We start from the raw sequence: 72,089 nt of genomic DNA on the forward strand, positions 1-72,089 counted from the left end.
CTGAGCCCTCTCCCCCAGGCAGCAGCAAGCCTGGAGGCCGTGGGCTCCTCCTCCAGCACGTCTCCAAACAAATTCACCCCATTTAACCCAAACTGTCGAGCATATTGACCCAGAAAAGGCTGTTCCCGGGGCGGGGGGCAGCAGGCAGAGCAGGCAGAGCAGGCAGAGCAGGCAGAGCAGGCTGGCGGCGGGTGGGCAGGCGGGCAGTGTCCTGCACGGCGCTGGCGAGCAGTCTGGGTGCTGAGCCCCAAGTCCAGAGAGCGGCGGCCGCAGCCTCGGCCATGGCCCTGCAGCCCCGGGGCGCTTTGCGGCGCAGAGCTGCTGGCTCGCGGGCACCGGGGAGCTCGCGGAGGCGTGGAGATGCGGCAGGGATGGGGGACGCAGCGAGAGGCGACGGATAATATCTGCTTTCTGGGAAGAAAAAGCACTGCGCTGCCACGAGAGCGGCAGCTAGAAAGCAAAGCGGGAGCTGCCGGCACCGGGAGAGGAGCAGCAGGGCAGTTTCCAGCATCCCATGCTGACCTGGAGGTCAGGGCTGGATTTGTCTCTGGCTCAATTGCGCTACACAGACTGGGGAAATTGCAGTCCTGACACAAGATTTTTTTCAAATATAAAAAAATTGTTTATCATTATTACTGTTATTGTTGTTGTTGTTATTATTATTACTACCACTATTATTATTTTTCAGCCTGGGTCCCCAGTGTCTTTGGGTGATTTTCACCCTTGGAGTCCGCCAGCAGAAAGACTCAGTTTTTTTTTTTTTCCCGAGCTGCATGTGGAAGCAGTTCTTGGTGGTTTGGGTCCTTTGTATTCTACGGATTATAAAAGGTCTCTCCTGTAAGGAACCTGGAAAAGAAAGAGTACTAATTATTATTAACTCTGCCAAAGCCAATAATATCCTTGGGTAATTATCGGTTTACCCAATTTTCCTGTGAGCCTACTGTGTAAATACACCATTGTGAAGAGGCTATTATTTCCTCCACGCTCCACCTCGCTATGGCACTGATGGTTTCGGGCTAGTCATGTGCCCATTGTGATTGGGGTTGTTAATTTTGGTGGGTGAACATCACCCGTGATCAAATACGAGATGGGAAGCGGCGCGAGTTGATGCACTCCCTCCCCCCGCCAGTGCAGCCCCTTCCTGCTCCTCAGCCTTGCCAAATGTCTCCAAGCCCTCTTGCCCCAGCTGGGGCCATTTGCCACCTCTGTGTAAAATCCAGCAGGATGCTCCCCAGGGATCACGGTCACCCCTCCCAGTGCTTCCCATTGCCCACCCTGCCGGGCCAGTGGCGCGGCACGGCACGGCAGGGACCGTCCCATTGACCAGCTGGCTCCGTGTCCGGCCCCGAGCGTGACTTTCCCTGCCGCGGCGAGGTGAAGCGCAGGCAGGGAGCTGGCGGGGAGGAAGCGTGTCTCACGGCAGGAGACCCGAGCCGCTTTCCCTTTCATCACCGCTCATTTATTTGGATTAGAGTCAGCTCTCTCCTGAATCCTTTGTTCGCTGTTTGTTATTCCACATGCACCCAGCGCTGCGCGTTCATCTTTATTAGCTCTAATTGCTTCCCCGTTCTAATGGGATCTCGCTATTCGCATACAATTGAAAGGAAATGTATTCATTAAAATAATTCTCCTGCTAACTGTTGTTTAGGGCTGGTGCTGTCAGTGCTGCTCGCCGCGATTTTCTCCCTGCCCACTGCCGAGCGCCGGACGGGAGCGGGACGCGGGCAAAGCTTCGTTAACGACTTCATGTTCATGTGAACCGTAGGCTTCAGGCTCAGGGCCGCTTGGGCGATGTTTGTTGGTAGAGGAGAGGTCGCGGAGCCACCCGGCCGCTCTTTCTGCGAAGCGTGAGGAGCACGTGAAGGAGCAGCACGTGCGTGCTCCCATCCAGGGGCATCCGAACGGCTCTGCCAGCCGCGCCGGGGCTGCGCGTAGCCCTGCTGGCAGTCCCACGCTCCCGAGCTCACCAGCCTTTGCCTTCAAGGGGGAGGAATTACATGAGAAAGCGGCAGCGAGAAGGTAAAGCCAGGGATGCTTGAGAGCTGGAGAAACCGCGCTAGACAAAAGTCTCCTGTCAAAATTAGTGACAAGAGATGGCTTCAAGCAGCAAACAAGCCGTCTTCCTAGCAGCTTGGCTTCCTCCCTGGCACTCAGACCAACTTTTCCTCCCTATTTATTTCCTCCCACCACCGCTAGTTAAGCATCTTTAGGGAACACTTTAATGACCCTTCTTCCTCCTCGCTGTTTATGCTCGGCTTGCCCCCCCACCCGGGGCGGCTGAGGGACCACCGCCACCGTAGCTAAGCAACCGCCCCATTAGCACACTTGTGGCTGAGGCCAAGGCATCTCCTCACCAGCTTTATGCAATTAGCCCTTTGGTTTTTGTCTGCTGTGCCCCTCTCCTCCCCCCCGACACCTCTGAACGGCTTGTTTCTGCAGCTCTGTCCGCTCAAATTAATAGATTTCCCTTTTGATGAAAAAACCATCCGCTGCTTTATCACATTCCCAACCCGCTGTGAAAGCCGCCTTCCCTCGCCTGGCATATTTACGCCATAATTTGTTAAGACCATCATGCAAGGCCGGGGATGGGAAACTGGCAGTTTGGGGGCTTGCGGAGCTCTGTCAGTGGAGAGCGGCAGCATGTTCTCCTTGTGAGCGATGGCAGATGTGCAGGAGTTGTCCCTGCAAATGGGTCTGGCAGGGTCCTTCGCTGTTGGGGCACCCCATGGGCCACATTTGGGTCACCGATGGGCTACGTGAGCGCGGGCAGAGCTGTGGGCCAGGAGGGAGCATCGGCTTGGACCAGCACCACCGCCCTGGGAGGGACCCCGGCAGAGATGAGCCCTGCCAGCATCTCCTGTGCTCTTGTGCCCGTCCCACGTCACCTCTGCAGGGGTGGCTTTGCAATCCACACAGAAGCTGGGCCCACGTGATGTCCCTTTTCACTAGTAGGGTATTCCTGGACCCCTCCAAGGTTCCCCTTGTGCACACGCAGCCTGGCAGCTTTCCTGGAGCCGATCCTGGACTGGAGCTGGTCCGGGAGCTTCGTTTAAAATGCAGATGACTCGGTGTTGCCTAACAGCAATGGCACTAATGGGATGCGAGTTTGTGCCCGCTAACAGCATCCTGCAGTACTTCTGAAGTAAGCGTCTGCTTTGTCTCCGCACTTGTCTGTCACAGAAGAACGTTACCCAGGCCCCGGCTCCCATTCTATTAATATATTTGCTTAATTACGCTGTACAGAGCGAGTGCCAGGCTGGCAGACAGACTGCAGAAGCTCTGCTATCGCTGGAAGTGCTCCACCAAAGAAGACAGCAGTGACATCACAGGCAGATGACATCAGCCCCGTGACACACTCCCGCTCTTCCATCCGGCTCCGCCAACCCTTCTGACCTTGCCCTGCCAACCTCGGGCTTGCACCGTGTGGATGGGGGCTACCGAGTTGCCCCCCTGACGAAAAACACAGGCCGTGCTCCCTGACCACTCGCCCTGCAGAGCCTACGGCCGGCGGCCAGCTGCCGAGCGCTGCCTCCTCCCCCAGCCAGGGCTCGCGTCTATCTGCGTCTTGAAGGTTCGTATCAAGCCCCAGAAGACGGTGCTAGACAGACAGTAACCATCTGCCTGCAGGTCAAGTGGCCGTGACAGACGTCCTCTGGCCACTGAGACAGCGAGATGGTTTTGAGACCTTCGCAGAGGCTCTGGCTGACTGCAGAAATCGCTAACTGCTCCGTCGCTTTTTATTCATCCTTGGGATGTACTTGAGAGCTGTCAATTCCCCGACTCATGGCGAAGCTGAACGTCTGGCCAAAACCTGTGCTCAGGTAGCGAGAGCGTGATGAACGCTTTCGGCGGCAGAGGGGAGGTGGCGGAGCCAGGACCCTCGTGCCGGGCTCGCGCGTTCCTCCCCGGTGCGGACAGCCCGCTCGCGCACGCGGGAGGGGGACCCCAGCCCCGATGGCCAGGAGCACCCGGGCAGCGCTGGGAGCGGCTACGGCTCACGGAAACCTGGGGTACTTCTCGGTAAATGCCCCTTTTACGACGTCGCCGTAAGCAGCGTGAGACGAATGGCGAAGCACCGAGGTGCAAAGAGGGTGGGGGGCTGCTCACGGTGCCGGGCCTCAGGCTGGGCATCCACACACCCCAGCTCTGCTTACGCCCTGCTGCAAGCCTCGCTGTTTATCTGGCCGAGCGTCGGGCCAGCCCATGGCCAGCCCAGGAGCTTTCGTCTCCAAAAGTCCTACTGAGCTGCAGCTCTAGCCCAGGTCTCCTCTCCTTCCCTTCCCGCCTCCTCCTCCCCATTGAGGTCTTCTCCTGACCTCTCCTCAGCCTTGATGCCTCGCCTCGGACCCCTCTCCTCCTCCTCCTCTTCCAACTTTTATCCAGCTCTCAGAACAAAACACTAGACCCTGCCTTCGCAGGCGGTGCTGGCGGGCCGAGGCAGGGCACCCTGATGGGTGGGAATTGGTAACAAGTCAAAAATAAAGAAAAGTAATCACCTCCCCCCAAAAAAACCCCAAAACCATAAAGGAACAATAACAGTATCACGAGGCAGCAAAGCCAGCAGATCGCAGGCAGGACCTCCCAGTGAAGCCATCTGGGTGGCCCCGTGGCCAAAGCAGCAGTGACTGGGCTACCGGGGGGCTGAGGCACAAACCGCTGGTGGGGAAGCCACACCGGGGGCACGGGCAGCCCCAGCGCGGGGTGAGTCCCACTCATGGACCCCAGGAGCTCTTGCAGCGACCTACTGGAAACAGTTCTTGAAGGATCCTGGAGCGTCCGCAGGTCCAAGGGTGCACCATGCTTACAGGGAGCAACGCCCGCAGGCTCTGGAAATGCACAGCAGCGGCAGCAGGATGCTTTTCCTCTCTTCCCGGCCATGGGGAAGGAGGGGAGCCGAGCAGAGAGAGGATAATTCTTGCTCCAAAGAGGGTAAAATGAGATTATTTTTTTTTTGCCTCGTTCTGCACATAAACCTAACACTTCCTTTGAGGCAGTCCTCGAGGACTTCCCAGACACTGACTTCATCAAACAGAAGAAAATTTAAAAACCCAAGCCGTTCTACCAGAGTCGCTTTCCTGAAGCTTATGAACACGAGTGAGGTTAGAGAGGGGCGGGAGAGACGGGGAGAGACGGGCCTGATCCTGCCAAGGGCGCTGGGCAGGGAAGCCAAGCGGCGCTGCTGGCGGGGCTGGGGCAAGCGGGGAAGAAGCACGTTCCCTGCGCCAGGCCTGCCCGGGGGAGAGGGGCCGTCCCAGCCCCCGGGGAGGGCGAGCCCAGCCCTGCGGGCGGGGGGCACAGCTCTGCCCGCACCGCGCAAACCCCCCGCTCCTGGCGCCTTTGCAAGATCTTCTAAGTAAGGCCCAAGCGCAGCAGCCGGGGAGCGGGCGGCCGCCCCTCGTCCTGCCTCGTGTCGGACACCTCGGCTGTGCCGAAGCCTTGGGGATGGTGCCGGGGGTTTTTTTGGATCCTGACGCATCTACTCTCTTAGCTTCACCCCGGTTACACACCTGCATAGGTTATCGCTTTCTGTTGCTTTACTGTTTTTCACCAGTTGCTTCTTTTCGTTCCCCCCCTTGCCTAACAGCCTTGCTCCCTCGCCGAGACGTACCCCTGCTCGCCGCTCCTTGGCAGCACGTGGCCCTGCTGTGCTCCCCGCCGCCGCCACCGGCGCTCGCTGCCGCCTCGCACAGACGCCTCCGACCGGCCTGACGTCTCCGCAGCATCTCACCCCGTTCCCCGGCTGAAACAATCCCCCCACACCTCGTCAGGTTTCTGCACCCGCAGCCCCGCTGCACTTCGTTCGGGCGAAGCCCCTCCTTGCCGTAGAGACTTTCCCTCACCGGCGGATTTCCCTAAGGCCTCGCCAACTGAAAGGCTTCTCTGTGCCCGCTCCTCCTCTACCGGCAGCGCAGCTTTCCCTGGCTGCCTCGGGGGAATGCGTGAACCCTGGATTTAAAGTCCCTCTGAGGGTACCTGTGTGGGATGCCCTGACACCCAGGGAAGCACCCAGGTGCATCTGCTTGTGGAAACAAGACTGGTCTTGTCCTGGGAAATGATGCTTTTGGTCCAAACCCCGGCTTTGCTTCAGGCTCAGTGCGTTGAAATTTAGCGCTCACATCTGCACCGGGGGCCGCAAACGGTTCTGTAGCTATTGCATGGGCTGTAGTCTGTGTTTGTTCTCCAAAAATACGCAGAGCTAGAGACGGCTCTGCAGCTGGAACAGCAGCCAGGATACCCAATTAGTAGTTTTTTCTCTCCATCGAGCTTGACAACAACATTTGTGAAAAATTAAGAGCGTGCAATGCTCTTCCCTGCTTACAAGAGGAATAAAAGCCTATCTGCCATAGGCTCCCAGATGTCATTTTATATTTTCTATAAAAATTTATAGGGAACCCAGCCGGCCCTAGAGACGCCGTCTGAGGAGCAAACAGCAGATTGCCACTCGGCAGAGGCGGGTGTGCAGCACGAGCCGGCGGTGCCGCAGCCCGCGTGACGGCACGCTGCCTTTCCCCAGCCAGGGCTCCACGGCCCAAGCGATGCCGGCGCCGGCCGAAGCCTCTGCCCAGCGCGGGGCTGAAGGGGGCTCAGCCTGTGTCGGGCAGCGTTTCGGGAGCGGGATGGGCTCCTGGGAGCGGTGGGGAGGGGGATGAGCCTCCCGAGCTGCTGCTGCTCGCTGGCTTTCCGCGCTCCTCGCTGTTGCTGGATCCAGCACTCCTCTGGCAATCCCCAGCATGGCAAACCACGTCGGAGCAGAGAGAGTAGCAGGATCGGCCCCTTCTCCAACTTCGTTTCGCATTTTCAGAAACATAAATTGCCATGGTTACCGAAGCCTGGGCTCCTCATTAGCAACATTTGCTCTCGATGTCAGATTAACGAAGTTGTTCCTTCAGAGCGCTGGTTGGTGCCGTGGCCGTCCCAGCGCCTTCTGCCAGCACGGGCCACCCCTTCACCCTCGGCCACGGGGGCTTGGCACCACCCTGGAAAGGCAGCAGCGGGAGCAGGGGCACAGGCTGCTTTCTGGAGCCAGTTCTGCTGCGTTTGCCCCAGACCCCGATTACACTCACCGGTATCAGGTTGGCGCCTTGCACCCCCTTATCGAGCTGCACGAACGAACCAGCTTTCATTCTCCCTGATGCACACGACCAGCCGTAGCGTCTTTGAAAGAATAAAGCGCATCCACTGTTGGCATCATTGCTCAGCGACGACTACGCAACATCAACGCCAACGTGCCTTTTTGACCGCCCCCCCCGCAAAGGGGAGCTATTTAAAGCATCATATTGAGCCATTTCATCTGTCCGTAGAGGAACTTGGGTCGCTCATGGTATCTTACAGCGCTTGCCGGTGCCAGCTCTGAAGACGTTCTCTGCAGGTGCTCGTCGGCAGGGAGGGAATGACTGCAGGGATCAGGCAGTCCCTGCCAGGGAGAGGAGAGCGCCGACGGACGGCGTGCCAGGGAACGCGCCACTCAGCGCGGCAGCCCCGGGATGCTGTCGGGGGGCAGAAACATCAGCTCACACCAGAAACGCTGGACCCGACCAAACGTCTTGAATGACATCAGCATGTACATCGTTACCCTGGTGATGTAATGTCATCAGGCTAATCCCCAATGGCACGTAATCCTCTGTCACTGGGACAACACTGGAAGAAAGCAAACCTGGACCAATATCTCCTCATTTACCCAGACCTACCTAATCCCAGAGAAGCAAGTTAATAACATACATCAGCTCAGTATCTGCTAGTTTTTTATTAAACTCCTCACATAACTTCTATATTATTTTTGTCCTTGCCAACTCAAGCTGCCCTGCTTCAGAGTCAGCAAGGACGCGCTCGCAGGAGATGTTTCTTGAGCAAACCTCAAGCTAAAGCTTATTTCCTCTCGCTACCTGATGAATTGTTATGAATAATGAAAACATTTGTTTAAAAAAATAAAGACAAACTAGGTCAGACCCCAAGTATCTTATGCGCGGAAGGGGCTGAGAACGATCACCCGAACGATTTATAACCGGCCGTTCAACCGGCTCTTTTGGCGAGCGGCTCCTCCGGGCATCCCCATCGGGCCCCTTCCCGCCGGCGCCTGGCACGGCCTCCGTGCGAGCGCTTACCCGTGTCTTTATCGTCCCGCTGTGGATGAACAGCCTTTTTCTTACCCAACTGCAGCTTAATAAGCTTCTCCAGTGAGCGGAGATCTGTAAACAGCGCTATCAGTTATTCTGTCTGACCTGCAGTACAAAATTGTTTTCCTGCTCGTGAAGGAAATCTTCAGAGCGGAGTTGGGGATACACAAACGCAGCCCCACGTAGACCATAAATAAATATATATAAGGCACTCGCTGTTTTACTTTGCATGCCTGAAAGCTAGAAATAATGTCTGATGCTCAGAAGAAAGAAAATATTTAGTTAAGAGAAAAACAGAGAGCTGCGAGAAGGCACGACAAACACTATATATATATATATATATATATATATATATATATATATATATATATTTTTTTTTTACGGCATAAATGGAAAGCCCGTGCTTTCAGCTTCGCTGAATTATTTTACAGCATATCTCTGGCAGAAATCGAAAAAATCCGCTCGCATCCAGCCGCTCAATTATTACACCTCGCTCTTCGGTGTGCCAAAATGACATCTTAAGAACTGGCAGAAAGATTTGCCTCGGTGCTCTCCCTTGCACGCAGGAAGGCGGCTCTGCCGCGCTCAAAGGTGTCGGGAGATTTTGCAGTTTAGGTCAAAGGATGTTAATAAAGCACTTGAGTCTCCATATGGTATTTTGGCACTAAAATGTCAGCTGCTTTTCAGACACTGTACTTTAATCACTTCAGACAGGCCCCTTTTAAATGGTTTGTTTAGTTTGCTTAGAGAATAATATTTGTTATTTGGTTTTCAGAATGACTAATAAATGAACTGTCTTTGCGCGGGGAGAATAATGCCACTTAAGCAAAACCTAGTACTGCAGTTCAGAGCTATTTAATAAGAAATACCTGTCAGTGTCAGAATATATTTACTGTGCATTAGCTTTGAAGAATTGCGGAATTAGTTTTCCCCTCGCTAAGTTTACTTTATGTAAAATGTAACACATGAACTGTGAATATGTGGACAGCAAACAGACTGGATCAATGAATTCAGCCTCCCCCAGAAAATGCTGACGGTGGCAAGAGAAACACCTCCTAACAGGCACGGCTGACACCGTCAAAAAACGAAAAGCGAAGCGTGTGACAGCTGCCAAGGAGCCGCAGCCTCCCGCCTCCCTCCCCTTGTTTAAAAAACAAAATCAGCTCCCAAAACCCGTGCTGTACTCTGCTTATCCTCTTGTTTAACCCGCCGGGGAAAGCATCAGCATCATTAAGCGCTTTTAACCTTTCGGCTTTAACTTGCGATCGGGCAAAAAGAAATCGGGGCTGCGGGGGAGCGGGTCGCGTCGCGGCTCGCCGAGCCTCGCACCTTCCTTCCCGCGGCGCCGCGCCCGCGCCGGGGAGCCGCGCTGCCGCCGTCCAGCTGCCCGTCGCCCCGCAGCCGGGGCCGGAGCTGCGGCCGGAGCGGTTCCGTTCTGCCGCGCCGTTTCCACGGCTCACGCGGCTCGGCGCTCCCCCGCGCAACCCGGGTACTGTCGGGGACGCTCCAGCCATCTGGGGCAGCTGGCTGGGAGGCTGACGGGGGGTTGCGTGAAGCAGCAAGTTATTTACTTAGAAGCTGTCTCTGTGGCATCTTCGCCATCTGGAAAGAATATTGAAACGAGACTTTCAGCGAGCTGGAGCTTCTCCGTTGATACATTAGCCAGGCATCGCCAGACGTGGGCGCAGCCGATAAAAGGGCGCGTTTCTAAGCGTGTCCCAGCTCGTGCACGTGTATACAGGCGTGAGCGTGTGCAATTTCCCATCTTGCCCACACGTCTGGGGACCTCAGCCACCCTCCTGCAAAGCTGCCCCGGTTCCTCGGCAAACAAAGCCCAACCTCCCGCCATCAAATTCACGCGCAGTGACGTGAGGGGCCGGGCAGGGCTGGGCTACGAAGCTGTGCCAAACCCTCCCGTGGGGACCAAGCCCGGCCCCGTGGGGAGGGCGAGGCCGCGAGCACCCTGCGGGGGTGGCTGGGGCGGCCGGCCAGCAGCAGCTCCACAGCCGTCGCGTGGGAGGCGGGGGGCAAGCGCGCGCCCCAGCACGGCACGCTGGCACGCTGCCCCGCTCCCCGAAGCCGCAGCGGCGAGCGGGAGCCCGGCGCAGCGGGGCAATAACGCGCGCAGCCTGGCACACACGCGGGAGCCACTCGGCCCTTACGCCAGCCTCTTACGAACCACAGAGTCGTGCCGGGCGGGAGCGGACCTGGCTTCCTTGGGCGCGAGCCGCATCGTTTGCTGGTCGCCAGGAGAGCTCCCGGGAACTGGGGGCAGCAGGACAGAAATCACAGCCGTCCTCCAGGTTGCTGGGATCAGAGCACGGAGCCCCAGATTCAGCGCGATGAGCACGGAGCCAGGAGACTCTACAGAAGAAGGTTGTGAAACAGCGGAGTCCCCGAAGCAGCTACCCCGCCTTTCAAATGCGAACGCCGCCTCAAGGAACGTGTTCTGTTCTGCGAGCCTCCGAGTACAAGACTTTTAATCGTCCGAGCAGAGAAGATACACCCAGGCACAGGAACGTGGAGAACAGCCTGCGGGGCCCGGCGGCGCGGGGAAGCGCGCGCCCACCAGCGGGGTCAGTCCAGGGCGCGCGCTCGGTAGAACACGGCCGCGTGCGCGCAGAGGGCTGGTGCTCGGCCGCGTGCCCCTGCCACGCCACGCACGGGCACGGCGGAGTTACCTGCTGCTAAAGCAGCGCTCCATCTTGCTAACGAGCCCTCACGCTTCCCAAAAGCGGCCCGGGTACCTGGTACCTGTTCTCCTTTCAACAGCACACCTGGAAAGCGATACACGACGGCACTCACCTCCTCCATCGCCCGCTCCCCCAGTGTCCCAGCAAGACTTTTTGTGCAACGGGAAGTTGGATGGATACCTGGCAATCCAATTATAAACTGAACTTCCTAGACATGAAACCAGCAAGGGATCTAGAAAAAGCGATAGCCTGCCTCGCCAGCCTGGTGATAACCTCCTCCGGGGGGGAGGGTGCTGCTAAATTCCCAAATAATTTTCTAGTTTCCTGAAATCTCCCTTCACATCATGGCTTCAGCATCAGCCAAGTCTCCTTCTGCCCCAGGACAAGCACCTTCCTCCCATCACCTGCAGGTTTTTAAATGGGGGCTATGGGTACGGTGGAGCTGGAGGTTGTATGTGGCTGTGCCTGTGTGAGCCCATTCTCCCTGCATGGGCATCAGGCGGGTGGATGCCACCAGTCCCTGGAGCCCAAGAAGATGAGAGCCGCCCCAAGCTTCAGGAAGACCTTGGGGGGGTTGGAGCTGCCTTGGCAGAGCACGAAGCAGGGAGCAGTACCCCAGGGCGACAAACACAGACTTACCTCTACAGGGCAGGAGAGTCTTCTGGTGAAGTCCCTGAGCTCTGCCGGTGGTCAGCAGGTGGGCGGTTTCCTCATTTAAGGCTCAGTGGGGTCTGAAGGTCTCCTTCATACTGGTATTGGTGATTCTTGTGTGCCAAGGGACACCACAAGAGCAGCAGACGAGCATCTGCCCCCCGAGCCTGTGGTGCAGCTACAGCAGTCCGTTCAGGACTTCTAACACTTTTCTCTAAATTATTAATTTTTTTTGCCTCTACACGTAGGAATGCATCAAGCTCAGGTTTGCCCAGATGGCTCTGGTAAACCTCTGGGACCTCAGAGTGGGATTTACTGGCCATAATACTATGTAAACATGTCTGTATTTTAAGGTCTGTGATTCTAGTTAGTTAACTGAGTGAAAAAGGCCATGCGTTACAGCAAAATGAAGATCTGAGAAATTTTCAGATGATCTTGGATACCTGCAGTGCCAACGGCGCTTGAAGCTGGAGCTGGCAGAGGCTCAGCCCTCTGGCCACCGAGCCCAAGGCTCTCCATGTAGACTCATCCTCAAACTTGTAGCCCACTGCAGCATCTAAGGGGAAAAAAAAGCCTCTTCAGCAGGAAATATCTCAAGAGGCTCCATGCAAGGTCCTGTGCTGTCTCCCTTGAGCGACGATTTGGGCAGTGTGAGATTTTGCCATTGCTGGAGTTTCCCCAACTGATCAAAGTCATGGGGGCTGCGTCCAGCGACGGGTTCCAGCTCCTCTATATCTACCAGTGCCCTGAATTTCTTCAGGAGTAGGAAAGGTCTGAGATGAGACCCTCTCCCCTTTCATCCCAGGATCACAGGCTGCGGAGCTCACTTTCTCAGGAACAAGGGCTCTTTTTTAAAGCACTCATTGGGTTTAACTCCTGAGGCATTTGGAAACTCTGTAAAGCCAGGAATTGACCCAGGTTCTAGAAAGAGAGCAGAGTGTCTAATGCTTTTAAGCAGCATTTCAGAGGCAGAGATGATCTTCAAAATGTTTGGGCTTCCAGTTTTGAGAGAAACATTTTTTCTTTGAAATTAGCTTAATTAAAGGATCACAAAATTAATTAAAACGCAGAATGAAATGCAACGCTTTGCATCAGGTCGAATGAAACATTTTAGCATGCTTTAAAATGAAATCAGAGATGGTTTTCATTTCGATTAAAGAAACCCCTCTCTCTCTCCCCAGGCTCTGGAAAACACTGATAAAATCCTCCTCTCCCGATTCTGCCTGTCCCAGCTTGCAGAGGGGTAAGGCTCTCCCTGCCCCGAAACCTCAGGGACCGGGGGCTCGGATCCACTTCATGCTCGACCCTCAGCTCTCACCAAAGACGTTTTGGTTGGACGATATTTTAAAGTGCTCCTCCTTGGCAGTGGCAGCTCGTTTAAAATTGGCAGCACCCCTAATTGGGAAGGGGGGAGCTCTGCCCGGCAGAAATGCCACCGCTGGCCCCAGGCACGGCGGGGCCAGCCGGTGCCACTCTCGATAGCCATCACTGTCAGAGGTGGCTTCCTGGCCACGGCTGAACTATCCGCCTGTTTAAATATAGCGAGTCCCAAAATGTCAGGAGTTTCAAAGGCAGCGCAAAGCGGCGGCGCAGGGCCGGCCGGGCCGGGTGTTGGCTTGGGAACGGCCCCCGGCCGCGGGCTGAGACCCCCTGACGTACCGGTGCGACACCTGAGCCGTAACCGCCTGCGACGCGGCCTCGTCCCGCTCCCCGGCAGCGCTGCTGACACAGCCGCGTGCGGCTCTTGGCACCAGAAAATACATTTTCCTCCGATACCAAAACTTTCCGTGCACCGTAACCATCAAGAGAGCGGCTCACGATTAAGCAGTTGGGGTTTTACAGCGTCCCGAGGACGTCAAGTGCCACTTAAGCCACAGCTGTTTTTACCGTTGTTATTTATTAGGTGGGGCTGGCCGGTGCCAGGGCCTGGCCCGCCCCGCAGGGCAGGTGCTCCTGGCACGAAACGCCGGTGCAAAGCTGGCGAGCCTCAGGCGAGCATCGCGAGAGCGGGCGGCCGCGGTCCTCCTGCTCCTTCCGCGGTCTCCCGTGGTCCTCCTGCTCCTTCCGCGGGCTCTCGAAGGCAGGAGCCACACGGGGGAGACGTTTTGGCGCTGAGGAGGGTGCTTGAGTCCAGACCCTCAGAGGTGTCCGGGCTGCTGAACCCGGGGGGAACCAAGGTCCTGCCTCCCCACAGCAAAACACCGGAGCGCTGCCGCTCCGAGGGGCGCATCCCTACGGAGCGGGGCGAGGCACGATCAGGTGCTGCTTTTGAGGGAAGTGCTCCGTTCTTCTCCCCCCACCCTGCGATCTGGCCAAGCGCAGGCAGCTCTGCTCGTCCCGCGGGGGTGACAGCAGGGCCACAACCCCCAGCTCCCGCTGCCCGTGCCGGGGCTCACAGCCGCAGCGGGTTCGGGTTTTACGGCCGCTTGCCGGCCGCCCCGCTTCGCCGCCAGACGTCACCTCCTCGGGCAGGCTGGCGGGCGGCGTCCCGGCGGGGCGGCTGCCAAAGGGGGCTCAGCGTGGCGGGACCGAGGGGCTGGTGCAGGCGTCGTCCTCCCTGCGGCCACTTGTGAACCCTTATTTGTACACGGAACGGCATTTCGCGGCATCGCCCGTGTGCTGCCGCAGCGCTCGGGGTCGTCAAACCCCGGGGAGCCACGACTCCCCTCCACCAGGCACCACGCCGCTGCGAATCCCACACCGACGTGGATGCTCCAGCGTCGTGGCGAAGCCCCGGCCCCTGCCGCGGCCACGCATCCTCCCCCCAGACGGGATGCTCTCCGGGACGCGCTGCAGAGGCCAGAGGGTGAGCTAAGCCAAAGCAAACCCTCGGGCAGCTTCCGAGGGGTTAAGGGGCTGCGCACACCCGCTCTCCCCGTGGCCTCTCCGACCTCCTCCTCGCAAAAGGCAAACAAAGAGGCTCTCCTAAGCGAACAAAACCCCACGTACCTCTGCCGGCCATAATGGCATTAGGAGAAGGGCGGGAAGAGATCCTAGCGCTCCGTTCACATTTAAGCATACAAAAACAAACAAAAAAAAGGAAAAAGTTAAAGCCATCTGAAAGTGCCTCCCTCCCTCCCAGAAGAGTGATAAAGGCTTTTTGGCAGAGCGAGGTGGTGTTTATTTTGGTTTGTGTTGTGTTGCTGCTCTGACCCCCTCAGCTGTTAGACGGCAGACTTGACAGTCTGATTGTTTTTACTGGACTGCGCCGGAGTTTTTTGCTTTGCAAAAATGATCTGGGAGCAGTTTGCGCTGATTGCTTAGGAGGGCTGCGACCAGGGACCATCGCCGTGTCCTGCGCCGTGCCCCACGTCTCAGGTGGGACTGCAGCCGGGGCTCGGCCTGCAGCTGGTTTAAATCATCACTTTCTTCCCATTTCACTGCACAAGGTAGCGCTTGAAGATTTTCCTTTCTATTCTGCTGAAATGTGACTCTAATTAGATGATAACAAGGCTCTGACATTTTCTAATCGTAATCCTATCCGTGCAAGGGGACGTTATTAAAACGATTAAAATTATTGATAAAGGGGAGGAAGGACGCTCGGTCAGAGAACTCGGTATTTGGCCCATGGCGCGGAGGGGGGAGGACAGTCCCGGGTCTGGGTCTGGCCCCGGATAAAGCCACCGCTGCCCCCGAGGACGTGCTGCTCTCTGAACACTTGCGTAAGTAACGCAACGCCTCCCACCAAGCTGGAGCCTCCCATCGCGACCACGACTTAAAGCAAAGGCAGTTTCTGTGACAAAAGGTGGACCCAGCCTTCATGTAGAACGAACGAAGCACGGCTGCAGCGGACCTGAAGCTACTACAGACGCAGCTGGACCCAGTGTTTTCCACACCCCCGTGTGCTCAGGTAGACGTCCCGGTGCAAACATTACCGCTTCACATGGTGTGGCTTGTAGACTCTCTTTTGGGAAGGTTTTTCCTCCATGGGACTAAGCATGGGGGATGAGCAATCAGGCCCTCATCCACTCATGTGAAACAAAAGGGCACCGTGCCCCTCTTCCCAAGGTGAGCAGGTATTTTTTAAAGCCAGGCACCTCTCTGCAGGCAAGAGTCAGAAACAGAGACGGAAAAGTCCTAAGGGCTGAAGCTTCCACAAAGTAATGGTGAACAGGGCAAGGTTTTGTCTTTACCACCTTTGAACCCTCCCAGGCCACGCAGCAGTCACATCTTCTCCGACCCAGGGGACGGGCATGCGACATCCTCCACCCCGTCCCAAACCAGCTGCCGGGCCCCGCGGACCCAGCGGCGTGCCCCGCCAGGGCCGTCCCAGCCCTCCCGGCTGGAGCCTGCCTTGCCGCCCACGGGCACCGGGGCCAGACCCACCACCCCTCGCCCCGGCGGTCCCCGGGACTGCAGCGCCGCTGCGGGATCCCGCTGTTTTGTCTGCGGGATCCTTCTCCTCACGGGGCTCCGTGCCCAGCTCCACATCAGCCCTGCCTGGCGTGGAGGCAGACAGCTCTGAGCCAGTTTTCTGCTCCGGAAACCTCGGGAATCTCCCTTGGTGTTTCCCAGAATAGCCCCAAGGCTCCTCTAATTTCCTCCAGCTGCTGCACGCCAGCGCGCAGCCAGCCGGCGGCCGCGCCCGCAGCATCCGCACCCCGGCGCTCGGAGGCGGCAGGGGTGGCGGTGGCACAGCGCTGGCGCAGGGGATGCCTCATCCCTGGGGAAGCCCCTACATCTGCAGGGAACAAGGCTGTAACACACAAAGAAAGCGAAACCCACCGAAGGGGACAGAGAAACGCAGGCAGCGAAGCCTGTTAGCCAAGACGCTGGGGGACAGCTTGCAGGCTCCAACACCCTCCTTGTCCCCGCGGGCAGGGGAGACGCCCAGCACTACCCCTCCCCGTTCGCACGTACCCCAGTAGCTGACGTGTTCCCCTGCATCAAACAGAGCAGGAGTTTTCCCAGCAGCCGGTGACCCCCGATCGACTGCTGGCAGCAGCCACAGCCCTGCTCGGCGTGGCTACCTCCACCCCGGGGCTGCAAGTCCCCGAGGAGCGCGCCGCCAGAGACGGACCTTTGGGGGACTGGCACAGTCAGCACGTGCCCAAGTCCGGGGCATTTCGGGTGCCTCTCCCCAGCACGAGCTTGCACACGGGGTCAAACTGCCGACACACAGAGGACCGACGACACCCCTGCAGCGCTTCTCAACGAGAAAAGTCCTCCAGAGCCAGCAAACCATTTGCAGAGAACAATTTATTCATCCAATTTACACCTTATTTCTCTTCACAAGCAGATCATAGTCTCCATGAAATTGCTCATTGCTAGAAATTATGCAGCAAATATTTCAGGATCCGTATCTCCAGCAAACTGCCTGCTGCCAGCGCTATTTCCCTATTCACAATCAGAAACCGGAGCCGGTTTGATAGGACGTACAGCTTCCGTAGCGCGGCTCGCTCCCCGCCACCGAGGCACGATGCCCTCCCTGCCTGGCACCAACAGGCAGTGCTTCTTAGCTTATAAATAAGAAGCTCACAACAGAATCAACCTTACAACGCAAATATTCATGATTATGAATTTGAAAATCACTTCTTATGAATAAGCCTGCACAGTTTGCATTAAAATATGCTGCTTCAGCATCATTCCTGCAAGTGTACATGTTTGCTAGAACAGCCACAGAGAGCAAGCCTGAAAAGGTCAGGAAGGGAAAGTGAACAAATTTATTGAGAAATTCAAACATATGTTTGGTGCTGGTTTAAAAAAAAATCCGCTGCAAATACATAGATGGTGTCTCCATCAGAGAGACGGCACTATGCAAAGCTCGCTATGTGGGGACAGAGGTCTCAGCTAATTGAAAAACTGATTAATTTTTACACCTACCAACTTTGATATTTTGAAGGTTTTAATTTCTCTTTAAAATGCTGAAGATTTCTTTGAAAAAGGTTTAGAATTCATATTGGAAACCCACAAAGGAGTTTTTAAGACTCTACCTTCTTATTTTAATAAAAAGTAGTTTAGATTTTTTTTTTCTTGGAAATATCTTCATTAAATAGAAGAGGAACTAAAGGGCATGGTAATATAATTCACAGACGATCCTAAATTAGGATATATTGTACACGGCAGTGCGGACCGAGAAATAATACAAAGGGCCCCAGAGAGATTGGAAACCTGGGTAGAAAATAAATGAGATTCAATTTGGAAAAATGCCGTCGATGCCTCTGGGGAAAATAATTTGAAACATGCGGAAACCTGGGAAGCAGGAATGGCTAACAGGGAGTTTAAAACAATAACAGAGAGAAAATTGGTCTGCAAAGCATTACGGACCCCCTCTAACGCCCGCTGGAGTCAGCAAAGAGGTTCCTGTTCGCTGCCGCAAGGCCTTAGGGATGGTCACCACCATACAGAGGAACAGCAGGAACGTGACCGAGAACAGGCTCGTGAGCGCAGACCTGGGCAGCGCTGGGCCAAAGCCACACGAGGTGACCGGGGAGAGGATGGGAGCGGGGTAACGCTGGGGAGAACGGCCGGGGTGGGGGCTGTGTCTGTCCCAGCTCCTGAAAGGCTGGACATGGAGGAGCAGGAAGGTGAGGATGCTCTATGGGACCATGATGAAGGTGAGGGGGAGTGGGGCAGGAGACACACAAGCTAGATTTTGAACATTGATTTAAACACAAAGAACTTTCTGACAGCACAAAGCTCTGCAGACGCGCGCATTCCCGCATGCAGCCCTCTCCTGGAGACGGGCTGGGACCCAGGTGGTCCCTGCTTAACTCAAGTGTTTCCTCTTGTCTCTGGTTTTCCTTCAGACCCATGTACATCAGAGCTGCAGAGAAGGAAGAAAAGGGGAGCACAGGGCAAGCGTGAGCACAGGAGAAGGTGAAGATGGGGCAGGAGCAGCCTGGTCCTCGCAGGACGTGCACTCAAGTTCTCACTGAGGCCAAGGGAGGAGCTGGACCAAAGCTGGACGGTCACACCTCTGTCCAGACTCACAGCAGCTCGGGTCGTGCCAGCAGATGGTACCATCAGGTGCTGTTCTTCGTGCAGAGAAGAAAAGCTGTCTCCAGTTCCACCCAGTCCTGGGGCTGGGGCAGGAACATCCCCCCTGCCCATGAGGGCAGGCAACAGTAACACCGTCACAGGCTCACCGTCCCCACTTTCCCGAGAGCCCTTTCCCCCAGAGACACCACGGCTGACAACTACCTTGGTCCCTGCTGCTTAGGGCAGGAGTTTGGACGCATCACCCTGAAATCACCAAAAGCACCGTTTCACACAGCCCCATTAGAAAGACGTCTTATAGAAGAAATTCCTCCGGACAGGCGACCTGATCCAAGCAAGGAATTGGCTTAATTTACAGCCAAATGCAAAGATCCTGCTGAGCTGGACCTGTAATATTTGGACATCCCCACAGGATGGATCATGACCTCGCTCAAGTCCCCTTATTCCCCCTCCTCTCCACAAACACGTGCTTCCCCCACCTCTTGGGACCACAGTTTTGAGAAAATGAAGTGGGGAGGATTGGGTCTTCTCACCCGCTCTCGGCCCCCGCTTAGAGGGGTCTGGCCCCTGCGGCATCCCCCGCGGCCAGAGGGCACGGCCGCAGCCTCGCGCCCGCCGCCCTCCCGCGGTGCGGCTGCAACAGCTGTCAAGCACTCGGGTGGTGGCCACAGTGGGGTCGGGATGATGGTTGGACTCGATCACCTCAAAGGTCTTTTCCAACCTTAATGATTCTGTGCTGTGCGACGTCCGAGCCGCGACAGCCCCAACCCTCTCAGTCGGAGTCGCACCTACTTGGGTCAGCCTACTTGCAGGATGACAACTACTTTTTTTTAAAATTATTTTTAAAAGGGTTGTGTACTACTTCTCCAGGGCACTCAGAGCTCTGTTCACCTGTCTTCTGTATTTCAAGAAACCATCTAAGCCTATATATTCCAGATGATAAACTCTACCTAGCAATTTTCTCCTTTTCATTAAAATTATTTACACCAGAAGAACTTAAAACAAAAATCGATTTCAGAAGAAACAAGGAGAAACAGACCAAGGACTCCTGCTTTCCACTCCTATTTTTTAGCTTCTGAAAGGCATGCGGTACGTTTATGAACTTGAGCATCACATATATATTTTAAAAGGTAACAGCACAAACACTTGTTAGAGTATCCATCATTTTGTCTTAACCTTACAAAAAATAGAACTCGTCAGGTAACAGCATTTCTGACACTTTGAAGTTGCTTTGTTTCACCTTTGGGGCAGAAATAAAATCTTCAAGCATTTTGTTGAGTGAGCTTTCGGAAGTGTGACTTTGGAGACACCTAAACAAACTCAATGTTTTTGTTATAGATAAGCTTGAAACTATACAAGACTTTCCACTGACACTAAAAAATTCTAATTTTAATTCTAATCAGATTTATTGTTTCCTCAGAGCATTTAAAATGAAATGCGACTGTTCTTTTCCCCCAGATGAAAACTCTGGCACTGGGATGGGGCCGAGGATGGTTTTGACGGTCCTTCCTAGAGCCGTTTGCACACTCCTGGAGACATTCATCTCAAATTAGAGGGAACTTGCTTACTCTTTTCCAGCACTATTCATTTTTAGACACATCTCTGAAACAGCTTATATCTAGCTCTCGGAAGAGGGGCTCTTAGGAATTAAAGATGTGGGCATACGACTGGCTCTTGAAGTCCTTGGGAAACACCAGAGAGAAGGTTTGAGAAGGCATTTTCCTGCACACTAGGACAGGACTGCCACGACACGCCGGCTCTCCAGTCGACACCGAGCTTTGGCCAGCAAATGTCCCTGCAGCTGAGGGCAAGAGAGAAACGAGAAGGTCTCGGGAACCGTGCCATGTACAGCACACCAGCAATCACCCTGCAGCCTTCAGTGTCTTCTCTCGGGTCATTCAGAACTAGATTTTTAAAAAAAGGCTACCTTCAGGTGATTTGAGTCAAACATTCACATGCCATTTTAAAAAAATAACCTGTTTCTAAATTTGAATGCAACAGCATGCACCAAGGCAAAAACTTAAGTGTAATCCGTTACCTAAATAAATAGAGATACGCTGCCTTCGCTCCTCGGTCATCCCCCTCCCTCTTGGTTTCAGGGACGCAGGATTTTGAACAGGTTACAAAATCAGAAAGCAGCATCCACAACTTTAGAACATAACCAACACTTTGGTTACTTAAGCGCGTCATGTCCCACGCTAAAACATCATGTCAGTCTTTAGACAGGAACAAAGGATGAATTTATATACTTCAGTATAACTATCTGCACATTTTGTCACACAGAAAGCTCATCTCCTAATGCCACCAGTTTCCAGTCCAGCTACCACGCATAGGGCAAGGTGATCTTCACCCAGCCCAGCTCAGAAGGAACTGGGAAACCAGGGAGTCTTCCTGTCCTTGCTCACCCAGCAAATCTGAGTCCACTACGGAAGGATAAGAGCTACAAATTCTAGAATTTCAGAGGAAAAAAAGCCACACAAACCATTTCAAAAAGCTGTAGGTACTAAACCAGTAAATGTAAGCCCTTGGTCTCTCATAAGTGACTATAGGAAATCCTCTCCTTGGTTACAGAGGCCCTGGACACCCAACGAAAAGCATCATTGTCCTGGTGTGACCAGAATCTGTCAAGTTCATTACCTTTTGCTCAATCACTTAGAAATGCAAAACATGGTTTGACAAGCTTCATTTCTGTATTTAACCAGTTTTCAAAGTACATTGTTTATTTTAATTGCATACCATTCTTCATCCAAGTGCAGCTCAACAAAATTCAAGTTAAAAAACATCTAAAGGTTACATTCACTTTTTTAAGAGTGAAAAAGCTAAGGTTTTGAATACAAAAATTGAACTATGTAATTGTTTAAATGAGCATTCCTTTACCATATCATCCTCCCCAGTAAGAAGTAGTGCCATATTTAATGCAAGCAGCTATATTTGGTTACAAATCATGTTTTAGCAATTATACTACACAGCAAGAATGAACAACTCTCTCATTTTTAATAAAATACACATGAGAAACAGGATCTTCAATTTACATTTATTTTTATCTTGCTCGTTCATGAAAAGTCATGTCCAAAAACTGCTTTGTCTTGTCTTTTCATCAGAGCAAAGCGAGGATATGCTTGAGCCCAGTGTGGCTCCAGCACCAGGTGAGACGCAAGTGTCCTGCCCAGCTCGGAACCCAGCTGCATCAGGAGGTCTTACCTCGGATGTTACACCTCCACGGTTTGCAAAGGGAAGAGAGCATCAACACCGCAAGCTGAGAAGCACCCTTGAAATTGAGGGCTGGAAGGTACTTACGTAACGGCTGGGAAGTGGCACTACCGCCTTCTCGGAGGGCAGCACCCTGCTCTCAGCCACCCTTCGCATCCGTCGCCGCCAGCGTTCGGCGGTTCTCAGCCTGGCAGGTTCCTGCGACTTCACAAACCTGGGGCCTCGCACCTACAGAGGTGAGAACTACTCCCTACAGCGACCTCACATCTTCCTTCTTGATGTGTCCCCACGGGCAAATCAAGTATTCCTGGTACTAAAATGGGCCTATGGAGCCAAAACTCCTCTCCTCGTTTTAAAGGCTCCATTTAACTCCCATTGGCAACAGGCAAGCATCTTAAAGCCACCATGCTTCAGCCCTTAATTGCCTCATCTGGTCACTTATGCTAAGCGGAGGAGAAAGGAGGGAGGGAGGGAATGAGTGAGGCAGGGAAGAAATGCTAAGAGGAGGAGGAGGAAGGTAGGCAGGAAGGGAGGGAAGGGCAGAAGGTGGTAAAATAACAGGGCTACCTGGGAACAAATGAACAAATTTCCATCAGAACACCCAAGTGATTGGCAGTAGCTCACTACTGTCCAGAACACCTTGCTCTCCTACTGCCTCTGCGGTTGGTCAGACGTTGGAAAGGATCCCCATGTCAACACACTTACCTCCCACACTAGGACTAGTCAGACTTCACCAACCCCACCCCAGCTAGCAAGTATGTTTTTAAAGATAGAAACATACTTTTTTTTTTTTTCTAGTAAAGATGGTAAACCAGGTCAATAACTCGAGGAGGGCAATGACTTTGATGTGTTTGGGACACGGGGGTGGCTATCAACAGCAAGGTCAGTATGTTCTGTATTTTCCCAACGGGTTCTTTGAAGTTTTCCAAGCCAAAGCCTTCCCTAGACCCAGAACCTTAACAACTGGGACAAGGATGCTGCAGGTCTGTCAACCCAAGAAATCCCATCAGCAAAGCAGTCGGAATAAAAAGGATACAAGGGCAAAGCTATCGCAGTGCAGTTCACTTTCTGTCCACCAAGTGGATTAGCATAATTAATGAAGTATTTAGAAGCGTTTAGACTAGGAAGCAATGCCACCTAGTGAACAGGATGGCATGTGACAGACAGGGGACACCTCCGAAGGTTGGTCCCAGGGTGGGGTGTTGATGCAGCGAGCTCCCACTGCTGCCGAGGGGATCGGCAGCCGAGCTGAGCAGTGCACCTATATGGCACTGGTGCGAGGACTAACCAGGTACTCCACCATCTGCCCCTAGTCTCACCAGCTACACAAACACCAGTTCAAAGACTTTTTAACCGATGAATAATTGAAAGAAAAACGCATTTTCAGCAGGCCTTGAATTTAAATTTTCCTTCAACAAGACCTTCTAAAGCTGGAAAATATACAGCTCAAAAATGACAGATGATCTGATCTCTTTAAAATTAGAGATCAGATTATATGGGAATTTATAAAGGTATTACAGAGAAAAAGCAGCACCGAATGTCACTAAATTTAGGATAAAGCCTGAGCAGACACCAGCAATTAAATAAAAATTCCAAAAAATTCATGGCCTAGAGGCTGTCACAGCATTTAGCAGTGGCTGACAGCCACAGCACAGCCCTAACTGCCTAAGAGAGGGCAACCAGTTCCCATTCCTTCTCTGAACCATTTTCCATTAAAAGATCCAAACTGTGAGGAAGTCAGACGCTCCACACAAGATATTTGATGCAGCAGGTTTTTTTGAGTTTTGTTTTTTTTTTCCCCTAAACGAATTCCTGGTTTTGTTTAGTTATTTGCAAAACCATGTCAAGTTATAAGCATATGACCACAAATCAGACAGAAGTTGCTACTGATGTGGTTTCTGCCCCCCACCACCATCATTTGCCATGGTAATACGGAGTTATAAAAATAACAATCATGATCTATAGTAGGGCAGCAGTTTGATCAGACTCAAGACTTCTGGTATGCACGACTTCTCTACCAAAAAATGTTTCGGCCAATTTGTAAAATTGATGGGACTCCGGAGTAATTGTGCCGGAGCCAAACGCTTACATGTTTGATACAGAGGGATTTCCAGTGGATTTGATGGCGGGTGGGGGGTGTTTGGTTTAACATACACATTCTTTTTGCAAGTGCGGTGCAGACTTTGCTGAGAAATGTGTGAGAAGACAACGACCAACGTGGCAGGTGACACACAACCAGAAGACATCATGGCTTGGTCAATCCATGAGCAGGGAGCTGGAGCATGCAGCAGCATGCGCTGTTCTGATGGTCCTTGCGTGACATCTGGTGGCCAAAAAGTAGCCCAGGAAGAACCATCTCACTTGGGCTGCACCCAGGGTACCCCCACAGCCACACATAAGGCCACAGGCTACAGCCCTGACAAGAACTTCACCAGGATCTAAAGGCTCAGTTTCTAATGTATGTTCTAGTAAAATGACCAAATAGCGATTTTGGGAACAGAATCTGTGCGCTTCCCGCTTTCTAAATAACGCTGATCCTCTCAAACTACATCCCACTCCCTTCTAGAGACTGGGCATGCTGTCTGGGCACAATCAAGTGTCTACAAAAATCCTAAATGGCCATAAACTTAAGGCATTGCGTTTCATTAGCCTAAAGTTTTTCAGCATCGTTTAACTACATTTACGTTCTAAAGGAAAAAAACATTCATCTGAACCGTGATCCACCAGAGGACAAAACCCAAAACTCTGCCAAAAACTAAGCCCTGAAGTCTCTTCTCTGCCCATTCTCTGCCCATCCCTGCATTTAAAGATTGCCTTACACAGTACTAACTGTGTGAGGAACAGCATTTCAGCATGCTAAGCTGAAAGCAGATGTCCAAAGACAAATCTCCCAAGTAAGAAGGAAATACACTTATTGAAGGTACACTTTAAAACTTCTCTGTACCTCAGACTTCTTTAAAAACAAAACAAAAAACCCAACCCTGAAACCCCGAAGAAGCCAGGAACTGAAAGGCGAGCTGGAATCGACTTAATCTGCACGAGCCTTCGGGCAGCCCCGGCGTTTGCAGTGGAGCAGAAGCACGCTTGGCTGCTTTTCAATAGGCTGGAGCCGTCAGAGATGCCGAGGATAAATTGTCAAGTCACGACTGTCCTAAACAAACGTGATGTTCAGCCGAGTGCTCCGGAGGGAGTTTCTTCCTTTGCTGCAGTTGCTGCCTGCATTAAGTTGATCTAAAACGCAGGGGCTCGAGGAGAGCCGCAGCCTCCCTCTGCGCACAGCAGAGCACTCGTCCCTGCAGAAGGCATCTCCTCCCCGCGCTGCTCTCCCACTCATCCCAAAGTGTTTCATAAACAAGATGCCTCCTTGTCTATATCAACCTCATGTACCATAAACATGACCTGACCCACATTATCCAATTAAATACATCTTATTTAAAGCTCAGTTTCTCCCCTGCCCTTCCTACCATGACACATTTATCACAAGGCAGTGCAAACAGATAAGCCAACGGATTTTTGATCCCTTCTCCTCTCAGCCACTTCCCGAAGTTGCCCGTAAAGAGCCCCAGGTAACCTAAGCATTAGGTGAGGTCTGCAACCTCAAGAAAGTGCTGCGTTAGGGAAGATGAGTTACCAGCAAAGCTCAAATCAAACACAGAAAGTAAGAACAAGAACTCATCAGAATTTCAGGCAGGAGCAGGAGCTGCTTCACACATGGTCTGCTTACTTGTGTTGAGGGACAACAAACCAGTCGATTTCTCAAGATATTTCACTCAGTTTGCAACAGTTTTTAGCTCTATAGTTTGTAATATTACATGCTCTGAAAACAAAATTCAATCCTCAAATCCTTTTAGTTGGTTACTCATAAAAATCCATTAAGTTCAGGCACAAGCAAACCAGACTCATCTCTTTCCCTCCCAATGCCTATTACATATAAATAGTAATTATTTTTCCTGGCAAGGCTCTAGTGTCTCTCATGATTCTGTACTTTAACAACCTGATTTCTTAGCGCTTTCCACTGAAAGAATATATTTAACAAGCATCCATGTTTCCTCCTCCATGATAGGATTTTAAAATTATGAATGTAATAAAGACAATGATGTTGCCAGTCTCATGATTAATAGCTTAAAGAGACATTTGCTAAGCCTTCATTCTTCCCATTATCACAAATTCACAAGCTGTATGGCTTCGTAAAATTCAGCAAAGATGAGATTTAACTCTATAGTTATATAGTTAAATCAACAAGCAATACAAGAAGGGCATTAATTTAGTTTGATCTAGAAAAACAACGTAAGTCCGACCTGTTCTGTTGACAGATCTGTGTTTTTTAAATGCCACCTTAGTAGAAAGTGTCTAACGCAAGATTTCCACCTTTATTTATGCAATATGTGACATCTCAAATATTGTATGTTGTCAGAGCTCAGACCACAGTAAGTGCTATCAGTGCGGTGCTACGGAACAGAGAGCATCGTTAGCGTACAGTTCAGAGTTATTGAACTAATCAACTGGAGAGGCTTCTCCTAACAACACACATCCCCAAACAAGCTGCTACAAACGTTCCCTCAACCGTCACACCAGTTGCTTTTAAAATTAAAATGAAACCAAACTGCTGAAAGAAAACAGGGTTTATGGTAAAACTCAATTTTATTACTTCACAGGAACATGGTCTTCATTTGATGCAAGAACACACCCACAACACACAGTTGTTGCTCAGTGGAGTTAAATCTATGCCACTTCCCAAGGTTTAAATTTTCACATCGACTCAAATAAATGCTACAGTAGATAACGCCAATCAAAACTCTGAGAAAGTGAAGACAGGTTAAGCATTATGCCAGAGATTCAACACAAGCCAGCAACTCTTTGCAAGCCCGTCTGGCTCAGTAATCAGCGTAAGTGAAACATTCAAAAGATCACCTTCACACTCAAGAGGGCCAGGTAGGAACGGAGCAACAGCACATCAGATAGCACAAAGGTCCAGCCTCCGCTCTGCAGGTATCTAACAGCTCAGCAACAGGCACTTCTCTACTTACCTCGCAGAACCAAGGCCACATTTTGCATTTTTTGATTTATATCAGCTGCACAGTCATTTTAAACTATAGATTAAAGCAAACAAAATGGAAACTAATAATTTATTTCCAATTGTGTTTAAGGTTTATTACAACTCGGGTAGCTTAAACTTGTTGCGCACATTGTCACCAGTTCTGGGACTATTTGTATAAATTAGCACACCGAGACAATCTCTTTGGAACAAGTCGTGAAATTTAAGCATCAGCCAAACCAGGTCAGAGTGATTTATGAAATTCTGAAGATCACATTAATGGAATTGCTAACAGCCATAACTACATCCACATAAATGTGCCTCTCATAATAAGAACACTCTACATAGTTCTGAATGTTTTAAGAACTGGTAAAATGACTACAGATTATGGAGTCCATCTCCTTTAAGGCATCAAAGACATTCTCAAGGAGGAGTTAATTAGTCTAGTTTCACAGGATAGACCATTACAGAGTCTGAGATTCTGACTGCCTGTGATTAATTTCAACCCTGCACCAACATACTTTGCTTACATTAGCTCTGTTTTCAATTTCCCCTCCTTTTTTTTCCAGAGGCCTCTCACTGGTGTGTTCACAGCTGGAGAGTCAAGAGCAACTCCTCTGTACTGCCCCATAACCAACTGGAACACTTGTCAGCAAACCTCTAGATGACAAGAAAGCACATAAGAAGTACTTTCCAACATGCATCTTTCCCCACCCTGTTCCCCAATTCACAAGGCAGCAGATTCAAATGCAAGCCCCCCTCCCCTCAAATGATCTGGTACACATATGCACTTGGTTCAAAGCATCCATGTTCCGTTAAACACAAAGTTCACAGAAATACCATCCCTTTACTGGTGCCACCGATAAAGGGATCACGATTAAAGACTCCTCCCAACCTCTCATATAGAGGAAGATGGATTCCTACCAACCAGTAGTAGGCACCGAGTTTCAGAAAGGACTACCTCTGGTCCAGTGCTCCAACACATTCCCATGCAATGCAAAATAGCCATCGACGAGGCAACTTCCACAAAAAATAAGGGTCTTGGAGGCACTGAGTCTCCCAGGCTGGTATGCTGTCACAGCACGCTTTTCAAGCCTCCTTACCAACTAGCTTAAGTTCTGAAAATAAAGGCAGCTTGCTTATGCGGTTCCCTTTCTGTATTTCACTCCTTTTCTGCAGGGAGTCGTGCTTGAGGATATAGCTTCCCTTGCACACATCCAAAGCTGGCACTGCTTTCATGTCTCCTCCTGGCCACCCAATTCTCCCTCTTCACTCGTGCTGGTATACACATTCAGTGACAAGTTACATTGAGGTAAGAACTCCTCTGTCCTCTGGGTTAAGAGCAGCCTTTTGGCTGGGTTAGTTTTAAGCTGGATCAGTTCAGCTGGTCCCACTGCACGGCAGCATTAAGTATTTGTACCATTCATGTGATGGCAGTGCAGAGAGAAGTATGGCAGCACTACCGTAGCACATAAGAAACTACATCCCAAGTTTCAATTTTCACGGAAGTCACCCTCCAGGGCTCACAGTCACTCGCTCCAAGAAGGTGCTGCTGTTTGGATCAGTAACACTTCAGGGAAACACGAAGAAACCATGTGCTGTGGGGTGCCCTGCACCATGCGATGGGCAAATGTATGTTTAGCCAGCCTGGGTCTTAAGGTTCTTTCTGATTCAGTAAGTTCCTTGTTTAAATTATCTAACCAAGTGCTTTAGGCCTTCCTTATCTTGCTTAATTAAGCCAATCCTTGCCAGCTGCCAACAAGGGGAAGTGGGAACACACAAGGATACTGCAGGACCTCCTCTAGCACAACACAGCATGCACACGCTTCCCCCTCCCAGCCTGCCCGCGCTGGGCACTCCCGCACTTCTCCCTGCTCCCTCCTGTAATCTAGGAGGGATTTGCACCTGGTTTAGCTCAAGCCTGAATTAATTTGCAAGGCAGGGAACTCAAAGTGGTTTTCCTCCATCAGATGTTAGGGCTATGGACAGCCACAAAGTGAAGCTGTGCAACAGATGATGTTTAGCATAAAAAAAGTTTTCTTCTGGGCTCACTCCTTTATCTGGCAAAAACACACAGCAAAGACATTTGCTGGTGTAGCAGTCCCATACAACAGTCTCTTCAAAAAAAACTAGCTCTCTTCGGCAAGAAGCACATCATAGTTTACAGATGAAGGCAGAAAAACAAGTCTCAAGATCCACTGCTCTCGCTTATCCCTGTCCAGTGTGACAACATGGCAAAGTTTAGTGCTGGACTCTCAGCCTCCCGCCCCTCTGGAGCAGAACGATATAATTTGTTGTGTTTGTACAGCACCCACCACAAGTGCTATTATTCCCAACCAGACCCACTGGTGCTACTGAACACAAGCAAAACTAGGGATGTTTGAGACAATCAAACAGTAGATGCAGCAGAAATGAATTAATTTATATTTGAACAAAAGCAAAAGCCAATGGGAGGTTAAAGACAACAAGCTTGAGGGGGATTCATTTCAAGACAGACCTGAAGGGAGAGATGCCGAAATGGTACATTTCACTGCATATTGTGGAACGGAAAAATGACTCAAAGCCATCTGAGATTTAAACAGTTACAGCCAAGGAGTTTATCTTCGTATCTAAGCTGTGACTCTTCAGGGCCAGCTTTATAATTCTTCTTAATACACACATCATGCAGACTTCTGCAGCATGTAGGAACATACCATCAATCGGACTGACTGAACGCCTTTGTACTCTTTATTATACAGACAAGTGCTGAAGCTTTATTTGTGCAAAGGCTGCTTTTTATGTATAGGGACAGGCTGATAATGACAGCTGGATAGATGTTAACAGAACAAACTTTATCAGCAACTTGAACTATTGGAAAAAAGGGGCCTCCACAAATTAAATCTGTAGATGAGTTTAGCCACCCTAAAAAGTGGTAATTCAGTACTATACAGCGACAACAGGGACAATGGAACTATCAAATAGGTTCTAGCTGTTCTTTTTATGGCATTGATTTTTTTTTTTTTGGATACATTCAAAGCATTATTGCATCAGAAAACATATCATGCATCTTTATGTTTCCAGACAAAAATCACCTGTATTTGTCATTTCTACCTACATCTCAAAGGTGCACCAAATCTACGGTTTTATGATTTTAGTTGCATGCTTTGCCTATATGCATGCTGAGATAATAAATATTAAATACAGGAAAGAACATAAGAGAACCAGACTGACATAAGGAATATTTTATGGCAGCTCTGTTATGTTCTGCCAGTTAAAGAGCTTGTCAAAAAATTGAGGTAACAACAGTGGCCACACCACTCAGCTGAGAATCGCTCAAAATTCACGGAAGTTTTCAGAAATTCAAGTACACAAACACCAGCTGCAACTTGTCAGAAATGCCAGAGAAATTAGGTTGGCTGCATTTTATTAGTCTATTAGCTGGCATTCACACAGCTCCTTGTAAATCCTTTTTCTCACTCGGGGCATATCTTCCTGGGAGAACTGAAAAGGCTGGTCTAAGGCGAGGCACTTGCAGTACTGAGGAAAAGGAAAAGGCTTGATTGAAAAAAAGGACATTTACTATATGAACAATACAGGCCACTGATTTTTAAAAAGCAGTACTCTTACCTGGAGCACAAAAACCCCACAGTCACTGTCATTTTTCTGTTGTGGAATGCACTAAAGGGAAAGAAACAAGAAGAGACATGTTCGATCTTTACTTACCATTTTAGTCTTTAAGTCCTGCCTAAAGTCCAAAAGGAGATTCAGCAAAACGATCAGGTGCCTTGTTCTCAGAGCTAGCTGTTCTGCAGTTGTAATTACTTATTATAATCCCAACTTTTGCAAGGTGACACTCAACACCTTGTTAGAGTAACACCTAACATTTAGAAAAATATATTGTGTAGGACAGAAAGCAAAATACAAATCTTTCCTTCAAGTTTATTTTCTTTTAGTGACCTACACAGAACAGCTTCTCAATAGTTTAAATAAATGTTTGTACAGCATTATCTGCTTTACACAGGACCAAACTACACCAGCAAAGTCACACAGGCCTAGAGGAAGATTACTCTCAGCATCCATGCTATCGGCAGGGGCTTTCCTCTCCCAGTCACACGAAAGGGTCTCAAAGAACATGAAGAGTAGTGCATCGTCAGGTGACAGGACTGAGCAAAGCAGTCTCAAATGGTAACTTTCAACCTTCATTATTTCTTCAAACATGCTCAATTTTGACATGCAAAGCTAGAAAGTCCCACTCACTAGTGCTGCTATGTCTCTGGCACTTGAATAGAAAAAGTAATTATTTTTCAACTCCCAGATATTCCACCTCAAAGAATGAAGGAGGACAAACCCTGATTGCACAGCATGCGCATGAGTGCAGAGAGGAATAATTTCATCATTGTGTCAGCACCTAAAAATAATCCTGTGCAAGGACAGAGCTGTTGAGAGTGTATCTGGTGTATGATGACCTGTTTTACATCTTTGGAGCCATTATGGGATGGCTACACAATTCACACATCCCCTCATTTGCACTTACACACAAGTTACTCCCTTCTATTGTTGCCAGACTTGTGATCAAATGTAATGTGCCACAAACAGCCCTGGAGACCAAAGCTCACCCTCTCCATGGCAAATATAAAATACAGGCAGTAGCAGCATTAGCCTGTTTCCCCCCGCCCACCAAATCTCATCCATTTGGCATAGTTCACAACAGTACTTTCATGAGAAGTGAGGAAGCCGAGTCTCCAGGTCATTCAGTCCTTGACCTTGTGCCAACATGGGCACCAGCTACAGGTTTTGCTGCACGGATATTTAATTGGCCAGAGATTAGGCTCAGATCACCAAGTCACTTGCAGAAAGTATTAAAGACCTAGTAGAAGCTGAATGAGCAACAGAGCCCTAATTCCCACATGCAACCACCTGTGTCACTCCTAGCACCCTCCACATGGTCAGCATAAAACAATTTACTCCTGGTACAAATATATGGGTTTAGAAGCAGCCTCCTAAAATCTTGCAGAAAGTAAGGTTCCAGGGCTCAAAGTGCTGCCATTTACCTTTGTCACAGCAGTCTGCCAACCCTGAAGAAATTCAGGGCGATTCTTCTCTTTTGCTTCAGTCAGCAAATACTTTCGAATGTTCTTTAAAAAGGAAAGGAAAAAAAGAAAGCAACAATATTATTCACCAGCTAAAGAACAGGAGAGAGACACTGACATCTTTGCTGGTATCCTTTTGACAATAAGGACAAATTTCAGGCAAGCATTAGGAGCTGAGCTCAGATCTAGAGGTAAAGAGATGAATGCTGTTGGGTATTGTGCCTTCTACCATGAAGGCTCATTTGGTCTATCAAGGGGAGCTTTAACACCCCTCAGCCCCACCATACACCAGTACACTTAATACTAGACTAGCTGTGGCACTCAGGCACAGAGTCAAGAGTGCTCTCAGACATGGAGAGACACACAGCGCAGTCTGGCATGTGTTCTCTCCTGGCTTACTTGGCTGACACCAAGACCCTTACATTCAATATGATAGCATTTTCCTGCCTGAATCTCAATACAAAACACTGAGTTCTGCAGCTAATCAACAAAGCTCCAGGGAGAGTTTTAGTGACATAGAGGAAAAAATAGTCTGACACAAGCAAAGAGAAGGAAGCAAGATAAATGAGCCTATGGTCTTGGGTTAAGCAAATCCTTCGACTTCTCTGTAAAGAGGCTGGTGGTTTATAGGACAATTTAATCACACTCCAGCACACCAACATTCACCTTAGTGGGTAGATCACAGTGGAGTTTTGGATATTGCCCCTCCTTTCCCTCCAAAGGGCAGGAATAAAAGTGTCTTATGTTTGTGAGACATTTAAGTGCAAATGCCTTGCCCAAGGTGGGATGAGGAGAGGCCACACTGCAGGACAGACCATAGGGCTGCCAAGAGGGACCCCTGGTTTATGCTGTAAGTTCAGAAGCTGGAGAGCATGAGGTCTCTGGCTCCCAGAACAAACATTAGCTTCATCCTCAGCAAATGCCAGCAGGAAACTAGTATCCTCATTCAGAAGTCCTCGCTGGGAACTCTCCTGGGTACAATAATTACTACTCTTCCGTAAGCCAACAACTACACACAGTTAAAAGTAGAGGGCTGCTGCATCAAGCAAGCAATTACGTTGACAAAATTAGCTTTTGTAAAAGGGTCATTACAATTTGCTAGTCCCAGCAAAAATTTTCTGGCTGCTTTTTACCAGGAAGACTGATAACTTAAATCCAGTGTTCAGGTTGCAGCTTCAAAAGGTTGCTGGGTTATAATCAGAGGTACATACCCCGTATCAATGCAGAGAGAAGAAAAAGGCTGTTTTTTGAAACAGTTTTTCCCTTGAAAAAGGAAAAAACACTGTTAATAGTACAGTAATGGGTAAACCCCACTGGGCAGCACTACAGCATCTTCAGTCCTGTTCTCTCACCCAGGCAACATCCCCCCAAAAGGACCACAGTTTATCATTTCCTAAACACAAGTCCCTCAGCAGTTTAAAGAACTGCCTTTACTTTCCTTCTGGCTAGTCTGCTTCCCTATAGCACTTGGCTTTGAGCCCCTGCTTTCTGTGGGAGCGACAAGACAGAGCCACAAAAGGTGTGCCAACTACATGGTCGGGCTCATTAGGCAATTGGACCTCAAGTCCTAGCTCTGGTGTGACCCTCGAGGTCTGTGCTTCAGACTCCTCAGCAGGACAAGCTGGTTCTCATTTCATACACGGCAGGACAACAACAGACATGCTGCATTTAAAGTTTAAGGCTGAAGAGAAAAAAGGAGAGGTGGTTTGTTTAAGAAAACAGTTCAAACTTTGCAGACACATCCGTCACTCTTACCTCTACACAAAACTTAAAATGAATGCCTTGGGAATCATAAAATGAAATAATTCGATTGGGGATGTTCACAGTAATGAGGGACCAGTGGACTTCCAGGTGAATAGGAATTAACAAGAGAGTCTTTTTGAACAAGTCCACCTGGCAAGAAGAACAACATACGTTAGAGAGAATTCCACAGGCACAACACTGCAAAGCAAGAGATTAATCATATCTAAGCCTCCTCTCCACCCCCTAAGTGAAATGAAAAACACCCTCCCCTCTTCCACCACATTCCTCATGTCTACCTCATACAGAACTTATTAGTGGACACAAAAATACAGTTACAGCCCAGAAAGTGGCTAAGGAGCATTGTACAGTACCAGAGTTAGTCAACACTGTATCTGTGGCAAAAACCTGCTCACGTTACACTTTAACATCTGCATCGATGTGGGATTTCTTAAGTAATGGTGGTAGTACAGTTGAGCCTCAATTTGGGTTAGTTACGTATCTTCAGTAATGACACTCCTGCAGTATGAACACCACTGATTTCTATCAGAGCTACATCATGGAGAGGTGACAGATGAAGCAGCTGTGATTACAAACACCCCACAAAACCACCAAGCTGGTGCAGTTTGACTCCCTCAGCCGTAGCACAGGCTCTGCGACTTGTCAGAGGAAGGCAGAGAAGGTGCACGATGCTTTGGGGAGCAGAGGAAGGGAGGGGGTGAAGGCAGAGCAGATTCATCCTTTCTTGAACTTAACTTTGTAACAGATGTACTGTGGTCACAGGCAAGCAAACAAGGGAGAAGGTCTTAAAGTACAGAACAAGCAGATCAGATACAACACCCCCGGTGTCTGTGTGGCAGATGAGCCCTTATGCTTTTGGAAGACAGTCAAGTCAGGGCCTTCCACGATTCTCCTTCTCCCAGCTACTCTTGAAATGGTTGTCTAATTGCTGGGTTTTTGGCGGTACAGTCCAGCAAATAAGCAAAAATAGAAAACTGAACTAAATGAACTCATCCTGTGGGAAGATTTCTATGCTGCTTTTTTATTTTTTAAGCACTGTGCAATTTGAACAGTATGTAATTGCTGCACTACTGGTAAAGGCAGGTCGTTTGTAGGAAAGAAAAGTGTATTTTTTGAGTAACAGTGGGAAGCTGAAGGCACAACAAGGTCTGAGCATTCACAGCAGCTATCCGCCGAGCTTCGCTCACAACAGCACTTTGATTGTCACAAGCGTTGACGATCCCTGCTCCCACCTGCAGGAACTGCTGCCTGACCAGACTGCAGCACACTCGCTACACTACAATCCGTCATTCAAGGCAAGGAGATGTCAGCCAGCAGCAAGCTGAACCCACAAAGGAAAACTGGAATGACATAAATGAACTACACCTTCTGTGATGTCCAGCAACAGCAGAGCCATGCTAAACTCCAGGGTCCCCATGTGACCCCAGTTGTGGGATTGCTGCAGGCATGCATACCTGCAGCGGAAGAGTGGAGAGAGGCAGCCAAAAGCTGGCAGGGTCTTTAGTGAAGACCTGATGTACACAAAGAACGGTGACAACCTACATTCGCTTCACCGAGGCAGTGCAGAGCCAGCTAGCTGACACGGCAGTAGACGAGAGCAGGACTGCCAATCTGATCAGTGGCCAGAAGGGACGGACACAAACGGGAGCTCTGAAAACACTGCAGCTGGACGCAGGGGAGCATGTCCTTCTAGGCTCTGGCCTCCTTTATTCCAGGAAGGCACATTTATAAAAGCTGGTACAATACCCTGGTGTGTTTAAAAAGCAGAAACAAGTTCCCCTTAATTGCATATTGCAGGACAAAGCAGTCTACTGAATCTTTCCAACGGAAACTGATTAGTTCTCATCTTTGCTTTAGAGATTATTCAGGAATGGAAGTATAAATGTCTAAACAACTGTCCTGATCTCATCTGGTCCCTCCCCAGCAGCAACAGGTTCTGCTTTCAGAATCTACCTGCGCTTTTGGGGTTTTTGCAAAACTTGGGTTGCTGGGTAAAAAGAACGTTAAAAATAAATCTGGGAATATTAAGCACCAATATTCAAGAGCTTTTAATAAATTATATGAATAGATTTTATATTTGGATAATGAGTTCATCTCTAGCATTTCACAGATGTGTCCTATTTAAGTGCTCCTGCAGAAAGATCATACGTTCAAACATGGTCCTTGATTAGTCTTGTCTCATCTCCCATATTAGAAAGGACAAATGTTCACAGAGAGAGCACTGCTCTTTGTATTAGCTACCTCAGAAAATATCACAACCCATGATCTGTCATGGGTTCTGGAAAGTAAGGCGAATTCTGTTCTTGTCATGCGAACAACAGTTTGGCTTATTAACTATTGGTCTCCAATTTCTGCTGTCTAGTACCTGTATGTGTTACTCAGGAATAACAATTTTATTATATCAAACAATCCCAGTTTGAGATAAAAAGAAGCAGCAGAATTAAGTCTGCTCTCCTGTAGATTAGTGTACCTGGCACTGTCAGGAGCAGTAAGAGCCATTTCTTGCAGCTAAATTAACAGCTTGCATGAACATACACAAAGAGATAACCTACCACCAATGATGAAGCCATTCAAAGCACATTTTCACAACATAACCATGCTACCTCGAATAGTGCTACCCTACTATTTTTATTAACATCTCCCCACTCTGTACAGCTCCTTTGCAAACCCATCCTCTGCAGGTAAGACATTGTAACCCAGTTTCAAGTTAGTGATTCAACCCAGCCCAAAAGAACCAAAGCATTGACGACACAGAGTTAAAGGGTACCTTTTTAGTCCATCGTTTTACCCCGTTATATCCTTTGGTTACGAGCTGTCTATGAAAAAAGCTGTTAAAGAAATGAACCTAAAAAAAGAGAGAGAGGAGGAATGAGCACAGAAATCTTCATGCACAATCATTCCCCTTCCCCCAGGATAATTTACACAAAACAACTTGTAATGAGGCAATATTTAATGCAGTTTTAGAAACAGAACCCCAGTAGGGACAAACAGGCTTTGCAAAGCCTGAACTATTGCTGTTCTTCAGCAAGCAAATAAAGCAAGCCTTATTTCCCTATAATATATGATGAGAGCCACTGCAGCATTTATATTTACACTTTCGTATCTCCAGGCATACCATGTTCAATTTTTTGTTGGAGATTGACTTTGGAGAAAAACACCAGGATAAGGAGTTACAGTTTTTGTTGTTCTTTACAGGGATTAAGGAAGAGAACACCGGACTGGCGGGGAGTGTGCAGGCTTGGAGAAGGGAGTAACTTCTGTTTTTAGTTACAGGAAGCTGAGACTCCCCCCCCCCCCAAAAAAAAAAAATTACCAAAACAGTTATGAAAATTTAATCCAAAAACATAGTCATTTGTATTCAACTACTATGACCAGCTCCAGACAAAAACAATATTCTGCTATTTAAAAGCATTTTTAAGCTATACCACATCCATTTTGTAACTAAACCCCTATATTTACGGCAAGAAACATAATGTTTAATGTTAAAAAAAAAATTATTTAGCACCAGTTTAACACTATTATTCCCTGTGCTTAGCTTCTTGCAATTACAGGAACAGATTAATACAAATGGAAATCTGCAACATCTGTTTTTAATAATTCTGCTAGTGTAGAGGTGGTAGAAGGCTTGAGTTACTTGAAAAAAAAGTTAGAAAATTCAGCATCTGAAAACACAGTCTAACACCCATTAGCTATGCCAGCAGACTTCAAAACCACATTCTAAGGTACCAGCACAAAATCTCCCATGAGGATTTCAATTATGCACTACGAAGAAAAAGCAGACACAAGCAAACAGATACAACCTCCAACACCACAACCCTCGCACACGCTCAGGAGGTACAGAGCATACTAATGAAGAATCACCATCACCACCAATCAAAGCAGCAATGCTCTTTCTTCTGGGCTTGAAGATTTTAAGAGTTACGTTCTGCAGAGCTCATCTAAAAATGGCTTTGTTTGGTTCTTCCTTTGTGGTCCCACCTGAAAATTGTTCAGCTCTATTAGTAAACAGATGGCTTTTTATAATTGCCACTGCTGCAAATGTAGTCACAGAAGTGGTGGGTTGTTTTCCTGATTTCCCCCCCCACCTTTCTTTTTTTCAACTGCCACCAACAGTTAGACACTGCAGTTGGGAAGCTGTAAGCATTCTGTTGAGGATGCACAAACCAGAGAGTGTCCTGCAGAGTCAATACCACCGAGGGACCAAGCAGCTCTGCATCAATTCCCATTTACCAGGAAGGCATCTGACGCAGTTGGAGCTGTTACGGCCCCCACAGCTGCGAGGTGGGCGGGTGGGTGAGTGCAAGCAGCACATGTGCATGGTTCAGATGCTACCATTCATGGTTTGTCATCTCATCAGAAATCCATCTTCATCAGAAATTTCAGCTGAAACACCAGATTGGTGAGCAAGGACATGGATAAAGCACTTTAGAATCAGATAAGCTGGAGACAGAAACCTCCAGTGGGGGAAAGGAGAGAAAACAGGGCACCTGTCTTCTACAGGTACATCAGTAACGTCAGGCTACCACAGAAACCACCTGCAGAGCTAATCCAGTACAGTCCTGAAACAAGAGCAACAGCACTGAAAACTGGATTTTAGCACAAGAAAGGAAGAAAATTTGAGCAGCAGATAGCAACAAATTATAATGGAACCACTCAGAACATCACTGAGCTAAATCTTGATTCTGTATCTGAAATATTCAATGTTTGACCCTTCCCTCTCAATCTCTCATTACATACATTTGCATAATAACAAAAACCCTCACCTTTTCAGGGACTGCATCCATTATGAGTTCACCATACATGTTAATTATCTGTAAAAGTTAGTAAATATTTGAATATGTACAGAATAAGTTTGTAAAACTCAAGTTCACAAGTTCCCATAAAACACAGGACCCTTCACACTTAAAACAGCAATAAGGAGGTGAGCAATTACAGTAACATTTTCCTGTAGTCTGAAGGACAAGCACTCTGGAACTAATAGTGGTCGGCCCGAAGAGAGACGGTAACTGGCTGCTTGAAGTCTGCCTCAATCCGAAACGCAGTTTAATTCAATTTAAGTCTACTGGTGCGTGCCCTGGGCACTGCAGCCTTCTTGGCGTTTTGGCTGTGGGCCATAGTCTGCTGTTTCACTCTACTGTTCTTGTAATCTGCTCAAGCCTGGGGATGGGGCAGATGATAAAACCTATATGGGTAGCCACTATTTTCTCAAAATAGTGCAACATCATTTCTTCAAAAGAAAACAGTTTAGTTGTGACACCTCCTGTCTTCCAGACTTGTAACCACTATTACTGCACCTGCTGTTGTAAAAGCTGCTCACCACTTCTTTTACTTCTCAGGTGTAAAGTAAGGACAGTCCACCTACAATGTAGCACAAGGTGAACAAGGGATATCCTAATACAAATGGGCTAAAAAGGGGTAAGGAAGCACATAAACACCAAGCATCTCTGACCTGGTCATTCAGCCAGTTCTGGCCTTCCAGTGTAGCTAAATCATCCATATCTAGCATGTGCTTATTATAGAAGACACGGAAATTGCAAGTGGAGGTTTTTGGATGTTTTTCACGATACTTCATGATTTCCCTGGTGATAAAAGGTTTTCTAAAACAGGATTGAAAAGGTAGAAAAAAAAAAATAAGTCAAGGTCACATGAAATGGACTTCTGTTCTGTTAGGTGTTAGACATGGAGCGTGCAGTAGCAATGCAAGCGACTTGTCCTTTACAAAGTCTAGAATTTGATACTGCTACACACCTATGGGAGAAATCTTCATTAAAGACTTCTTTTAGTCTTCCCATGACATCTTTTTCACAGAGTGGAACTAAACTGCCATATTTCTTCATAACTTCATCTAGGAATCCTTTAAATATACCAGAAAAATGAAAGCGCAAACATGTAAAAAACCCTCCAAGTTCACTAGTCCAACAGAGCAGTCATTTCTTCCTAGTACAAGCAGCAATCATTCTGCACCCAACCAACACACAGCACCACACATGGCAAGTATATATTTAAGAAAACTAAATTCAAATTGGCAACATTAAATAAAAGCGGGGGAAGGAGGACAAAAAAAAAAAAGCAGGACTCTGAACACACAGCCTCACAGGGAAAGATCAGAACCCATTCTCCCCATACACACATATATCCACATCAAACTAATTATACCAGTGCTACAAGGAGAATCCATCCCACTGCTTATTTCAATTAGCATCTTAAATAATTTTACTGCAACACGAAAAGCCATCAGTTTCTGCAACAGTTTTCACCGAAAACCCAGGATCTTGTCCTTGCGGCATGCAGAATTACTCTCTTCAAACGTAAGCAGCCCTGGCTGGCAGAGTGTTTGCAGCCTGTTCAGCTCCTCTGCTGCCACCATAGCAAACGGAAGAGACACCAGACAGACTCTCAGCAAGTTTAACTCATTGATCCTCGTACCCTAGGGATGGCATTTAAGGTGCCACAGCCAGCCACGTCAGGCTGCCATTGCCTGGGCAACCGTAACGCCAGAAACAAAAGATGTTAACTAGGAAATAATGAAGAGATGAATGCCGGAGGAATTAAAAAACCTAGGAAATAATTTTTTTTTTTTTTCCTCAGACACAAGACTGGAACAGTGGAGACATAAATCCCACCCAAGCATCTAAAACCACTTTGAGAATAAAAGAGAATGGAAAACACGGTTTCAACACTTGCTATTGAATCAGAGAAAAAAGACCAAGTTGTCCAGCTTTCTGAAAATGAGTTTTCAAATGCACCAGAAAACACGTCTTCTGTGCACAGAAAGCTGTATCTGAGATGAAAGTCCAGGGAAATTGCACTAACCCAAACTCCAGGACTCTTCACAGGCCTGGGTGTGATAGCAGATGCTACCACTGGACAGTGCAGTGTATGTTTAGCTCTCTGCTTACTAAGGCTTTAACAGTATTTCCTGGAAGCTTTCAAAGATCAGGATGGGAAGAAGCAAGAAGAGAGAAACATCTGATGGAAAAAAGTGCCAGAAGAGCAGCAATATGAAAAGAATGAAAAAAAGAAAGGAGAGATACCAAGAACAAAACACAGAGAGACAAGAAAAGCAACGAAGATATAGCAAGAAGTACACCTGGATGTGCGACAGAAGGAAGGGAGGACTGAAGAGCGAGATCAGACAACAAGGAAGAATTCTTCACAGGAAGATATCTTTCCTCGCAACTCTGCCACACACTTGCCTAGCAACTTTTGTCCCTTACATCTTAGTAGGCTGTGACAGGGAGGCTATTTCTCACTCTAGCTAGAAGTCTACATAGAAGATGTACGGGGATGTAAGTGTACCTTATTCTCTTTTAATACACACTTTTTTAAAAAGCTTTTTGCTCATACACACACAGGAAGGATTGTTCTTGTAGTTACAACTAACAGTAGCAGACCTCCAAGAGACCTTTAGCTAGACTCTGACCTCATTTGGCTGGGCTGGTGTAACTGCATAACTCAAGGAGGAAAATACAAAGTTCAGATCTGGTGGAAGATCAGACACCCATCACGAACAGGATTTACTATGGAGCTCTCAACAGCACATCAGAATGTGCTAGGTATTGCAGCCCATTAACATCTGAGTCGAGCTGCTGCAGAGAAATTCAAAACCTGAGAGCATCTGCAACACTTACATCTCCTTCATGCATCTACCCTAGCAACTCTTGCCAGGTTAGCAGTATTTTTTAAGGTGCAGTTAATTATTAATAACACTCCTAAACAGACAGGAACTTCGGTACACTGCTATACAAAAATGAAAATTCTTTTTTTACAGCTTTTCAGCTGAGAAAACTCAGAAGTGGCATATTGTCAGTATTAGTGTGTTTGTAGTGTAGACTTGGCTTCAATCCTCAGAGAGGAACACCCAACTGTGAAGAAAACGGAAACTGGTCTCACCTACTTTCATTCAGAAGCTGGGTAAGAATTCCCTTAAAATTGTCAACTGAAGCTTGACATGCTCCGATTTTTCTGCCCGCTTTTTTGTCCTTCAATTTGCAATTGACTCTCTAAAGCAAAACGTGAAGAAGGAGACATTGAAGTTCAAAAGATGATTTGGCTTTCCACACCCAGAAGTTGATGTGGGATGTGTTTCTCTATGACTGGCTCTATGTGATCCAGCAAGGACCAGGCGCTATGTGAGAAACTGAGAGAAACTGTGGTACCACAGTGAACAGACGACTTCTGCAATGGAGTTTTAAAGTTTGTCCACCAGAAAAAGGGACATAATCCTTCTGTAACAGTCAAGAACCAAGACTGTATCAGGGTGGCAAAGGTTGAAGTTTTGTGGTCTGATAGGCAGTCATGTTTTTGTTCATGGGAGGCCTGAATAACTTTAAAAAAAAAAAAAAAATCAAAGTATGTCAAACTTCAAATAATCCTTTTAACACTAGTTGATGCCAGCTTCAGATTTATAGGAATCTATGAAGCCAATTTCTCCAAAGGAGGACTTCAGTTATCAGAACACCACTGAACTTGAACATTATATTAACGGTACTAGGTGGCACAACGTGTTAGCCTACTGCTCCTTACTACGTATATAGTATGCTGCTATACATAGATAAGACACCGATTACTATTTTTACCATGTTCCTCTTTAGAGAGACTATCAAATACTGCATGCTCAGCATTGAGTAAAAAATCCCAAAGCCTTTTTGCTGAACCTTTGCTAAGACTAGTCTTGCCTTTTTAAAAAATATTGTCTAATAAAATTCATTGAGCCTATTTTATGAACAATAGTAGAGAAAACTAAGTGACAATGAACAATATTTCGCTATTAAAACCTGAGATTCATTCAGTTTCAGTTTAAGACAGCAATAGAAGAGAGGATAAGGCTGGAAGGAAGTACTAGAACACTAAGAATTGTCAAAACCCAAGTTAAGAGTAGTAATTGTAAACCATTTAAAAAATTTGAAGTTTTAGCCCCGTATCATCTTCTGAAACTACATGATAAGAGATACTGAAAATGTGTATCAATAATTTTCCACAAAGATTCCAATTCTCTAAAACAAAAGCAGCAGAGGCACCATTCAACTGTCACTCAAAACAGCTTGTCAGACACGCATTGATTTGTCCTTCTTTCATGCAGCTCTCCTCTCTGCAGCCTCATTTCATTAAGTGTTATGCTAAGCACCCTTTACAATTCACAATAAGAAACCATTTTAGTAAAGGAATTGACACGACATGTAAACTCCATGATACATCCAGCAGTTTTCAGGAACTCCTGGAAGCCCTAAGACAGGTAAAAGGTATACCACAAAGCCATGTTGCCAACTGCTCATCAGCCACCCGGGAAGCTTTCTGCGTGTTCCTTTTGCCTCCCTTCTGAGTTCCTGATTTTAGTCCTGTGCTTTCTGGTGAAGGCTCCTCAAGAGGATTTTTACAGTAAGGATGATCTAGTAACTTTGCACTAAAAATGTCCAGGTTTAAGGAGCCCTCTACTTCCATTTGGCTAGAGCTGTCCTCATTTTGTGCCAGCTCCATGGATAATGGTCCATTTGCAAAATTATCATTGACATCAGAATCCTGCAAGGAGGATTGCAACAGTATCATTCCATCTACACCCATAACCTCATTAGATTCTGCATCATCTTGACCTGAAACAGCAATTTCTTTTCCCATCACGGAGACGAAAATGTCAGAGCAAGGATCCTTGGCCAGTGCCCTGTTGGTCTCCACGTGGCGCAAGGTCTCTGCCTCCAGAGAAGCTCTAACATGCAGTTCTGGTGGGACAGCATCCGCAATGCCATCCTGCCCTCCGGATTCTGGCTCCTCAGACCGCAGCTCAGCACATGGTAACGCATCCTGCATACAGCAGATCTCAGGTGCACATATTTCATTCTCCTCACCTAAAGATTTGGGTGTATTATTGTTCATATCTGATAAGCTGTACCGGTTCCAAAGACAGTCACTTTTAGATTTCCAGTAGGAAAGCCAATTACACAATCCACTTTCAAAATCCTGATGGAGTGTCTCTCGATGGTCCCTCGTAACTTTCTCCACCCACCTTGGCTTGATTTTCCTCAATTTGCAGGTTTTGCCTCTTGCTTGAAGTTCCGGGGATTTTATAATTCTGTACCGAAACCTAACCATAGAAAGTTTCTTATGCATCATAAATAAAGATCTCTTTTTTACAGTATGATGGTTAAATTTGGACCTCTTTATAGCTGTCAAGGGGCCACAAGTTCCATTCCACTCCCTTTGCAACAGCATTTCCTTTTACAGTTGTTTAAAACTACTAGGACTGTGTTGCCCTCACCATTATTGCTCTCCTCACTGCTATATACAAAACCACCTTTCTCTACCGGTAAGGCAGCACCATCCAGCGTACCACATAAGACATAATGGATATTACCAGAGATGCTATTAAGAATAGCAACAGTTTCAAATTCTTCATTCAAGGGATCGTCACTCTGAAAGGATTCATTGTCGAGTTTTCTTCCTAGTTGTCTGGATGGGCTTTCAGCTTTGCGATAGGGACAGGATCTTTTTGCTCTCAGTAGTTTTGTAGGGAAAGCTGTATGGTTCAACAGCAGGTTTTTGATCGGTTTCTGCATTTAGAGGCACATCAGGAGCCCACCTGCTTTGCAGCTCAAGTGCCTTCCTTCTGCACTGCAGTCTTCTGTACAGTTTGTTGTAGTTTAAGCTCACAATTAGCTGAGCACTCTGTCTTTTCTTCTTAGCTAGGAAAAATTGCTTTTGGAAGCAGCATTTCCCAAGCTCCCCAAATCCAGTGGTCCATCTTCTAGACTGGGCCAGCAACTGACTTTTCCAAATCAAATGTCTTCTATGGTTTTTCATTTTTCTGCTGCATTATGATCTTGAAAAACAGCTGAAAGAATAAGGGAAATAAATTCAGAGTTATCTGGACTGTAACATAATAGCAAAACACTAAGGCACATTCCTCAGGCAACATGCCTATCTAAAATTCCACCCGTCCTCCAAACACAATTCCACGTTCCCTAGAACATTCTCACTTGCACCAAAAGGAAGAAGTGATAGTTTCAATAGCTCGGTGTGTAAACAAGCTCTTCTCATTTACCTTCCCTTGAGGTAAAGCAATGAACAGGTAATCCCCATCCAGCCCACACTCCCTATATGTAATTTCTGACTCTCTAGCCTGAGGTTAAATCTCTCTCAATACCCACGCTGGAAAGCAAGCACAGTTAACTAGCTTGCCTCAAAAGGCTTCTGAAAAACAAAACTTGGAAGCCCAAGTTAGTCAACAAATGTGTGCAGGTACCTGATCCCATCAGGGTTGTACAAAGCGAAGGCTTATTCTTGTGCAGTAAAGGTTAGCAGGCACTCTGAAGACGCTTCACATGCTCACACAAATCTTTCCCTTAAAGGAACAGCAATGCACATACTGCCACAGAAATTTTCATGCTTTAACTAGATAAAGAATGACACGGCTTACTCTGTGAAGTGGTTCCTCTATACTTACAGTAACAGCTCACTCCGTACGACAATACCACCATCAGCTTCTATAATCAGTTCTGCATTAACAAGGCAATATCAATGCAGGACACCCGTTAATCACCTTAAAAATCCCTTTCCCCACTAAAAACCTGTATCTCAAAGTGTGCAATAAGGATGTATCTGACACTACACTAGAGTGTAAAGCCTGTATAGTAATATCTATTCATCTTCATTACAGAACTAAAAATGTTAATTCAAAGGTAGAAGAATCCAGAAGCGCAAGGGGAAGGCATCAGCCGCACACACAACATAGGATGTTTCATGCAAATCCTCCCAGCCTCACCAAGTACATCACATCCTATATTTTACAACAGCTTGTATTTTTCTCAAATTCAGAAATGGACTTTGCTGCCCTCCTCTATGCAACTGATTCTGACTTACAGACTATTGTAACAAATTTTCCCTTAGCCACATCTGTCCCAAGCATTGCACATAGGCATCACGTAGCTGAAAATAAGAGACTATAAATGGAAATAAAACATTACACAATTGGACTTTAAAGGCAAATATGAATACTAGACACATGCAAAAACAGGTATTTAAAGTCTGACAAGCTCTTCTGCATTTTTCACTCATCTTAGACATAAACAGCAGGTGGCTTTTTTTTTTTTTTTCTTTTTCTGGAGGAGTGGGAAGGGCATAGAAATGCAGAGAGGATGAAGAATATCATTTAGCACTTGGGTAAGGTATTCCCACCGTACAGAAAACGGTCCAGAGTTCACTACCTACAACCTAGAAAGGAACCTGGCTACTTCCACTGACAGAGATGTGCAAGACAGTACAGCTTAACAGTATAAGCACTGCAACAGCGTCTAGCTCTTTCGTAACCTCTACTAGTCACCATGCAACTCAGTTATCATAAAAATCAGGACACAACGTCTCATCATGCTAATTTTCTCATACTAGCTCTTCTAGCACTTACATATTTTTCTACATAGATCCAGTTTATGCCTGCTTTTACGCTACAAACTCTACATGTCTATTGTGTATGGTACCTACACAACGTTCCTTGAGTGGCCCAGTGAACATCAGCCAAACCACAGTGTTGCTAGGACAGCTTACTCCAGCCACACTTTCATCCAGGTAAAACAAACCAACTCGGCAAAATCGCAGTGTTCTCAACAGAGCCACGTATACAAGGGGCTTCTGCCAACGCGGCGAGTCTGAAGTACTCTAGGAAGAGCACGGCACACGAAGGTGATGGTTTCACTGCTTCTCAGAGCCTCAGCAATACGTGCCCAGTAACTGCAATATACCTGCTGGGTTTTAAGAACAGTCCTGAACGATTTGGAGTCATCGCTTTTCTCCTTGCTCTCTCACAGCAAAGTCCAATAAGAAGCATCCCCTCCATGGGCACTGCCTCAGATGTGGAAGAAGGCTGAGCGACCACTCATCGCCCGAACAGCCGTGGATTACGCAGGAGCTGAAACACCTACGGCTGCCATTGTTTCACCCATAGTAGACTGAACTAATGATCACAGTGGGAAAAATACTGAACTAGATTCTAGCAAAGATAAGTCCTGACAACAAAAAGAACCTGAGGCAAACTTGAATTGAGAGACAGGAGTAGTGCCACAATTTTAATGCAATCAATTGCAACAGCATTCAAAATAGCTCATTTGCTCATTAGTGTCATGAAACCCAGCTTCTTAAACTGCAACAAAGGAAGACCTTAGGAAAGCTATCCTACTCACCTGTTCTTCTGCTTAATTTTTAACTTAGATCATTAAGAAATGTTTCACATTCTAACTTACAGGATTAAAAAATACTTCATGTTTGTCTATGATGCACACAGCAATTTCTCCACATGGGAACTTTTTTTCTGTACAAATAAGTTTCTCCTTAAAATGGGATGAAAGTCTGACTAAGCCATTTAATCCAAGCAAACCTTTCTTGCCCTCCCCTCTCCCTTTTCAAACATAATCAATTTTGAGTCTGGATCCCTTTAAAGCAAAGGCCTCCAAGGAGCAGCTAATCCCAGTCCTAGGAGCTGAAACAGTTCACTTTTCTAATAGCAGTATTACTTAAGAGTGACAAAAGATAATCCATATGCAAATATTTAATTAAAGGTGCTGCTTGAAGAACTTATGTTCCATCAGTGCTACAAGAGTATTACTGGTTTTACTTGGCAACATAAATCAGCAAGGCAAAAAGACAACTTAAAAGTGGACAGCTAGAAAAGGAACTGAAGTGAGCAACATAAAGCAAAATAGAACAAGCACCACTTGAAGTTTAAGAACCTGGAAAGAAAGTCTCATCTTCACCCCATTCACTGACACAGATGAAAAACCTCTGAAGTCGAGGAACTTGCACCATTAAAAGAGTCATTTGGCTATGTGGTGTGTTGACCCTGACTGGATGCCAGGTGCCCACCAAAGCCGCTCTATCACTCCTCTCCTCAACTGGACAGGGGAGAAAAAATGTAACGAAAGGCTTGTGGGTCGAGATAAGAATGGGGAAAGATCACTCATGAATTACTGTCACAGGCAAAACAAACTCAACTTGGGAAGATTTTATTTGACTGGTAATAAATTAAACTGAATAGGACGATTAGAAATAAAACCAAATCTTAAAACCACCTTCCTCCCTACCCCTTCTTCCTAGGCTTCACTTTACTCCCGAATTCTTTATCTCCTCCCCCCAAGCGGCACAGGGGGATGGGGAAGGGGGCTTGCAGTCAGTCCATCACACGTTGTCTCTGCTGCTCCTTCCTCCTCAGGGGAGGACTCCTCACACTCTGCCCTGCTCCAGCCTGGGGTCCCTCCCACGGGAGACAGTCCTCCATGGACTTCTCCAGCGTGAGTCCTTCCCACAGGCTGCAGTTCTTCATGAGCTGCTCCAGCCTGGCCCCCCACAGGCTGCAGTTCTTCAGGAACAGGCTGCTCCAGCCTGGGTCCCCTGCGGGGTCCCAGGTCCTGCCAGCAACCCTGCTCCAGCCGGGGCTCCTCTCCCTCCCCGCGGGGCCACAGGCCCTGCAAGGAGCCGGCCCCAGCGTGGGCTGCCCATGGGATCACGGCCTCCTTCGGGCATCCCCCTGTTCCGGCGTGGGGCCCTCCCCGGGTGCGGGTGCAGATCTGCTCCCCCGTGGAGCTCCATGGCCGCAGGGGCACAGCCGGCCTCCCCGTGGGCTTCCCCGGGGGCTGCCGGGGAACCTCTGCTCCGGCGCCTGGAGCCCCTCCTGCCCTGAGCTGGGGGCTGCAGGGCTGCTCCTCTCACATATTCTCACTCCTCTTCCCAGCTGAAGTTACTGTTGCACCATTTTTTCCCCCTTCTTAACCCTGTTATCCCAGAGGTGCTACCACCGTCGCTGATGGGCTCGGCCTTGGCCAGCGGCAGGTCCATCTTGTAGCTGGCTGCATTGGCTCTGTGTGACACAGGGGAAGCTTCTGGCAGCTTCTCACAGAAGCCACCCCTGCAGGCCCCCGGCTACCAAAACCTTGCCACGCAAACCCAACGCATGGGCGTAAGTCGTACCTCCGCTGCACAGGGATGCTGCCAAGACTATACCAGCAAAATCTTAAACCCAGAAAAGCTCAAGATATACACCTCCCAAAGACTATAAGTGAAGGAAATCTAATGTCATTAGTTGTCACCCCTTCAGCTGTATTTAACATACCATCTGCAAATCATTAAATATTAAAAGGCACGATCTCTTTTGCTCTGGACAACGATAACCCTGAACTGTTACAGCTCTATACTAATGGCAGATTCCGGTTATAAATTCACTTTGTACTCTAAGCTTTAAAAAACGTATTCAGGAGCCACTCAGTTTTCAGAATAGAAACTTATCCCAAGAGGTCTGCTAAGTTACAAGCAAGCATGACTTTTTATCAACTTGACATAATGCCGGCCTAAAATTCACTGAACACCTACACAAGAGGAATGGAGGAATGCAAAGCCCTTCATCCTCTAATGAGTAACAAATTCAGCACAGATACACGCTATATTTGCATTACAGCAATTAGCAGCTCGCTCCATTTGCAACTTACATGGTTGCAAGTTATGTCACCTTCACTGAAATTAAGTACTGGAAAAGATACAACACATTTAAATCTTTCACCAATTTTAAGCCTGTCACAGTTTAACCACCAATTAATCCTTGGCAGTCCTATTTATTTTTGGCAGGTTTAGAGAGACCAGGTTTTAACTGAAAAGCACAGAAACAGGAAAGGCAGTCCCAGCCAGTGCTGCTGACAGGTCTCTAACCAAAGGTTTCTAGGTGACACCTGAAGACCACAGAAACCTTTTGTCCACACACGCGCAGAACAAATCCAAAGCAGCTACTTTATACTTAGATCACCACAAGCTATCTAGGGTTCCATCTGGGTGGCCAGCAGGTCAAGAGACACGTGTAGCTGGTGAATAATTCAAACAGAGCTCACTTGCTAACTCTGAGGTTGTTATTTTTTTCCCCAGGCTGCCCAGATTTTAATATTGCTATTCAAATGTAAAAGAAGCTTGACGAGCATCAGTAATATAACTAAAGCAAACAGCCTTGGGAGTGTGGCCTTGTGCAGGCATAGTAATTCATGCATCTCTTGCTCCCACGGGACGCCGTGGTTCTTGCAAACACTTGTCAAGTCCAGCCTTTCCCAGCGGAGGTCTGGGGCAGGCTCTCAAGGACAGAAGATAAGCAGGAAAGAGAAAGTAGGCCTGAGTTAGAGCTGCGATATGCTGAGCAAGGAGATGCCCTCCCTCCCCCAAACGGAATCCAAAATTGGAAAGAGAGAGAGGAAGCTGGGGAAGGGTGTCTCTTCAAACCACCGCGTGGCCAGAACTAAGCTGATAAGGTCAGGAAGTCTGAAATGATTCAACTAGCACATGCAGAAGTAATGCAGGTTCACAGCACTGGCAGCTACCTCCTCCTTGCTTTCTTTTTTGACCTGCCCAGAGCAGTTCTGTGAACTGCTAACCAAACAATTTGTCACAGAGGTGAAACAAGCCCTAGGGAAATGCACTTTGACAAAATATAACGTATTAACACATGACCATACAGAAATGGCCAAAGTCCAAAGTTACCGACTCCTGGGAACACGGCAGGGCATGGAGCCGATGACCTCAGTTATCACATTGCAAGGCTTAAACTCAGTCAGTTAGTTTGGTCTCTTCCCTTCTCTCAACTACTTCTTTCGGGAACTAAGCCACAGTCTCACCCAGTTGGCTACACATCCGCTAAATTTATTTCTGGCAAGGTGATTATAATTTACTTACAGAAACATCCTCCTTTAGGCTAAACTAGATTAGTGGAGATATGTATAGCAGATAAAATAGCATTTAAGAGAAATATTGTCACAAATCAGTGATGAAAGAGAAAAAACCTGTAGATTAAAGAGCTCAAAGTTACTTTTGTACAAGTAAGCCATAAGGACATAAATAATTTTTAGTCTTCAGGCTTTAGACTGACTTTAATGAAATATTACTCAGGCTTTGTCCCCTCCCTCCTGAACACCTCTGCAAGGCAGAAGCATGGAAGTAGCTGAAACAAAGTTGATGAAACTTTGCTGTCCAAGCCCTGCGAAGGGAACGTAAATTGAAATTTCAGCCAAGGTCCCTGCACACGTCTGGGATCAAGGGTCCCCCTAATGTTTTCTAAAAGCTTTCCTCAAGACACAGTATATTTTCACATGTATTAAACAAATACTCTTTCAGCTTTGAAAAAAGATGTCACTACTTGTATTAGTGACACACACAGATAAGTAAAGGTGAGGCCATTATTAAAGGCAATCTGCTTCTCTTGAGAGTTAGAGGTCTGGGCTAGAACAAGTTTAGTTTGGACACAGCAGTAGGGAGAGCATGTTAGTTAAACCCAGTCCTCAGCTGAGGAACACAGCTCTGCTCTTCCTGCCCTGCGGTTCAGCTCCCCACCTGTGACAGCCACCGCTGCTGAGCTCCCCATCCCTGCCCAACCAGCGCTGCCCAGTTTGCAAGGGCTGAGGGAGGGGAGAGCATACAACACTGGAGAAGATAAGTTCTCTGCTTACACAACAAAAAGTCTGGGAGTCTCTGCGAGCAAGAGACAGCTCGGGGGCAGAGAAGTGGGCTGGAGAGCCCAATGACGGAAAAAAAATATCCTGCAACAACTGAAAGCCTCTTTCTACAGCTGCCCATCTCCATCAACGCCCTGACTCCCCCGGTCTTGTAGTTGTGGAGAGTCTACCCGTGCTCGCCGGGAGAGACTGGCACTCAACGACTCCGCACCGCCGGAGGATTTTCCCCGGGCTCCCTGTTCCAGCTAGCCCAGTCAATCCCCCGGGACAACGCCAGGGCGCTGCACCTGCCCCCCGGCACCCCCAGGGCGGGCCGGAGGGCGGGCAGCAGAGCGGGCCGGGAGGAGCACAGCGGCAAGCGGCGCCCCGCGGCCTCCGCCCGCCCGCGGCCCCGCGGTGACAGCGCCCGCTGCTCTCCAGCCACCGGCGACGGGGCGAAGCCGGGCGAGAGGAGCCTGAGCGCTGCCGCAGGGAGCCCTGGGCGGGCACTGCCTCCTGCTCTCCCCGGCCCACACGGCGGGACCAGCCAGAGCCGCCCGGCAGCGGGGGCTCAGCGGCCGCCGAGCCAGGCCGCGCTGCCCCATACTGCCGGGGCCGAGCACACAGCGGGCCGCGGCCGCCGTCAACCGCCGTAACGGCCCGCGCGGGCCCGCCGCCGCCCCCCGCCTCACCTCCGCCCGCCGGCGCCGCCCGGCTCATCCCGGCCGCCGCCAGGGCCGCGCTCCGCCCCCCCCCTCCCCGCCGCACGCCGGGCCGGAGCGCGCTGCGCCGGCGCCGCCGCGTCAGCCCTGCGACGGGGCGGGGGGCAGCGGCCGGCGGGGCAGCGCGCCTGCGTCCGCTCGCGGAGCGGGGCCGCGCCGGCGGGGCAGGGCCTGCTCTGCCCGGCCCTGCCGGCTGGCCCTCCTGCCTTTCTCCTCCGGGGACCCCGGGCGAGGCGTCCCGGCGAGGTGTGGGCCAGGGGGCATGGGCCTTCCCCGGTGCCGCTGTCGTTCGGCAGCAGCTCCGCCGGCTGAGGGCGACCCTTCTCGGCACGGGGCCCTCCGCTGCGCACCAGCAGTGGCCGCAGAAACGAGGAATTTAAAAAAAGAGCCCGACTTTTAAAAATGAACCATTAATTAATATCTGGAGATACGGATGTGTGTCCAAAAAACCCAAATTGAAAAATAACCGCTGTCACATCGGCCTCAGCAGTCTGGCAAAACGGCTCCTCCTGCACCTGGAGGTGCAGGCAGAGCTCCCCCGGCAGGGTTTGCTTCTCCGTGCGCTGCCCTTCGTGGGGCGTTTAACATCCCTGCACCACAGTTCCACTGCCTGAAGCGCGGGGAGGAAGATGCCGGCCGGATCAGCTGCCGCGCTGTGGTTTACAGAGACATCATGGACGTGGGAAATGCTCCAGCACCATTGCATTTTTGTTGCTGGGTGGAGAGTGGTTACACTTCCTCTTACTGGGTAGCCCCTGTGAGGAGAAGCTACAGGAATTTCTCCAAGCAAAAAAAAAAAAAGTCAGCAAAGCAAGGAAGATTGGGAAATGGCCATGATACATCATTTTTGTTATGGCTTTGCATAAGGTGAACTATTTTGATATCATGCAGTATCCATTATGCTGTGCATTCCTCCAGGAATTACACTATCCAGGCCACGGGTTGTGAAATGCTATAACAAAGAAATAATAATAATAAAAAAAAAGGATAGAGAAGACAATGGGGTGATGCAACAAACAAAATGGCAAAGTTGGTGCCAAACTGAGAGCTGCTGGCTTTTATTTGTTTGTTTGAAAAAAGTCCAGCCCAGCGCTCTCATTAAGTACAGTGCTTTCCTAGGCAACCATTTGTTCTTCCTGCGCAGTAAATCCAGCCAAAGATGGGCTAAGCAGTTTCAGAGCAACAGGATGAGTCCTCTGGCCTTTATGAAACACACAGTAAACAGGGTTCACAAGGCAATGCTCAGGCCGTGAAGTTAAAACAGGAATATAATAAATGGAAAGCGGATTCCTCCCGCAATCCAGCACCGTGCTGCAGTGCTCTCTGGCTCTCTGTATGTAACAGCCACCTCTGCACTCAAATCACGGCCTGATCCAGGCCATCATTAGTACAGTCTACGCCACGCACTTGAGACACATAAACAGGAGCCCAAGTTCATGAGATGCTCTTAAAAAAATAATGATTTGACTTTTTTAATGTGGGGTTTTATGAGCCTTCTGGTTTTTGCCTGTGAGGATCGGACTTATCACACATTCATGCTTCCTCTCTGTCCACGAGGGCTAGTAGCAGATCTTTAAAAACTGGAAGCTGAGATTCTCAGATGAGTAAGATGCCTGTAAACACTGAGGCTTTACGGAATGCATGAAAGACATGAGACTTGTGAAAATAAATAAATAGATAGATAGATAGATAGATAGATAGATAGATAGATAAAAGCTAGATTTGGCAACACTGACAGAAAGGACTGAATACCAGCTGCATTACTGTAACATTTTTGTGGCCAAACTTGCAGCCTCAATGTTTTAATGATGGCAGCCTTTACTGCATTTAACAGAAGCCTGGATTTGATTCTTTCAGTATAAAAGGACTTTTGAATGATCTGTAAAGGCAGTTTCCTGACTTTGTTGGTCACTGACACAAACACCAGAACTAAATCTCCTACATCTTGAGCTAAAGCAATAATCCCATTAATTTGGACAGCAGTGAGCTTGTACAGGAAGCAGTTGCTGGAAGAGGACATGTGGCATGAGCCGAACCAGTTGGCTGCTCTGTGTCTCATGTCGCCAAGCAAGAACAGGGCCAAGGTAAACCTCCATATAACCATGTTTTATTTGGAGGCTGCTAACAGCCAGTCTGAATTCACAAAAGAATGCGAATAGCCACATCAGGAAACTCAGCAAAAGATGATTCAAACTGGCAGGGTTTAAGAAGGAAAATTAAATTTGTTCTTTGTTGTCCCTGCCTATTTTTCCACTTCTGAATAGGAATAAAATTAAGGACCGCTACAAACAGCTTGCACAGTCCTGCACACAGCTTTAAGCTGTGATGTAAAGACTACGCTGGCAGAAGTACCTGTACGTCTCAGCACATTCTTGTCAATAAATACATTGAAAAGATTGTTGTTAAATTGCAACAAAATAAAAAAAGCTTTTAAAAATGTACATTCACAGCAGGCGAACTCTAACCTGAATGCAACTACAGACAATGGAGTGTGGCTACCCTTTGGCCCATGCTTCAGGAAGTTGGAAGTTTCTCCAGGCCATAAGAAACTTCATGATGTTAATCCTTCTGTAGCACAGCAATACAAGGGGTGGGAATGAAGCAGTAATGCAGCAGAGATACCTCAGACTGCCCTGTGAGGAAACATCCCTGCCACATAATCTTGCCTCTCTACTTTCAGCCCCTGCCTAGTTCCTGAAGAGAATCTCGATCAGACGGAGAAGCTCTGCCCCTCCGTCTGCTTCCCCGTGGCCACCACACATGCTCACAGTTTGCCTGTGATTCTGGTGCCTCCAACCCCTACTTGCTCAGTTTGTCATCCCAGTCAAGGACAAATGCACAGCAGCTCCTGAAAAAAAAAGATCACTTCAGTGTATCTCAGAGGTGAGTCTTCTGAAATTTAAACATTGGCTTCTATCTCACAGTTAACAAAAGTGGCATTTCTTTTTCCCTCAAGTTCAATGGACTTGATAAAGATTAAGCCTTATATCACTACAGCCATGTAGATAGGCACAAACCCCATTTAAGAGGGTGCCAATTTTCCAGCTGCTCATCTCACTAAATCCCGGTTAGCCCAAAGCAAGAGCTGGCAATGTAATGTACGCACCAAACTCTGAATTGGATCTGCAAAGTGACCTGATTAAAAAAAAAAAAACCAAACAAAACCCATGATGTTTTAAAAGCAGACTTTGCATAGCTTGTTTAGAGTGTGCTCCATGGCCTGCACAATTCATCGAAGGCAACGTCTGGCAGAGGTGGGGGTGAGGGGACCTCTGACATCTCCATCACTGCAGAGTGAGTTTTTCAGTTCCTCCTCTATGATTATAACTCAATTATATAAATACAGGCAGAGCTTTTAAAGTACAGAACCACTGCTACTTGCACATTTGCTCAACTGCCTTTAAAATATCTGTACTTTGATAATTACAACATTGACAAGGTTTTCAGAGAGGAGGCTAATTTTCTTGAGGGAGAAAAGGTGCTCAGTGATTGTGGATGATGTGTATTAACATTAACATTCTGCTCCACTACAAACTCCTAGAGTGAACCTCCCTGTATCTGGCATTTCAAGATAGTGCTTCACCCCACAGTGGCCACCAGCACTTGCTCATTGTAGGCTGTTGCTTCTCTAGCCCGGGCTGCAGGGCAGAAAATACTTCTGTTCCCTGTCTGCTTTGCATGAAGTCAGAATAGCTTGGGCCACAGTCACTGGTGGTTTAAATGAAGATGCCCAGCGCTGTGCTGAAGGATGAAGAGCCGCACAGCCCATCCGCTCTTCTGTGGCCCTGATGACTTCCCTCAATCAGGTGGGAGCAGTAAAGTCCCAAGCAATTCTTGCTGCTTCCAAAATAGACAAGTCTCCAAGTGCTTCTCAGATCTCACTCTACAGGACACCGACAGGGATGCTTCGCTGCCCCGCGGGCGTGTTTTGAAAACAAGCAGATTGACGTCAACAGGCCCCAGGTAACTGTAAAGGGACTGTGGAAGTGAAAGAAAGGCACTCCTAACATAGCGTTTAGCTTTGAACTTCGATAGTCCATAATTATATCTTGCTGTATGTCTGCACAAACCAGAGCTCACTGAGACCATGTATAGCCTATATTTAAACTAGGTATTCCAGGTACCACAGGCAGTGTTGTCATGGTACCAATACACTGCAGGCTGCGGGACCCACTTGTGAAACCAAGAAAATATGCAGGTGACTACACTCTGCTGCGCTCTGTAGCTCACCAGGCTTGCTACTGAGCTAGGTAATTTAAGGCTAGTTCTAGGTACATTTCCACACGTGTAGTTAGGCAGTGAAACCAGCTGGGGAAGTTTCTTGTCTCCAATCACTCTTTTTTACTCCTGTATTTCTGCTCCCTCCCACTGTCTCGCCCAGTGTGCCATTACTACCAGCTTTCACTGGAAACCAAATGCTTGAAGTGATCTGGGGGATAAAAAACCCCACTACCCAACAGTTTTTCTCTGGAGTTGCACAGGAACAACTGGAGGCAGAGGCAGGGGCAGGCTGAAGCAGTCAAGGCTGGAAGGGTAGGCAGGAATCCAGTTAGCCACCAGCAAAAAATGTACATGGAACGACTGTCTCAGAATGCCCTGTCACTGCTCTTGTAGTGAACAACAATCCTTAAACATGCATAAATTACGTTAGTCCAACTGGTGTGACAGAAAGGATAAATGTGGTGTCTTCCAACTGACTGCCAATATTCTTCATTAAAACATGTTCTCTCTAACAGTGACACACTAGGGGCAAGATCTGGAAGAATGCTGCCTCCTGGAAGCACTGCTGATGCACAGCGTCCTACTGGTACATTTTGTCTTTTGCTTTGCAGCCAAACGTGGTACTTTCTTTTGACACCAAGCTCCTTTCACTCATATCAGATTGTGAGAGGTTGTTTCATCAGAAACAAAAGAGTGAAATGGAATAAGGAATAAATTAGAAGCAGGACAAAGCTGTTACTGCAATTCTTAGAACTTGAAAGAAAAAGAGGTAAAAACATCCTACAGCAGAGATTTGATTACCAGCTTCCCCAAATGATACCATTATTGTAACTGCCAAACTCCTTCTAAAGCAGTATATAGCTGCAGTCATTGCAGCACCGGAATGGTACATGGAGAAGGATGTGGAATGTGCAGTGTAGGATAGAAATGAGGATGTGAGGATTTTCACAGTCAGTGAAAATTTTCGTTATCAGGAGAGACTGGAGAAGCTGAAACCATCTTCAGAGAGAAAGGAGAGTGCTGGAGGGGCCTTCCTACATATTTTCAGACCAGTGAAAGGTAATTGTGTTTATGCATTTTTCTTAGCCTGGGATAATCAATATAGATAATAAGGGGAAAGTAAGATGAAATGGGGTACAATAAAATGAAGTAGGCAAGGATGTCAGCCTTTCCCAGTGTCCTATCAAGACATTCATGCCATATCATCTGGAGCTGGTCCTCTATATCTAAGGCTTTTGAAACATAATGAACTTTGCTTTTCAAATTAGAACTGATGAATAAAATAGCTGATTCATCTCTACTCAAAAATTACTCCAAGGAAAGAAAATCCAGGCAATGTAGTTGGAGACCTGGCACGTACTTACAGAAAATGTTTGTGATGACAAGTTTGTTATTCGGATATCTGCCTGTTTTCTGAGTTAAGTTACAAGTGAAAGGGGAATTCCCCAACCTGAACTAGGGGACACTGCAGCTTGGGAACTATCATCTCATAGAGATGGGCATGGTTTGATTTAGGTATTTCAAGAGATGCAGCAGAAGACCAGTACTCACTGAAAGCCTCTGCTTCAGAGACATCAGTTCATTCCATGTCCTTGAAATTTTTAAAATCTAAGCAGATAGCATCCTGACCATATGGGGGGATCTAAAGGCATTCAGAAACAACTTCTGATTCTTTCCAGTCCCTGGAGGTACTACAGAGAAAGCCACAGCCCATTGCCAAAGAGCTAAATCTCTTTAACCTTTTCTGTATAATGACTGTCTTTAAAACAAATGTAAACTGTCACATAAGCAGTCAAATGAGAGATTCCTGTGCAGGGCTGAGCCCCAGGTGAATAACCAACCTTATTAGCTGGAAGCATCAGTTGCTGCCATTTGAAAGGTATGCAATGTGGCTAGCCCATGACTAGTGACTGTAAGCACTTCAACTTTAAACTGATAAATGTTGAAGGTTTAAGCACATAGATTATTGCTAATCTCTGAGACTAAAAAGGGAAAACAGCATTCATTAAAGTATTCTGTATTATCTTTAGTATACAAAAAACCCCACAAAAACTTAACCAAAGCAAAACCTGTACAATGTTACTGGAGTTACACTAGCACCAAGAAACATCAGGGATACAACTGTGCTGCAATTTATTGTGGTATTAACCAAAATGGACTATGTAAAAAGGAGACATCCAGTATGACGTTGCTGCCAGGACTTCTTCTGAAATGAACAGCAAAGTACATGCTCCTCCAGTGGCAAGTCATCCCATCTAGACTAGAAGAGGAATCGCTACCTGAAGAAGCCATTCCTTCTCCATTCATTATGGACAGACCCAGACAGCTGCCATAAGTTAAAGTTGAGGGAGACAAATCCTACCTTTAGTGAAGAACAGTTTCTTCCCTAACTAACTTATTATCAGAGAAGATGGAGAGACAACCCAGCCCAGACTTGACAGCTCCCAGAGCAGGCATGTGATAGGAGACTGCAGGTGGTAACCTCTGGATCCAGAAGATGCCATCTAAGGCAGATGTTTACCCTCATGTAAAGCGCAGTCACTGGCAGAGCCCAGCCAACCTCTGTAGCCAGACAAGCCCTTTTTTAAAAGCAGAAGTTCATTTCTCTCCTGTCCAATGAGTATTTTCTTGCATTATGAAAATATTATGCCTATTGTTTCAAACAAAATCCTGATGAGTTCTTATTTGACCTAGTTGAGATTTTTAGGAGTTTCTCACATTTCTGCATTGCAGTACTGTCAATACATACCTTCAATAATGTTATAAAGATCAGGGGCTCAGCTTGCTTCAAGAAGGGTAACTAAATATTCCTGGAGACTTTTATGGATAGTGATCTAAATTCTGCACTCACTACTCTTCTCTGGATAGGAGGAAAAGATGTTCTTTTAAAGCATGTTATATAATTATTTTAACTTACATTTCTTGAATGTTTATTTGTGATTCACATGATAATGCAATCTAGAATCTTATAATGCTATATAGTGCACCCTGATGTAGGAAAACAGGTCAAATGGTGCAGACAACAGTGGGAGCTGTGATACATTTTTGCACAGGAGAACCAGCGTAAAATAATGCCACCGCTAGAAATTATAACTCCAATCTTTTGTAATTCAGCTGGTCTTTAAGCATAGGTTGAACTGGCTTGTAGCATTTGTAATAAGGACAAACACATTTGAATGCCTTTTTCACAATACAATATCTAACTTTCTCTTAGGACGAGGGAATCTCAGAATTTAGGACCAGGACAGCCTCATTTAGCACCATACTGCAATTTTGTTCCCAGTTTGTAATAATTCTGTAGCCAAGGGAGGATCCTGTAAAGATGAACCTGTTCTGGGCACTCAGCTAGCAGAGGTATCATGACTGAATACACAGCTATCAAAAGAGCTGGAGATCTTGCAAAGCTATCTGGTCCATCCTCTTGTCCCAAGGTAGGATCAAGCTAGGTGATTTCTAACCCTATCCTAAAATATATTTACATGTGCCCTCCCCAGTGTGGCACCATCTCTAGATTTAATATGGATATCCTCTTCCCTGGAGTTGCCAGCGCAAACAAACCTTTGTCGTCATACCTTCCCTGTAGTTGCTTGAGATTCTTAAAAAGCAGCTTCATCTCCCTTTTATCGTTACTCAGAAGTTCTCAAGCAATTTACTCCCATTGATCTGTCAAGGCAAGCATACTCAGATGAGATATTTCAAGCAATACCTTCTTCCTTTTCCTCCTGCCTATCCTTCCTAGGCAGTCTGTACATATAGACAGGCTTTAACTAGCCGACGCCTTCAAAATGCAAGTCCAAGTCTCTGTTAAGACTTGTTCCTTTCACTCTGAAGCTGAATGAGCTGCAGAGCCTCTGGAAGAATAAGGCCTTGACTACTGGAGTTTTTCAAACTGTGCTTCCTTTTGATCCCCTTCCCAATATGTGAAAAATACTAAAATTCTCTCCTGGATTTCATTATATGTAAAAAGACATGAAAGTGCAATTATTCCTTACTCATCAATGACTACCCACCAACCCTAGCTCCAAGCTAGACCATTCTGGCTACTTCAAAAAATGGTTTTGAAATTTCCATTGCCAGATTGCCCTGGCAGGTATAACTGTGACTTTGCAAACAGCTACAGCTGTGTGTGCTAATTGCTTTCCTCTAAATTATTTATGAGACACTTTTGACTGACGAGATTTCTCACAACAGCATGTGCTAACCATTGGCAGTGGGCTCCTGAACTAGTGGGAACTGCATCACCTGCTGAGGTGCAGAAAAGCCAGCTGTTAGCAGGCACTGTGTCCCTGCCAGCATGTGCACTGAACTGCGAGGTCAAGCTTTACCTGTTTTTGTCTCCTTTTGCAATAACTGCTCAATAGGAAATTTATGTGTAAGCATTATATCTGCACATAACACACACCCTTTACTTTTGGGATTAGATCAGAGAATATTGAAGACTGCCTAATTTAGATAAGGCAGAACATAGGGTGTCAATGACCTGTGGAAGACAATCCATTTCACTAAACAAGACTTTTCAAGCTCTGGTCCCAGGTGCAGTAGGGGGTCTGTAAAATGCAATTATGAAAGCTAGAAATCAATAGGCTTAAATTCACCACATAGGAGGCAGCAGCTTTACCAGAAAATTTTTACAAGATACATAAACTGAAAAAGAATAGAAAACACAACTATAGACAGTACAAAATATTTATCATGAGCCACCACTTTACCACTGCTTTTTCCTGGAGGGCTTACCAGTGCTGTCTAGCTAGAAACTACTTAAAAAGCTGTGTCTAAAGGTAACTGTAAGTCCTGTCAGTTAAATAAAAAACTTGTGTTCCAGGGACCAGCAAATTATGTCAGTATTTTTTTTTCCTTTTCAAATATGAATAACCGATAAGGAGAAGCAGTTGGAACCAGGTTGGCTAGAAGAAAAACTTCACGTCTTGAGTTGCAGGAGCTCAACAAAGAGTAGCCAGAGGAATGAAGCAAAGCAGCCTGTTAGAATTACTGCTCACTATTGGTGTTTTTATTACCTTCCCAGGAGGCTATAAAGGTTGCTGGGTGAGCAACCAATGTGACATCTTCATGAGTTTCACAGCTGTGTTTAAGAACTAAATTTAAACAGGATTCCCAGCCAAACTGTGGATGAAATTGTGTGTTGGACCTTTTCCTAAGCAGTATTTTTGCCCTGCCCATCCCACAAATTTTAAACAATTTGAATTAACCCATTTATTAGCTCATTTATTCTATGTATGCCAGAAGATGCACAATGTTTTCTGTACAGAAGTCTACTGACCCCAGATACAGGGGTTCAGACAAGAAAGAGAGGGTGACAAAGAGGGGCCTTATTAGTTCTCAGAGGTGAGCTGGTATTTCAGAGCCAGGTCAGATATTCCTGAGCCACTCTGCTCAGCAAAGATATAACCTGAATTGCTGTGGGAGGTGCGCAGAGGACAGCACACCATAATCTGGCTGGGCATAAGGCCAGGAGGAGGAAAGCAGGGCAGAATGTGCAGTTGCCCTAAGAGCACCCAGGAGTTTCATTTCTTGACTCGCTTTCTCCCTTGCAGTGGAGATGGCGCTCTGGCCATGTCCTCTTCAGTGGGTATCACTTCGGAGTTGAAACAAATGTCCCAGGTTCCAAGCCTGCTCTCTCAAAGAGACAGGCCACATGGGCTGCTTGTACTTCCATGGAACAGCAGCCTGGTGTTAAGGAAATGGGTCCCCACAGAAGAAGAGGAGGAGGAGGACGAGGAGGAGGAAGGAGGGGAGGAAGCTGATGTTTGCAGCCACCCATCACAGATGCAAAAGGAGACAGAACAGAAGGTATCTGTCTGGAACTCACACAGACTAACAGCATGGCACAGGTAAGGCTAGGAAGTCATTCATGCCTCATTTCTCCCACCTGTAAATTATTCCTCCCCCTTCACCCCCACAGGCGCGTCATTATGATTGCTCAATTAATTAACAGTTTAAAAGAGCTCTGAGACATTCAGATGGAAGAGGAAGATTTTTTCTATTTCTGCTTCTCCAAAGTTGCATGCATAAACACTGAATTTTATATGTCTTTTGCTGAGGATGAAGAATTACCTCCAGTTTATGGGTGGGTAAGTTAAACCATGGAAATGTTAAAGCATACATTTAGATAAACAGCCCCCAAGTTCCAAGATCCCACTTTCTGAGTGCCCAGCTACATGTAAACAGAGCTTGACTTTCAAGGGCCGAGCACTGCCAATCGTAAATGTGAACAGCCACAAGTGAAGGCAGTCACCCGCTGAAGATCACGTGCTCAGGATCCCAAAACAAGTATCTCAAAGCTTAGCTCACTCCAGAAAACCTAAATGGAAACTTACCCAAGAAAACCTGAATGGAAGCAGCACACTCGAGTGCTCTGTCCACCACGTCACGCACAGCACGCTTGTGTTCAGCGAGAGCTTCAGAAAAGCTTCGTTCCACTGAGGGACCAGAACAGGTGATCAGGCTTTCGGAAGCATCTATCACGTGGCTCTCCAGCACAGCGAGTTGTAAATGGATGTGTTACGGGAGTGAGAGTTTCCCTGACCAAAACAATTAAAACTCATATAAAAATAGAATGCTGAAAGGAAATCTGCCCATTCTGCAGTATTATTATTTTTAACAGAAAACCCAAGTTCCTGTCAAAAACAAGAGAATAGACAATTTCCAGCCAGCTTTAATGGCAGGATCTTTTGAAATACTCAGCCATCTGTCACAGCAGGAGTGGTTGTTGTTCAGCCCTTCTGAAAAATTCGGCCCTTCTTTGGGAACATGGTGCTTTTGAAACTCCACTCTCGGGTCCCTCCTAGGAACAACTTCTTCCATGGAAGGTCCTGCTCTTTTTGTGTCTACCAGTACTAACTGTTCTCGGTGCAGTGGAACCTGCCAGTAAAGCAGGTAAAGATGGGCTTGAAGTGCACAACTGGAAAATTACTCTGAGCTAGCCCTAAATCCAGGGACAAATGGGTAGGTTAAGTCCAGAACTAACCGTACTTTCATTTAATGTTGCTTATAAAAAACATCACAAACATATTTTAGCAAATTTCCAAATGTCTGTATCTCATGAAAATTGCTCACTGAATACTCCTTTTCCCTTAGAAAGATTTATTTTCCCCCTCCTCTGATTCTTCCAGTCCTTTCTCTTCCCTCTGTCACTATTGTTGACACCTTGTCCCAGGTAAAGAAGACGTAACAAAGGACTCCAGTCACTCAGCAATGGAATGAACTGCTCCTTGCACATAAAAGATTGTTAATAGTGGGACTCCAATTTGGGATGGAAAAACAGCTTCCAAATACCAACCCCCTCTCTCTCTGGGGGTTGATAAAATCTGCTATACAGGAAAGTTCTGCAGCAGGTGAATCATCTCATGCGCTGGGACCAGGCAAACAGAGACAGTATGATGCACAGCACTACATTAAAACAGAAGTATGATCCCACTGTAAACACCTACGTCTGGAACTTGCAATGATTCCCCTTCACAGAGCAAATATTTTAAAGCAATGTTTTGAAGACAGCCCAGCAAAGTAGAGCGCTAGCCTGGACATTTGCCCTTTCTTCTGCTACTGGTGTGTTAAAAAAACATGTTACTGGTCTCCATTTTAACAAGTTTAGGTTAAGCTCCTTGTGGCTCTCCAGGATAGAGACAAAAACCACGTTAGTTTCAATGGAGCAAGACCTCCAACAAATTGATGAGCTATATAAGAACACTTTTTATTTCTAAAGTGGGCTAAGAGGCTCTGGAGTTACATTAATACCTCCAGATAAATAGCCACACAATCCCTCCAGCTGCAGAGGAAACCTCAGTAAAATTCTGGCTACATGAAAGTCAACAGCAAAATTCCCACCAGTTTCACTGTGAACAAGACTTCAGGCCATAAATCTCTTCTGTAGAGGGTTTCCTACCAAATGTTTGAAAATAATTTTTTCCAAAGGAAAAAAAAAAGTCAATTGTTTTATTGTATTTTCTTTAAAAAGCCATAACCAAACATTTCATTTTAGATTGGGGTCAATCCTAATTAAAAAATTTCCAGTTCCCACACATGTCTTCATGAAGCAGTGGAACTGTATTGGCTGACATATTCTGATGCTAAACTGAACTGACACACAATAGCTTGATAATGCCAGGCAATATGTTTTGAAATTTCCATTGCCACAAAACAAAAAATTCAGAATATCAAGGTTCTTCTCCATCGTCCCCTCCCAAGTTTGGACAGAAATACACATGGTAATATTGCAAATTTTCGAAGATTTTTTTTAAACTACAATTCGCATCTACAGTGGCTACCACCTGGCACAGCCCTACCAACGCTAAGAAGTTACTCTGGAATAATAAAGCATAATTCGGAACAGAATTTGGCCTGAAGAGCTCCATGTTCCAAAGAGCCCAACAAAACCTTCCCCTTGGCTCTGCTCATTCCTTTTGAGGAAGAACCCAACGGAAGGGAGGCAGTCAGTGTGACTGCCAGTTTTGCAGAGTCCCTGAAAGTCTTGGGAGACATGACCCCAGTTCTCTGGCTCTTGGATTTCCAACAGAGGACTCTATTGAAAATGGTCCTCTCCAGGGCCCCTAGATCTTCACCCTTAACCTTTCTGAGTCATTAAAGAATATTCAGCCTGTAATACAAAAAATACAGCAAACTTCCATTTGCTACAGCATAGCAATCTCAGAAGCTACTGAAACATTATAAACTAATGGCCAAGACCTTGTTCAGCAAGGCTGAAGCCCCAGGAATTGAAAAGAACTTCAGCACTTGCTTATGTTTAAGCACAAGCTGAAGTGCATGGCTGAATAGGAATGGCCTGAGGAATTATGCAAATGCTTAGATGAATCTGGGTCCAAATATGAATTACTTTAGAAGATAGAGAAGCAAGCAGTGCAATTTAATCATTTTTATCTCCTTACCAAGAATGCACAAGTTCTTACAGCTAATATTGCAGCATCTTCTGCTGCTGCCAGAAGCCAAATGACCTATTCTTTAACAGTCAAGCTCTCCTCATTTTCAAACTGAAGATTAGTCCATTTATGCTGAACAGTGGCACAGAATGACAATTTCATAATACATGGATTGAGTGCTATTCCACTCACATGTTATATTACCTTGCCCTTTCTTCCACCACACTGCCACTTGCAATGGACTATCATGGTAATAAAGTGGTGTTGCTTCTAATCTCAAATTGTATACTTTCTGGGACGCTGGCAATTCATCAGGTACTGACGCAGAGTGGCCAACTGGATCTGACCTTGAATCTGAACACACAAAAAAACATGGAGATATAACTTATTCATATTAACAGTCTGCATTAAAGTTATAACGTGAGCTGGGCACTTCCATAAAATGCTGAATAAAATGAATCTTCAGCGATAGCACTGAAGAGGGCAGCCAGCACCTCCCAGCAGACTATCGTCACTGTCCACAAGTGATACCATAAACATCAGGGCTGATTGTGAAAATGTTTCTACACATGACTAGTCCTGACTTCTGCAAATACTCTCACAGGCGTGAGCATTTTCAGGGTCAGATCCCACAGCTGTATTGCTAACAGACAGCGCGGTAAGTGTCAAACACAGATTCCAGTTTGCTCTCCTTGCAGAAATATCAATGAATCCATAATATAATCTCTGAGAATGTCATCATAGAAAACTAATGCTTTACAGTAGGATATCGTGACCCCTCCACAAACGAAAGTAAGTCCTTGTTTCACTGTGATCTAAGCAGAAATACATAGGAGAAAGTGGAAAGCAATTAATAAATTCTGCTACCAAAAGGAGGATTGTTAGTAATTACAGTACAATTGCCACAGGAAGATATACAAAAGAGCTCGCTGAGAAAACATCCCAATTTAGACTGCACAACTCCATGGACTGCTTGCTAACAACATACAGAGTAATTTACTTCTAGGTCACTGATTTCAATCTGGCCTCAAAGGAGAAAATGACTGAAAGTTAATGCCAGCTGACTGTGGTGTGAAAGCAGTAGGGTAGATCTCAGCCCACTTCCTAGTAGATTGGAGGACACAACCCGAGTATTTGCAATTCGTGAAAGTAATAAAGCTAAAAATTCAGGCTGTGATTCAATGATACAGTGAATCCAGCTGTAGGACTCTTAGGACAAGGAGCTGATGTGATATACACAATTCTGCTGATTCCAGCTTGTCTGAAACCTTTTGACAAGTTAACTGTGTACAAGCAGGTGCTAGGGCAGATCAGATATCATGCTTTTTACAGCTGGAAGAAAAATCCAGGTTGCGTGTGCCAACCAGTTCAATAGAATTATAGGTATGTGCCCATAGCTTATTGAGATCCAAACTGCCTGGTATCAAGGATCACCAAACCATGGCCTCCAAGCTTCATCCTTCAATGACAGCAGGTGCAGGCTATGTAGGAACAGGCACATCAGAACTATGCTGTTTTATTGCTGCTGGTCACCCTCTGGACTGGAGACAAATGAAGATGCTGTCTACACCTCCGTCTGTCCTATGAAAGGGTGGAGGGTGCCAGATGGTTAGCAAGTCACCCAGGACACATAAAGCCACGCAGGCATTAAATAGCATAAATAGCGAGGCATTAAATGACACCATCCCTGCTGGCACCACATCCCTGCTCATCAGCGCTCCATTCATTTAAACACCTTAAAGAGAGCAGGGAAATAGGAGATTAGAGTGATGTGCTGCTGCCTTTGATAAGCCTGAAAATAGGAGCTACATTTGTGTTAATCCTGTAGCAGTAATATAGAAAAAGCATGATTAACTGCAGTTGCAGGAACAGTCTAGTGCAATCTGTTTTCCCAGTGAATTCCTCCATGGAAAGATGGGTCACAGGGCACACCTGCAAAATGCATCCAGGCGTTTGTATCTGCACTGTGTCCACGGCCAGTGCTCCAACAGATGGTTGGCCAAAGGATTTCTTATTTTATTTTATTTTGATTTTTTTTCCTGAACACACAGGAGCAGAGCAAGACCTCCTGCCAACAGTGTAGTGAATGCAGAGCATTCAGCACTGAAGCAATGAAAGGGTGACCTTGATTAGTGTCTAATGAGTAAAAACAGTTGCTTTTCAGCACATAATGAAGTAGAAAAGTTCTGCTATAGTCTGCCAGAGTTCTTGAAGCCGCTCTGAGGAATGCTGTCAGAGATGCTGTCCATACAGTGTCTGCTTCAGGCACCAGCTAATCCTTGGTACCTCCACACACATACTATCTCCTGCTTCACCACAAGATCACTCTTCAAGAAGGCTATGTATTTCTCTTTACATAACATGCTATCTTTTAGTCAGCAGCACAAGTGTCAGGGCAGCTCCTCCCGGTTTGTACCTTCAGACAGCAAATGTAGATACATTTGTATTAGATTCCTTATTTTCTTTCTTATTTCTTTCAATATTGATGATTATATTCTGTAAATAGTATCTAGCCCTCATTGCTGATACCAATGGAGAGGAATAAGCGGCCCTGTAGATAAGAAAAGAAGAAATTCTGGATCCACTGATATAAAGGGAAAATATCCTTGCTAAGTGTTCCTCTTACTCTGCATATTTGGGAACTCTACACATTTGGGAAGGAAGCCAAAAGAGGTTGGATTAGCTAGTGTGAAGGCTTGCAAGATCAACTGTGGCTTGGAAAGGCAGTGCCATCATAAAGGTGCTACTGAGTGTGGAAAGGGGTTACCATGGGCATTGAATGTATCCATCAAGCCTTGGGACAAGGAAACATGAACAGTATTGGCATCACCTGCTGGTAATAATAAAATCAGGTTGATGATGTAGAGGGGAAAAAGTGGTATGTCTTCACTGCATAACAAGAAAACAGTGCTAGCAAGAAGGCTACAGTTCCTCCAACGTCCTTATCTGTGCCTGTAACACACACCCATGATTCACTGGAACTGCAGAGAAAACGACCCCATTCAGGCCACGCTATGCATTAGCAGAGGCCACAGAGGAACAGAAGTCATGAACTGGAGGTAGCAGTACAGATGCAGAATAAAACTGGGAGTTTCCACATTATTTAAAAGCCCAGGGCACTTGCAGGGCAAAAACTTTCCTGGAGGCGGGGAAGGGGGGGAAATTCATGCTTTGAAAGGGAGAAGATTCACAGCTTATAAAAAGGAGGGTGGGAGTCACAGATCTGGAAACCAAATGCATACAGTGTTTACACTCTGCATGCAGGGGGAGGAGTGTTGCAAATGGGAGGAAAGATTTGATGCTCTTTAGAGGTTTCTAAACCCAGAAAGCTAGAGCCTGCACTTCTGTAAGGTACTTGATGTTAAACCTGAGCTTCCTCTCTCTCATTTTAGATTTTACTGGGAGAGGAAAATGTTAAGCTGTTAGCATTAAAAAAGAAGAAAAAAAGTTAAAATATTTTTAATTTTAAAAAGAAGAAACTTCTTTATAGTTGCATAATCAGTTCAAAATTGCCTGTGGTGTTATGTCCATGTGCTAGGTTTCCTTAGGCATCCATTTGCATCTCCATAATAATCTATTTTAATTATATGATGCCATAGGGTATATGATACTGTATGGACAGTAAAAAGACAAGGAGATGAAGGTGGGGCAGAAAATAAAGCTACCACATTTCCATCAGCAGAAATGACTGTTGCATGCAGTCATGTGCACGAGATGGGGTAGGGACAGTCATGTGAAATTAGTTCCTTCAATCCTTCAAGTCCCCAAAATAAATTCCTTCAGTCCTTTGTGAGGCAGATTCTCTCTCATCTGTCCACATCCCAAACCCAGTATCCTTTCCTGCTCCAGACTGTGACAATACTCTTCAAGCCAGGGTTTCCATCTTCTCCAGACTATGACCCCAAGCCTCTGCCACTTCAGAAGCCCCCACCTCACAGCAAACCCCTCCTATCCCAACCCAGGATCCCACTATTTCTCCAACCCCCCTGTTATCATTTATACACATATAAACATCGACATTAACTGTACAAATTAGATCAGGAACTTTTGGCATCAGAAAAATCCCAGATCACTCTTTTCCCAACCCTGAAATGTTCCTGTTTCTAACCTAATTTGCAGTCCAATAGATCCCAAATCCATGGAGGTGATATAAAGAACCAGGCTTGTTCACATCAACCACAGAAGAAGGACCTCCAGAAGCAAGTTGGAGGGAGATCAGGGGAATGTGGCTTGTCCACAACCAGATCTCTGAGCAGCACGTGCTGTTTATCATACCAAGCCAGAGTCATGACTGCATCTCTTCCCGACAGATGCATCCTTTCTCTTCTCTTGCTTTTCTCCTCCAGCAACTCTTGTACTCTCCCAGCACCTCTCCAGAGACCAACAAAGACAGTGGTATGTACAGCGGCAGCATACATACATTAGCCATTTTCCAGCAATTTTTCTTAGCTGCTCTGGCCCCCATAAGCTTATGCAGATTTTGTAATGATGGATTCTTAAGTCTCTTTCTGGAGGTGAATCCCAGCAATCTCCACCGATGGAATCACGGGGTCCAGTGGTGAAGCTGTCCCACCTGAGACTCCAAGGGGCACCAGGAGATGAAGGATCTACCTGAAAAACAGAGCAAGGCAACAGGGAAGATTTTGTAAAAATGAAAATAACTCCAGCAGAAAGACAGCCAGTGACATGACTAAGCTAAAACAGCTGCCAAGAAGCTCATCTTTTCAAGGTTTGGTTCTGTTAGCATAAGAACATCCTACCACTGTCAGTTCAACAATATCTGGATTTGTAACTTCAGAGGATCTGTTACAGCTTGAGCAGGCTTGGGTGGAAAGGAGTTTCCAAACCTGGAACTGCAAGGGTTCAAATTTAGGTACAGACTGAGACCATCTGAGCTTTGACTCCTGAGCACACTTGTACTTTGTTGTAGCTATAAGACAAAAGATGCACAGGGCAGAACTAAGCAGCTAGAAAAAATATGTTGTGGGTCACTTACAGTTTCATAAAGAATGATTTAATGCTACCAAGGTGAAAAGAAGATCCTGCAAAAGGGTAAAATATATTAAAGAGGGAAAACAGTGCTAACATGCTTCATAAAGAAAATAGTCTGTGCAATTACCAACAGACAGGATATGGATAAGCAGTTTTCAAGAGGCAAGCCCCTCTATCTCATTAAACAGCTGCTTCACTCCTGCTTTTTTTCCCTCTTCAACTCTTCACCTTAAATCTGCAATTCTCAGCTATGCTGCACACACCAAGAATGCAAAGCTGACAAGCACAGGAGGGCCTCCCTTATCAGCTTAGGATAAAAGCAAGAGATCGAAAGGATGGATTGTCTGTGATTTTTCATTACAGACTGGTAGATACCTTTTGCTCATCACAGACAGTCTAAAGATTTGGAGACCTGAAAATTTATTTATCTTTAAAGATTTGGAGGAATATTGGTAGAAAATAACCGGTGAACTTCCACATGGGAAAGAAAGAAGTGCCATGGTGTTCACACCACCAAGCCGTGTGACAGCGCAGGGCTGTTGCTGCTGTGTGGCAGGAGCTGGGGGCAGCACGCAGATGCCATTGCTCCTTCTCCCAGTGCTGGCTGACGATAAGAGGAGGATACAAATCAATGAGTCCTGTCTCCCCACAGGGATGCCAAAAAAGGGTATCTGTAGGTATGAAGTCTGCAGTAATACACCACCAAGGGAAGTTTCCGCCTAATCTCAGTGACTGCCTTGTGGCGTGTAGAAAGAGGATTTCAGTTTTTCCTGAGGAGAGCAGGTACACTGCTGAGCCACTGCGGCAGGCTTATGCCTGCAGGAAGAGCACAGAGACTCCCAGGCCCGCTCTGTTCCTTGCTGTCTGAATAAAGCTCCTGAGTACAGAAAAGACAGCTTGGTCAGGGCCTTCCTTATCCTCCCCTCCCTGCTGTGATCACAGGGAGCTCCCGCTCCAGCCCTCTGATGTGTTGGCAGCCTCTGTAATTTAGAGTAGCTGTGATTTATGGCTCGGACAGAGCCCGTACTTAGGGAGTACAAAGGTAGGGCTGGCCTGACCAGTACCGCTGTGTCGTCGCTGGCCCTTTGTATTGATCAAATGAGTGATGGAAGTGAAGAATTCAATTGCGTTTGCTGTCTGTAAGGATCAGCTAAGGGACAGAGGGCTGGGGGGGAGGCAGGGATTTAATTACCCCTCACACCCAGCACCGGCAGCCAAAAGTGTGATGATGACACTTTGTATATTGAAGGGGGGGAATCGCTCTTGGCCACCTCCCTCTGCACCTCCTCTTTCAGTGAAGAAGGAAACAGAAAAAAGAATTAGGAAATTTTCTGAATGCTTCATCCTGCATTAATCATATCCTTCTCCTCATCTGGTCTCCAGGGGAATGTCACAGGCACTGGAACAAGAGAAATGAAGGGAAGTTTACAGTTGCCTAAATCTGAGAGAGGGAGGTGTTTGTGGCATGCAGCATGTTGCAGCTCCCACTATAAATTCATGGGCAAATTTCCAAAAGGGAGCTGAATCCAAACATACTACTCGGTGAAAGGCTTGAGCAACCTTTAATCAGACTCTTAATTGGTCTTTCCCTCTGTTTCAACATTTGTCATTTGAGGAAGCCAACAGCAGTTCCCAAATGAGCTTTTTAAAGTAACATTCAGGACATAATCAGGTCTCTCTGAGAAGGGACAGTTCTAAATTCAGTCATAAATGTTTGATACTATCGTCTGCCAAATTTAGCAATGGGGGGGGACCTGTATTTATCAAATTACCACCTTCAAGACAAATGCTTATGGGGAATGCATTATGCTCAGTCTGAATAGACCTTATTCTGCTAATGAGGGCATGCCCCATCTTTTCCAAAACACCACTTCTCAGACAATGGTCCAATTTTTACATTACAGCCACGGCTGCCTTGTATTGACTGAGTAGCTGTCATTTAGATTCCTCCTATCAACTCTGAATTCCCTTTCATCTAGGGTCTGTCTTATGTGATGGCAGCCCAGAGCAGTGACCTGTGACTATGCTTGACTTCTTATCTCATGACATGTGGACTAACTTACAAATGTAGGTAATTAGTTAAAGATGTTTCATGACAAATTAGACTAATGGAATTGTAATGGTTAAATTAACGTCTTGGGGTCAGTTTTAAGGTCCCTTGTTAGGGGTGATAGTTCAAAATGCAAGCTGTCAGATTCTGGGAAGCATCTTGTTTCTTTTAATAAAGTGCTGCTTTTGCATGTGAAAAGCCAAGGACATAACTGCTGAGATAGGGCCTGATCCAAGGGAAACAGTCTGGTTGGCAGTTTCTGGATAACATAGTCTCCCCAATCCTGCCCTCAAACTTTGTCCT

General features: G+C 47.0%; 1 protein-coding gene across 1 annotated transcript; it reads right to left on the reverse strand.

Annotated features, from left to right (window-relative positions):
• Nucleotides 1-29,381: 29,381 nt before the first annotated feature.
• On the reverse strand, nt 29,382-43,678 carry SENP5 (SUMO specific peptidase 5; the record flags this gene model as incomplete). Its single annotated transcript, XM_082003719.1, has 9 exons — nt 29,382-30,158; nt 30,249-30,299; nt 31,673-31,756; nt 33,467-33,604; nt 36,240-36,317; nt 38,236-38,283; nt 38,922-39,069; nt 39,221-39,326; nt 42,721-43,678. 9 exons carry the CDS (start codon nt 43,676-43,678, stop codon nt 30,048-30,050), a joined length of 1,722 nt encoding a protein of 573 aa, XP_081859845.1. The 3' UTR covers nt 29,382-30,047.
• Between the last annotated feature and the right edge of the window lie 28,411 nt (nt 43,679-72,089).

Source organism: Phaethon aethereus, assembly GCF_964289735.1.
Source record: "Phaethon aethereus genome assembly, chromosome: 9".
Taxonomy (NCBI): Eukaryota; Metazoa; Chordata; class Aves; order Phaethontiformes; family Phaethontidae; genus Phaethon; species Phaethon aethereus.